Source organism: Hevea brasiliensis, chromosome 1 (genome assembly GCF_030052815.1).
Source record: "Hevea brasiliensis isolate MT/VB/25A 57/8 chromosome 1, ASM3005281v1, whole genome shotgun sequence".
Classification (NCBI taxonomy): domain Eukaryota; kingdom Viridiplantae; phylum Streptophyta; class Magnoliopsida; order Malpighiales; family Euphorbiaceae; genus Hevea; species Hevea brasiliensis.
Window position 1 is genome coordinate 3650720 of NC_079493.1, and position 72089 is coordinate 3722808.

Consider the following 72089-nt stretch of genomic DNA (forward strand, 5'->3'; position numbering starts at 1 on the left):
GGAAAGGAGATAAACAAGAACGGAGTGGGTATAATCATAGACAGGACATTGAAAGACGCAGAGTAGTGTGAAAAGAGTAGGAGATAGAATTATACTAGTAAAGCTAGTACTAGACGGAGAAACAATAAATATAGTTAGTGCTTATGCCCCACAAATAGGACTAGACAGTGAGAGTAAACAAAGGTTTTGGGAAGATATGGATGATTTAATGCAAAGCATACCGAATGAAGAGAATGTTTTCATTAGTGGAGATTTGAATGGACATGTAGGAAGTGATAGGCAAGGTTATGAGAATGTTCATGGAGGTTTTGGTTTTGGCAGTCGAAATGAGGAGGAAAAAGCATCCTGGATTTTGCTATGGCATACGACCTAATACTAGCAAATACCTACTTTATAAAAAGAGAGTCACATTTAGTGACTTTCAAAAGTGGGCAACATAGAAGCCAAATTGACTTCCTCTTAACCAGGAAGACAAATAAAGTTCTATGCAAGGATTGCAAGGTCATTCCAGGAGAGGCTTTAACAAGTCAACATAGGTTGGTGGTCTTGGATGTCAAGTTTAGGAACAATTCAAGTAAGGTCAGAAGAAATAGTGTAGCTCGAACAAAGTGGTGGGAGTTCAAAGGAGTAAAGCAAGTGAAGTTCAAAAATGAGCTTCTTGAGTCTGAAGTATGGAAGCTAGATATGGAGGCCAATGATATGTGGATACAGATGGCATCAAAGATTAGAGAAGTAGCTAGAAAAGTACTTGGGGAGTCTAAAGGACATGGACCACCCTCAAAAGAGAGATGGTGGTGGAATGAGGAAGTACAAAAGGCGTTGAAGAGAAAAAGGGAATGGTATAAGAAATTACCTAAATGTGATAATAATGAGGCATATGAACAAGACAAGATAGCAAAGAAAGAGGCAAAAGGCGATTAGCCAAGCAAGAGCAGTGCCTTTGAAAAGTTATATGAGAAACTTGGAACTAAAGAAGGGAGAAAGATATTTATAGATTAGCAAGGAGTAGAGAAAGGAAATGTCAAGATCTCAATCAAGTTAGGTGCATTAAGGATAAAGAAGGAAAAGTGTTGGTGAAAGATGAGGACATTAAAGAAAGATGGAGAAATTATTTTAATGATCTCTTTAATAATAGTCAAAATGGAAATAGCGTGAATATAGATTATAGAACAATAGAAAAGAATGTAAATTATACTAGAAGGATTAGATCTTTAGAAGTAAAGGAAGCACTTAAGAGAATGAAAGTAGGTAAAGCCTGTGGACCCGATGAAATACCAATTGAAGTGTGGAAGTATTTGGGAGATATGGGAGTGGCATGGTTAACTAAATTATTTAATAAGATTCTAAACTCAAAGAAAATGCCTGATGAATGGAGGAAGAGTATTTTAGTACCTAGTTTTAAAAATAAGGGAGACATACAGAGTTGCTCAAACTATAGGGGAATTAAACTCATGAGCCATACTATGAAGTTGTGGGAGAGAGTTGTGGAGCATCGACTACGTCATGATACTTTTATCTCTCTCAATCAATTTGGTTTTATGCCCAGTCGTTCAACTATGGAAGCGATCTTTCTCATTAGAAGCTTGATGGAGAAATATAGAGATGGGAAGAAAGATCTACACATGGTTTTTATTGATTTGGAGAAGGCTTATGATAGTGTTCCAAGAGAGGTCTTATGGAATGCGTTAGAACAAAAGAGGGTATCTATTAGGTACATACAAGTATTGAAAGATATGTATGAAGGAGCAACTACTATTGTGCAGGAGGGGACACAAGAGATTTTCCGATCTCAATTGGATTACACCAAGGATCAGCCATAAGCCCTTACCATTTTACATTAGTTTTAGATGAACTGACGAAACATATACAAGAGAGTATTCCTTGGTGCATGATGTTTGCGGATGATATTGTTCTGATAGATGAGACACGAGAAGGAGTCAATAGGAAGCTAGAACTTTGGAGAAGTACTCTAGAGTCAAAGGGTTTTAAGTTAAGTAGAACGAAGATGAATACATGCATTGCAAGTTCATGAAGGCCAAACTGGTGATAGGGAAGGAGTTAGTTTGAATGGAGTGGCACTGTCCCAAAGTAATCACTTTAAATATCTAGGCTCATCCTTCAAGTAGATGGGGATGTGAGGAGGATGTTAGTCATAGGATTAAAGCCGGATGGTTGAAGTGGAGACGTGCCACGGAGTCTTATGTGATCGTAAGATTCCCAATAAATTAAAAGGAAAATTTTACCGCATGACCATACGACCGGCTATGCTATATGGTAGTGAGTGTTGGGCACTGAAAGAGTCGTATGCATCTAAGATAAGAGTTGCAGAGATGAGAATGTTAAGGTGGATGAGTGGTCATACTAGACTAGATAAAGTCCGTAATGAAAGTATTAGAGAAAAGGTAGAAGTGGTGCCAATTGAAGATAAGTTGAGAGAAGGGAGATTGAGGTGGTTTGGTCATGTGAAGCGTAGACATACGGAGGCTCCAGTTAGACAAGTAGAACACATTAGGCTAGAGGATAGAAAGAAAAAAAGGGGTAGACCTAAATTGACTTGGAGGAGAGTAGTACAGCATGACTTAGAAGCATTACACATTTCTGAGGATTTAACCCAAAATCGTTCAGAGTGGAAAAAGCGAATCCATATAGCCGACCCCAAATTTTTGGGATAAAGGCTTAGTTGAGTTGAGTTGAGTTGAGAGCTTGAATGACAAATAAATTGAGGTTGAGATCATATTAAAATATCAAGAACAGAATTTACCTTTAAGAAAAAGAAATATATCATTAAGCAATTATAAGCATTTGTTTAAAGTGAGAAAATTTAAATTAAAAAACAAAGTTAGAAATGCAGTCTAAACAAAATTACCAATGTCTGAGCAACTGGACCACATTTGTGCACCACATCTTGTTCCCATTTAGAATATAGCCCCCATCTACACGATCAGCTTTGCATTTCATGCAAACAACATCAGAGCCAATTGAAAGAAGATACAAAGATACGAGACAGATAAAATAGAAAAAAAAAAAATGCTCAGTCCTGCATAATTAAAGGTATAAGATGCGTAAAAGATCATAGAGGGTTACCATTGGGTTCACTTGTTACAAGAGCTCCCACATGCTCCCCACTAATAAGCTTTGCAAAAAATAGATAATTGTTTAGTTAAAATGAAGTTTTGGGACAAAATTAACACTATTAATTAGGAGGAGAAATATCATAGATCATATTCCTAGCTTCTTGACTGAGTATAGCAAGACAAAGGAAGAGAGAATTGGAATTTGATATCATTGTATTGATTTCTAGTACAAAATTTCAGGCGATAGATGAGTAATAAAATTAATTTTATTCTGACCATATTGACCTATTAAAGCACAATCATCATGTTATTAGTGCAGAAGGAAATAGCACCAGTCTAGCTAGAATATTTCATCCTGTAGATGGTATGGTGAAAATAGTACAATGGAAAAGAATGATAAAAGAAAAAGGTGAGGAAATAGAACCTTGGGCAAGTACTTCTGTTTCTGAGCAGGACTTCCACTCCTCACCTGAGAAAGACAGTTACTATTACATCAATAACTCATAAAAAACAGCACAAATAGTATCAGAATTGTATGATTGTTCACTTATTTACCAACTGATTAATGCAGAGGTTACAATGGGCACCATAGGAAAGCCCAACAGATCCTGAAGCACAGCTAATTTCTTCCATAGCTATGCAGTGATACAAGTAACCAAGACTTGATCAAATTACATCAAGATAACATTTCCAAACCAACAAAGAAGAAATTGCTCAAACCTGGTTCAGTAATTCCAAGGAGATTAAAATCCCTCACGAGTTTCCACAAGTTAACTTCCTATAGCAATAAAACATAAACAAATTTGACATAATTAATATTAAAAAGAATGATAAAAATAATTAACCAGCAAGCCATTCAATTACCTTGGGGAAATGATTGGAATGATCTATTTTCGATGAATGAGGAGCAACATTTTCTTGTGCGAATTGGGAAACACTTAAACTGTAATCATTGCAACTAAAAACCATCAGATTAAAAACAAATCATACTAGAATTTTTCTCAACAATATCTAATCAGAGAGTGAGAGAAGGAGAGACCTGAAGCTGAGTATCGTCGAAGAGAAGGGATGTAGAGAAAGAAGCATGCTGTGTCTGCTTCTTTAAAATCGAAGAACAGAGAGACCTCGCAGCAAATAGCCTTTTACATGCAAATGATTGTTATATTTATTTTATTTTACTTCACGAAAGATATAAGTTTTATAAAATCTATATATATATTTACTTATTTTTTATAAAATAATTATTTTATAACAATATTTTAAAATAAAAAAATAACAATAACTCTTTTATTTTAATAAAATTAATTATTTAATTTATATATTTTAAAAAATACACTATTTAATTTTTATATTTTTACTTTAATAAACTATTTAATCTTTTCATAAAATTTTATATTAACGGTCCAATTATTATTTAATATTTATTTCAATAAATTAAATTAATTAATTTTTATTTTTTAAAAATATTATTATTTAATCTCTTTATTTTATTAAAATTAATTAATTAGTTTATATATTTTAAAAATATAGTATTTGAAAAAATATATTTCTAGAAGAAAATAAAAATTTTACTATGCGGAGACTAAATATAAATTTATGTTTTTTTAAAAAAATTATTAAAGTATCTTTATTCAATACTTTAGATATAATTTTTATATTTTATCTATTGAAAATAATTTTCTTAAATTACCATTTTAATTACTTGGAGATCAGAAAATTAACATTTTTTATGCATATAGCTTGTATTAATTTTTATTAACATATAAAAATTAAAGATAAAATGAGACATAGAAATGTGTGGCTATAGAAAGGAAGAGTCATAAGAGAGAAAAATAAAAGAGAAAGAGTTAGCGTTAGCGTAATTTGGATATAAAAAATTAATGGATGAAACTAAAAAGTTAATAGAATTAAATTAAGTATATTTCAAAATACATAAATTAATTAATTAATTTTATCAAAATAAATAAACTAAATAATAATTTAACTAACAAAAAAATGTGATAACATGAGTAAAATACAGGACCAACCCTTTAAAATATTGGAAAAACAATACTTTATAATATATATACAAAATTAATATAATAAATATTATTTTAAATTAATAATAATAATAAATAATATTTATATTTCACATTATTTAATATTAATTTAAAAATATTTTTTTATAAAATATATTATAGTTATATATTTTATTTTGTGAAAAGTTATATTTTTATTAATTTAATATACTTATAAAATATTATTAAAAAAAAAAAAGTAAATCATCCAAAAGAATTGTTGGTGAGCAGCAACATTCGTCCCTGCCAGATAGCAACTCTTCTTTTTTTTTTTTCATAATATATAACTGCAAAAAAAATATTTTTTTCAAATTTTTATAATCCTACTTAAACTATAAAAATTATTATAACAACCCAAATTTAAAAAAAATAAATTAAATTATAAATAAAATAAAAAAAATATTATGTTATTAATATTATAGGATTTATTTGAATTGATTTTAAAATAAAGGAAGATAATTAGAATAAATAAATTTAAAATTTAAAATTTAAAATTTTTCAGCAATAAATATAGACAACATGTCTATCCAGGTTCAATCCCAGAAATTAAAAAAAAAAAAAAAACCCAGTAGCCCCCCTCATAAAACTTTCTCTCCCATCACTCTCCCTCTCCCTCCCTTTTTCTTCCGACTGACGAGCCTCCAACCACCATGGTTGGCCGCCGAGGTGTCCCCCCACCCTCGACAACGCCGGCGAGCTACCAGCTGGCCGAAGCAGCACCGACAGTGGCGCAAATGGAGGAGTTTTCCCCATCAACGCACACACAATGGGTAGCAACTTTTCGACGCGATTCCGGCTTCATCTGATGTCCGATCGAGGCAATTCAAGTAGCGTTGAAAAGCTTGTTTCGAGAGTTTTCTTTTGATACCCATTTTGCAATATTTGGTGGTCGGATGAGTGAGATATAGAGGAGAGCAGTTTCAAGTTTTTCAAGCTTTTTGGTCAAATCTAGGACAATTCGACCGTTGGATCGACAATCTGAGACCACCTATGGACTGAGTAAGAGGAGAAGAACATTATGGTATGATCAGATCTGACAGACGTTTCCGGCGATCGGCAGCCGGCCAACGTGCGTGGTGGCTCCGGCAATGGCTCCTGCGAGCTTTGAGGATGATTCAACTTTCAAAGGTGGAATAAATTTTTGAAATTTTTGAGACACAGATAAGCTTTGGGTAAGATTATTTTCATTATTTCTCAGTCTGCTTAAATGTAGTTTTTCTTAAACAGAAAAAATTGAAGAAAAATTATGAGAAAAATATATGATGAAAGTAAAATTATTTGGAGATGTTTTATGCTATTTGTTGAATTTTTATGTGATTGTAGAATATTTTTAAAAATATATATGTGGATTTTAGTTAGGTTTTTAGCATCTGAGCATATAAGATCATCTGAATTTAGGATATTTAAATTTTATATGATTGGTTGAAGCTTAAGGATAGAGAGTTAAATATGTGAATGTTGATTTTGGTTGAATTAGGAACATATTAGCGGTTGAAAACTTATAGAATTAAGTAATATTCTTAAATACAAATTTATAAAATATTCATTAGAAAATTACAATTCCTTTTGCAATAACTTTATAACCTTATTAAGGATTGCGGGGCAAAATTTTAGAATTTTTAGAGCTTATTTGAGTAGATTTTTATAAAATATCAATTATAGGGATTAAAACGTAATTTTTCAAGTTTATGACTATTGCCTGATTTGGAGGGCCCAGGAGGCACAATATAATATTGATGAGATTTAATTGTGGAAATTGAGAATTTAGTAATATTATTTGAATCTCTTTTACAGGTTTAGTAGGTCCTAGGTATAGGGGAAACTCTACCGAATTTTCAACATAAATTAGGATTGTCTCTTTAAATTTATTTTTATTTGAATTACCACTAATAAATTAATAATAAAATTATGTAGGTGATCAGGGTCAACTATCTTCCTTCACCCAACCTCTACAGTCGTCTCTAGTGTACTGTGAGTAAAATATTAATTTTAATTATAATTTCAATATTATTATATATTCAGGTATGTCCATGTATCACTTATAAATATGTATCTATGTAGTTAAATACTAGGCATGTTTTATATTGCATTCTTAATTGATGAAATGTCATTTATGTTATTTATGGTAACTTAGAACAGTGTGCGTGCGTTAGCGTGCCTATGGTGTGTGGTATTGGATATGGATAGGACAGGTAGATATGGCTTGAGAGACACTCACTAAGACTCGGTCCTCTATGGATAAGTCATGGTAGGCATGGCTCGAGATGATATCGCTGGCCCCCGCATTTAGTTTATCAAGCGAAAGTTCGACTTGAGAGATACTCGCTGGCAGATGTTGGATTAAGAGAGCTGTATAAGGAATCAGCCCCCGCATATGTACTGTTTGAATATTATTGGGTATGTGAGTACTCCAAATTACCTTTTTGTTGTTATGATGTAATTTGTATGAAAATTTTGATGGTGTTGCATTCCACTCTTTAGGATGCATTAGCTTTAGATAGTTATAGAAATTGTAGTTAAAATAAGTATTTTACTATCTGAGTCGAACGCTCACTCCTGTTTACCTATTTTTCCAGGCTACAGGAGGAATTTTTTTATAGAGCAATCTGCTTTATTCCTTGCAGATTTAATATCAGTTATTTAATTATTTTATTATTTTTTCTAAATTTGAAATCTAAAACTCCGCATGTGTTAATAGTAGTATGTACATTGTTAGAAATCGTGTTAATTTAAATTATTGAGATTAATAAATAAAAATTTGTATGATATTTAAACAATTTATAAGTGATAGTATCAGGGTTGAGCGGGGCTCCCTTGACTTAAGTTTTTTATAGTTATTAGATTTGATTGACCTGAATAAAAATATTTTATTTTATTTACATGTTGGGCCTAAGTTTTCAGGCATTGGTTATGGATTTGAGAACAATAACGCTTACTACGAGTCTCAAGGGCTTTACGCCGTCTTAAGTCCTAGTGCCGATCCGGCCCATAAATTGAGTCGTGACAATTATCAATTAAAAAATAAATTATATGATAAATTTTGTTAAAAAATTATGATTTATTAAATTTTTAAATTTTTTTTTTATTTTTTATGTAAAACTTTTTTTTATCAAGTTAATAAAATATTCATAATTAATTACTTTTATAAATTAGAAAATTATTTTACAAAAATTTCATTAGATAAATTATAAATTTATATTAAATTATCTTATTTTTTATAATAAAGTAATTATATTTTATATGAAACTAAATAATCATATAAAGTAATTATTATGATGATAATACATGTTTAATATCTTAGCAAAATGTTATTAAGAAAAAAAAATCCTTAAGAATAGTCTTATAGGACCTCCAAATTGCATAAATGGTTATTTTAAGATAATGAGTGGATCTCTCTCTATTTTTCTCTCAAAACAATCTCTTTTCTTCTTAATTTAAAAGGCTATCGCTAGTCTTCTTTGCCCAGCAACAGCCGTTTCTCTTTCTTTTTTTATTTTTTATTTTTTATTTATTTATTTTTTAATTTTAATTAAATTGAAAATACACAATATTAAAAATAAACAACCTCATGTCAATGAGACTCTAACTTAGTTAAGCGATTGGAAAGATATTTTCCTTATAGAAAAAAATTTGATTTACAACTAAGTTTTTGGGTATATTAAAATCCAAATTTGTTTTTAGTAAGCATTTAATCCTTAAATTTAAATTTCTTTAACAAATTAGGCCATAATGTACCGTTAATTACTTTTTAATTTAAAATAATTTAATTTTTAAAATTTTATTTTATTAATAAAATAGTTTCTAAATCTAAATTTAGTATTTAATTAATTATTTACGTTATATCCAAATAATTATATAAATTATTTTAAATAATTGAAAATAAATGATTAATAATATTTAAATTTAAAGACTATTTTAGTAATAAAATTTTAAATATTATTTTATTAATAAAATAAAATTTTAAAGATTAAATTATTTTAAATTATAAAATAATTAATAAATTTAGATGGTGGTAATTAATTTATTAACAAAATTAAATTTTAAAAATTAATTGATATATTCTATGATTACTTTATTTAATAAAATAAGATGATTTAATAAAATTTTATCATTTATTTTATATAATTTATTTAAATTGTTATATTTTTTTATAAAGTAATTAATTACAACCATTTATCTTATATAATTTATTTAAATTGTTATATTTTTTTTATAAAGTAATTAATTATTAAAAATATATTAATTTAATAAAAAAATTATTATGAAGACTATATGTAATACAAATAATTATTTAACTTAACCCAATTTATTATAATGAATGAATAATTTTTTTCTACAAATTTTTAATGCAATTTACTCTATATAATTTATCTATTAGATTTTAAAAAATATATTATGTGTATATTTTTTTGTTTATATAAAGAAACTTCACTATTTAATTAAGTTAATAAAATTTTTATAATTAATTACTTTAAGAATATATATTCATTTATAAAAATTATATAAAATAAATCATAAAATTTTATTAAATTATTTTATTTTTTTTATAAATTTATTTTATAATTAAATAAAATAATCATAGAATACACCAAATCGAATTGATTGTTACTTAAAAACAAGAGAGATTGACTTTAAAAAAAAAGGGCATCATTGTAAATTATCTTAGATAAACATAAGGAACTCTTGAGCGCTTGGAAATTGAATGCAGCTTTGAGCTCCAAAAATACAAAAGAACGCAGGTAGAGAGAGGCCTCTCTCTTATCGCAACACTGAAATCTTCCTTTCTCCTCTTCGCCAATGGCATAAAGAAGCCATTTGTGTTTCCCTTACCTTCCAGTCCCAGTCGCTGCGTCTAATTATTACTCACAATGGATATTGGCGGTGGTGGAGGCAGCGGTAGAGACAAGGGTTTGCCGCCGGTGACCAAACAGTCAAAATTTGCAGTGTATCAAAACGCGACCTTATCCGCTGCTTTAACTGCCAACAGCCTCCAGCCCTCTAAATCCGCCCTCCTCTTTATCTTCTTTCTCTCCTCTGCCTCCGCTTTCGCTCTATTCTCTGTTATCTCCAGGTATAGACTTCACATGAGCACAAATATATATGGATTGGTATGTGTATGTGCCTCTAGCTTGACAATGTAGGGTCTTCTTTTGGAGTTGTAAGTTGTTAGTGCTTGTGAATGTTAATTAGGGTTTTAAGAGGGTTTAACATGGATTTTTTTCTTTTTTTTTCTTTAATATTTTTTTTATTTGTTTTGTTTGTTTGCTAAGAAAATATAGGAGATTTACTGGTTAGTTGTTTCATCGTCCATGTCTCTTATTGGTTTGTTTAAGGTGTTATGTCCCTGTGGAGGTTGATATGATAAACTAGAGTTAGTACTTCAGTTAGAGCTCTAGATTTTTAGTGATTTCATCGTCTATTTCTCTTATTGGTCTGTTTAAGGTGTTTTCTCCCTGTGTAGGTTGATATGATAAACTAGGGTAGTACTTCAGTTAGAGCTATAGAATTTTAGTGATTTCACCATGTATTTTGGGTGGTTTCGAGCATATATCAGGTTTCACAGTTCAATCTAAGAATTTGATTGCAAGTTGGAAACAAAATTAGGGGAATAGCTTGTAGGTAGCTTCATATTGTGATTATTGATAAGTGTGCACAAATGACTTAGATGGTCAGAGCTACATGCTATTTGATGTTTCCGTACTTCGTTTCCCTGGCCATCCCTGAGAATTTGTTCTCTACTTGCTTTCTGAATAACTGGAAAAGCTTCTTTTGAAGGGTAAAAGGAAAAGAAATGATTTGGTCTGTTAGTTCCCATGGAAAGAAACAACTTGGGTCAATAATTTGACATAGTCATTTATCTTGAAAGAGTTCTCAAAGAATAAATAAGTTATGCTTAATGGGTAAGGTTGGTTTATTTAGAATCTAATTTGACTGACACTATCATTTGGTTCACGATGATGAAGGGAAAATGGACTGATTGAAACAATGAAATGCACAAATTTTCCCCTAGAAGCAGCTTGTAAGTTGTCTAGTTCAATGGAATTTCCTTAATCATCTGAATTAAATATTATGTCACTGTTGCTATAATTGATATTAGTTAACTTGTATTTTGTTGTGTCAGATATATTCTCGAAAGTCTTACAAGCTTTGGTGGGTTTAGTTTTTATTGGATCTTTATTTGCCTTCTTCAAAGCCATCTCTTGGCATAGAGGAAAATATGCTGCTGGTGTTCCAATAAAATCTCCCTCTAAAGAAACTAAGGATCAATCACTTCTAACGACCCGTCAGCTGGGGCTTTTGGGATTAAAGCCAAAAGTTGAATCAGTTATAACTGAATCTTCAAAGAAACCTCCCAAGTCCAAACCTATATTGTCTGCTTCAGATGTCCTTGTCCCAATTCACCAACAAATTACCAGTTCCCATCGTAATTCCCGAGTTGGCTCTGATAAATCAAATGCTGGCAGTGCAAATAAGATTACTTCTTTTAGCACCCCATCCAAATCACAGAGTTCTCCATCCTCTTTATACCTTGTTGCTGGGGCTAGTTCACCTCTGCCTTCTACTCAATATTCTCCAGGGATGGATTCAGCAGTCTCAACTCCTTGGTCAGGCAAGCGAACCTCCTCTACTAAAGAGATAGCCACAGAAGAACAGCTTGAGCAGTTCTTGGCAGAAGTAGATGAGAAAATTGCAATGTCAGCTGGGAAGCAAGCAACTCCACCCCCCACAATTAGGGGCTTTGGTGTGGCTAGTCCTAATACGGTAGCTAGTCCAGCTAATACATCTGGAACTAAGAGGAGCACACCCTTGCGACCTGTGAGGATGTCTCCTGGTTCACAGAAGTTTACCACCCCACCTAAGAAAGGAGAGGGTGAACTTCCTCTACCAATATCCATGGAAGAGTCTATTGAAGCTTTCAAGCATTTGGGCATCTATCCTCAGATTGAGCAGTGGCGTGACCGCCTCAGGCAATGGTTTTCATCAGTTGTGTTAAATCCTCTACTAAGCAAAATTCAAACCAGCCACTTTCAGGTCTGCCATTATCATCATTAACTTATTTTTTAGTTATTATTGCTACTCTATGATTCAGTAAAAAACCATATCTTTTGTGTTATCATGTTTAGTTAGTATATATCTGGCTGTGTTCTGTATGTAAGTGGAATTTGGGATCATAGCATTCTTCAATGATAGTTTTATTTTTGCATTCACGGCTTCCTGGAAATATCTTTTGCACATCGGGAGCATTCAGTTATATGCTTTTTCTTACAGGATTTACTTGAGGTAGAAGCTTAAATGGTCAATGTATATCATTTCAGAAATCTTGTAGTATATTGAGCAGATGTTTTGCATAATTTGTTAAAGCTTAAGCTTTGCTTAGTCATCATGTGTTACGTTCTGAATATAAGTTCTGAAATCTAAGAGAATTATATTGAAAACTTGAAATGAATACTTGTTCTATGGCCCTTTCTTTTGCGGGTATTTTCCCTGTAAAATGACAAAAGCTAAATCTGCTATATAGTTGTTATTTTCTACTCACTTTAATTTTCATTAATTATTGTCATGTGTAGGTAATGCAAGCAGCCGCCAAACTTGGTATTTCAATCACAATTAGTCAAGTGGGATGTGATTCACCAACTAGTGGAACTCCTGCTACTATGTCTTCAGTTGATAGGAAGGAATGGCAGCCAGCATTCACACTTGATGAAGATGGACTTCTCTATCAATTACGTGCTACGCTTATGCAGGCCCTTGATGCTTACATGCGTAAGTTGCTCCATCATTGCATGGGTTTATTATTTCGATTGTTGATAAGGATTTATGGTGTCTGATCTTATCACATGTAGCTAAGTTGCCTCTGGCCAACCTGCAACAGTCGCCACAGCAAAATCCTATGATCCCTATCATGCAGGAGTGTGTGGATGCCATTACTGAACACCAAAGGCTTCGTACATTGATGAAAGGAGAATGGGCCAAAGGTTTGCTACCGCATATCAATGTTCCTGAGGATTTTATGGTACAGAGGATTCGAGGTATTCAGAATCCTAAACTGTTGACTTTATTCTTATTATCCATTCTTCATCTCAATTTATCTTTTAGAATATTTCTATATCTGGTGTCAACGGTTCCATTTCCATGCAAATGCAACTTATACTTGCCTGCTTGTGGAATTTTTACAGAGCTTGCTGAAGGAACCTGCTTGAAGAATTATGAGTATCTGGGAAGTGGAGATGTGTATGACAAAAAGAAGTGGACTCTTGAGCTTCCTACAGACTCGCACTTACTCTTATATTTGTTTTGTGCTTTCCTGGAGCACCCAAAGTGGATGCTTCATGTGGATCCTGCATCTTATGCTGGAGTGCAGTCTAGCAAGAACCCCTTATTCTTGGGGGTTCTTCCTCCAAAAGAAAGGTTTCCTGAGAAGTACATCTCCGTCATATCTGGTGTTCCTTCCACTCTTCACCCAGGGGCATGTATTCTGGTTGTTGGAAAGCAAAGCCCTCCAATCTTTGCCTTGTACTGGGATAAGAAACTACAATTCTCTCTTCAGGTAGGTAATGCAGTATCTTAACTTTGGAGTGACGGATGGAAAGGCTGGGGAGGACTACAATAGCATTAATCAAATTACTCACTTGCCAGTAGAGGATCTTAGAAATGCTATCTCATTTACTAAGGTGATTTAACTTTAATAATGAGAATAAGCAATTTATGACAGCATCAGTGGACCATTATGGATAATGGCATTGATATGGGCATGAAACTTGACTGAAGCACAAAAATAGAACACGGGGAAAGCAGACGAGAGAAAGGATAGATGGAAGTAGTGAGATGTGAGGCTTGGATAACAATGGTTATTAGAATCAACTCTACACCACACTGTGATCATGTTAAATGTGCTTTCTTATCATTCATCTATAATTTTGGCATAAATACATTCTCAAGTTGACTGGATCGTCGCATTATTATATCCACCCTAATGTACATTTTGCATGTGATATGTGTAAGCTTACTTCCAAATTGACAATGTAAGTGGAGGACAGTGATGATACTTGAATGTGTCAGTGATATGTAGTCCCAGGCTGCATGATATATGGTTTTGCATAGGTGAAATAAGAAGAGTTTTGTTCTTTGTTTTCAGGGAAGAACAGCATTGTGGGATACCATCTTGCTTTTGTGCCACAAGATCAAGGTAGGATATGGAGGCATAGTTCGGGGTATGCATCTTGGTTCGTCAGCCTTAAGCATACTTCCAGTTCTGGAGTCAGAAACTGATGACTGACTATTGCATTCCAGCTCGATATGGCAATGAATGATATGATACAAGTCTCATCTCAATGGTTAAATGCGCAAGTTCGCTGGACCGCCTAAAATCTTTCTTGCTACAAAAGGGTTGTCCAAAATTTTGGCAATGTACTTATGCAGTCCACTGATGATTGGCCAAAGAAATTAGGCAAAAATTTGCCGGCATTGTACTTCTTCGAAGCTTTTTTCCCCTACACCTGCCTTTTTTTGGCGTTAATGTTTCCAAAGCCGAAAAGGAGATTAAAAAATATTAGTCATGTAGATTTTCAGGCTAATGTTCTGTTTTGATTAATCCATGGTGATTTAGGGTACTCTTAAAATGTTCCAAAAACAATTGCTAGACGATGATTTTAAAAATTAAAATCCTTTGTATCGTATGAAATTTTGATAATAAGTATAGTTGCTCGTATGCTGAAACATAGCTGCATGATTACCTTGTACAGAAGTTGTGTTTCAATTCAGACAGCTTTAATTAGATGAATCAAATCATTCGAAAAGAATGATTACATCTTTTAAAAGGAGTGCTTGTAGCATAGACGATTAAAATGGTTTGGCTATAGTAAAGAAATCAGGGAGGAGAGATTTAAAATAATATATTAGAAAGTAATCCTAAAAAAATTATAATTTTAAATATTGATTTGGAATTGATTTGTTAAATTTTAAATAATTTTAAATTAAAAATTTATTGAAAAAAAAAATTATGTTTGAATTGTTATTACAATATTAGATTTTATTTGTTTTATGAAAAATAATTTGTTTATGAAAAATATTTTTTAAAATAAAATTTTTGTGAAAATATTTTTTATTATGTAATTACAATATTAATGCTATATATTTATTTGATATATGTGTAAATATTTTCATATTTTTATAAAATTATTAAAATCTAGAAAATAAAAATAATTTTATGTTTTGAAAAGAAGAAAGTCATTTTTTCTTAAAAATGATTTATTTTTTACTTTAATTAGAAAAATATTTTCTGTTAATTAATTTTCCTGAATGTCTAAACACTAAAAAAGAAAATATTTTTCAAAAAATAAATGAAATCTAAGTGATAAAAAGTGATATTATTTAAAATTAATTTTAAATTTATGTTCAAGCAAGTGATAGTTTAATTATTTGTAACATTTGATTAAAGTAAAAATTACTATTTAGTTTTTGTACATTAATGAAACTAATCATTTAATCTTTATATTTTGAAAATTATGCTATTTAATCATCATATTTCACTACTGTTAAACTATGTAGTTCCTCCATTAAATTTTCAGTTTATTTATACTATTCAAACTATTATTAATCCTCTCTATTTCAAGGAAATTAATTAGTTGATCTCTGAATTTTGAAAAACATTATTATTAAATCTCTCTATTTTAGTGAAACAAATCAATTAGTCTATGTATTTTGAAAGATACATTATTTTGAAAAATATAATCTTCAATAAAAATAGAAAATTTTTCATGTGAGATTAAATCTGAATTTATATATTTTTTTTAATTTTCAAATTTTATGTACATCATTTTTGTGTTTTCTCTATTGGAAAATATTTTTCCTTGATTACTTAGATGTTAAAGCAAATTAATTAATTTTTTATATAGACAGTTTCTATTAGTTTTATCAATAGAATGAAAATAAAGAGAGAATGAGGAGAAGAAGAGTTCACGTGTAGAGGAAAAGAAATATTGAAAAAAAAAGGGAAAATAAGAGAGAAATAAAGAGAGAATTATGGTAGTTTGGTATAAAAAATAATTATAAGATTAAATAATTAACAAACTCAAATAACATAGACTAATTAATGTGTTTTTTCAAAATATAGGAACTAACTAATTTGTTTTATTAAAACAGAAATATTAAATAATAATTTTGTATTGACTAATGGAAAAATTGATGAAGGGACTAAATAGTTTAATAAAAGTAAAATATAAGGATTAAAATAGTATTTTTTTCAAAATATAGGGATAAAGTAGTTATTTTTGTTAAAATAGAGAGGCTAAATAATAATTTATCCTTGATTAAATTCAGTCGATAAATATCTATTTTAAAATCTTAACACATCTTTAAAACAAGCCCGTCTAGCTCAGTTGGTAGAGCGCAAGGCTCTTAACCTTGTGGTCGTGGGTTCGAGCCCCACGGTGGGCGTATTGTTTTTTAGTTATGACACCGCAATAAAAAGCACAGTTTTCAAGCAACCCCGCAAGGATCAAAGAACCCAATAGAAGAAGAACCAGTGCAGAAAAACCGCAGCTACAGCACAAGCAGAAAATTTTATTTACAATCTTTCAATTCGAAAACCTTAGGTATGATTTTACTTCTCCTTCTTCGTATGCTTTCTTATTTGTTTGGAGATATTCTAGTTCAAGGCCATATGTATTTCAATTTTTCTTCCTGCAATTTGAAGCACTGCTTCATGGAAATTGTTTTCTCTGTGTTTGTTACGTAAGAAGAGTACTAAATATTGATTCTTTTGTGTGAAAATAGTAATGATGTGGAGGGTTTGAATTGTTTAGAACAGATTAGGTCAATTTTATTCACTCCATGTTGTGTATATAAAAGTATTTTCTATGCGAAGAGTTATGCTGATCCTAGAAATTGCATCTTTCGGTTTGCTTTTGTCATTTCATTCTTATGTTTGGTATGATATTAAAAGCTGCAAATTGTTAAGAGTAGAGCTGGGAAGTTGTTTATACACACACACATGCACACACACTATGGTTTCATTTCTCATTCTACAAAGAGAAGAGAGAGAGTTAGTTTTACAGGTAGGAAACATGTAGTAAAAGAGGTCTTTGTAGAGTTGGTATGAGCTGCTTGCACACACAAAATTCTCATTACTTTTGTCGCGCAAAGCTCCCACCTTTGCTTCATAGGGTTTATTTGTTAGCATTTACTTCTGTAGCAGCCATCACCCTTTGTTATAGTTGGGAAATTGGTCATACCATGATTAAACACCTTTTATTCCTTTTGGTAATTGTTTCTATGTATTTGGAGATTGTGCTTCCCTCTTAATCGTTTCTCTTTTTTCTTCTTCTTTTTTTTTTTTTCCTTTTTTTGATTACCTTGGATTGGGTTAGTTTAGACCAAGATTTAATCAAGATTCACACTTTGTTCATGATATCAAAAGCATTTGATCACATGAGAGGCATGCTGGAGGTAGATTCTCAGAAATAGATGTAATTGGATACCATGTTACTTTTATTTTAGTGGCACAATGAAATCAACTTAAATAATTTCATGACAGAAGTTATGTATATCTGTATATTATTAATTATGGTTTTAATATATAATTTTTTTTTAATCCAATCTTGTTTGTTACCCTTGTAGCAATTATTGACATATATAGGCCCATTGAATTGTATTGAATAATATACAACAATAACAACTAAGCTTTAATCATGAACAATAATTTTGTTAATAAAATCATGAACAAAAAAAAAAATTATGATTTTCTTTGTCATTTTACAGTATGAGCACAGGTGAAAAGAAGCGATTGAATGGAGAAGCTGAAGAAGATGATGATGTTGATGTAGATGGTGATGGACTTGATGCGTGGGAGAGGACTTACACTGATGAGAGGTCATGGGAGGCTCTGCAAGAGGATGAGTCAGGACTGCTTCGCCCTATAGACAATAAGGCCATCTACCATGCTCAGTATCGCCGACGCCTTCGTTCCCTGTCTACCACTGCTGTTCGCATCCAGAAGGGCCTCATTCGCTTTCTTTACATCGTTGTTGATCTCTCCAGGGTATTTTTTTTTTTTTATCTCTCTTATTTTTGAATTTAAGAATTTAATTCACTATCTTTGTATTTAATAATTTAGCTCCCCATGCTTAGTTCTATCTTGTGTGATTGAAAGAGAGAGATTTAGGATTGGTAGTAATAGGATTAGATCAACAAAAATGGTGGTATAGTGTGGTATTATTCAACAGGATTAGATCAACAAAAATTGTTCTCAATAAGTTGTGACTTGAGAACCCAAACTCATGTCCAACATGCAAGATAAGTGTGGAAGCACCCGAAAGCTTGGCTGTGAGAAGGGAACCATCTTCAATTGGTAATTTGGTAATGAAAGTAATAAAATCAGAGATGTAGGCTCAAGAGTTGTAGCAAGTTCTGTAATTGTGCACTGTTTCTTATTTTTTTCCTCGTTTCCATCGATGTATGTAGGCAGCATCAGAGATGGATTTTCGACCAAGTCGAATGGTTGTGATTGCAAAACATGTTGAGGCTTTTATTAGGGAGTTTTTTGATCAGAATCCACTTAGCCAGATTGGTTTGGTGACTATAAAAGACGGGGTTGCCCATCCCTTAACAGAGCTTGGTGGTAGTCCAGAGTCCCATATCAAGGCTTTGATGGGGAAGATGGAATGCTCAGGTGATTCCTCACTACAGAATGCCCTAGACCTTGTCCGTGGATATCTTGATCAGATTCCATCATATGGTCATCGTGAGGTTCTGATCTTATATTCAGCCCTCAGTACCTGTGATCCAGGAGATATAACGGAGACCATCCAGAAATGCAAGGAATCTAAAATAAGGTGCTCAGTTATTGGTCTTTCTGCAGAAATGTTTATATGCAAACACCTCTGTCAAGAAACTGGTGGATTATACTCTGTTGCAATGGACGAGGTGAGTTCTAGTGGATCTTCAGATCACTTGGAATTGAATGAAATGTTACATTTTCTTAGGAATTTCTGGTGAAAGCAATCATCTGCTAGTTCCCAGCACTAGAAACATTTTATTAATGCCTTGTACCATGCATATAAGTACCTGCTTCTACTACATCTATAATTCTGGGTATTAAAATTTTTTTTCCTCGTTTTCATCTATACTTTATTAATGTTGCTTCTTCATCAATACAACTTCTTACCTATCTGAGCTCAAAGGCTACATCATATTTTTATGTGTTCATGTCATTCAGGCCCACTTTAAAGAGTTAATGCTGGAGCATGCACCACCACCTCCAGCAATAGCAGAATTTGCAATTGCTAACTTGATCAAGATGGGTTTCCCACAAAGGGCAGCAGAGGGCTCTATCTCTATATGTTCTTGTCATAAAGAAGCTAAAGTTGGCGATGGTTACATTTGTCCGAGATGCAAGGCACGTGTATGTGAGCTTCCTACTGAATGCCGTATTTGTGGATTGACACTCGTTTCTTCACCTCATTTGGCAAGGTCATATCATCATCTCTTCCCTATTGCGCCATTTGATGAGGTGTCTCCACGACAAAATGAACTACTTCACAGACCAGTGAAAACTTGTTTTGGCTGCCAACAGAGCCTCCTCAATCCTGGTATGTTAGATGCTTGTGTTCATACATTTGCATGCCTATTTATACTCTCTCATCCAGATGCAGATGAATTGTATCGCTTGTTGCTATTACTGTTAAAGCAGAAAAATGAAAAGGATAGTTATAAAATTTTCAACTGCTACACGCCTTAATATTTGAAATCTATTCTTAAATTGACAAGATAAATTTAAGTAAGCTAGATAATTTAAATGCCTTATCGAAGGCACCCTATCATTTTGTAAAGTTTTTAATGAAGGAAATTACTGCACATCAACTCAGTTCAATCATGTTACTAATGAAACTTTCATTAATGGAAGCCTTGGGTTAGGATGAGATTATGTCTCTGTTCCTCCCTCGGCAAGTGTTTATCTCTCTCTCTCTCTCTCTCTCTCTCTCTCTCTCTCTACTGACTTATTGCTGTTTTTGTCATAGGCAACAAGCCTGGCCTTTCTGTTGTTTGCCCAAAATGCAAACAGTACTTCTGTGTTGATTGTGATATTTACATTCATGAGAGCTTGCATAACTGCCCAGGCTGCGAGAGTTTCAGACATTCATAGCCGCCAGTTACCACTGATAAAAATGAGGAATTATTGCTGCCAATTGTCATGTTTTTCAGCTGCCATACAGCTATGATATTGTCCTAGTACTGGACCTTCAAGCGAAGTCTGAGCAAGATCAGGCATACATATAGGTTCATCAACTGATTTGGCGTCAGAGAAGTAGATGATTGTTCTGCTATATCAGTTTTGCCTAAAAGGAAGAAATTGAGTTATTAGTCTTCTTTTCTGCAACTGCTTCTATATGGACATGTAAACAGGAAGGATTCTTATGTAACTTGCTTATTTGCAGCTGTTGCTTCTCCCTAGTCGGATTTTTGTAGTACTTTGTAGCAAGGATAGACAATGAAAAGAGTCACCTTATTCAACATTCCCAAGGTTCCTTCTCTTAAATATAATGGTAGACGCGGTCAATATTGTGCTATTTGACACGAGTGTTAAAAACCTAATTTTCAAGAAAAAAAAGTTATTATTAGAAAAAGCAATTTGATTATTTTAAAATTCTTACTACTAAAACTTGTTAAATATACTAATAGCAATATTAAACATGCCTTCAAACCGATGAATTTGGTACGATCAAATTTGATTTTGAGTTGAATCTACCTGATTTTGGACCGATTTCAGTTATACCTAGATGCATTCCCTAATTTGACACAGCCCAGGATCGAATTCTTTGTCACTGCAAGCTGCGAATGGAGAATGATTGGGTCTAAAATCAGTACCGACTAAGATTATTCTGTATATTCATCTTGCTGAAAATACATACATTCGAGATGGAAGGCTTATTAGTAATTACAACAAAGCTCATATGGCAAATTTTAAAATGGAACGAGGTCAAAGCTTCTAAATTCTACAGTGCTCCCGGACTGCAGGAGCATTACACTGATCCCAAAATTATGATTAGGATAACCCCAGCATCGATTCGATCTCCAACAGCATGAATGACCTGCAACTGAGGTGAAATAATAGAGTGAAAAAAAAAAAACTTTATAAAGGCACTCCTCAAGTTCCATTAAACCTCAAAATAAATCACTTCCAAGCAGTCGGTGATCTGCATGTTAAATAACCCACAGCAATTGCATAGTAACTAGTGTTGGTCCTCTTCTGCACACGGAAAAAAGGGACAATAAAATCTTGATCCAGGAACTTCGTAAACAAAGCCAGCCGTACAGCACAGTAGCAAAATTTACCACATATAGAAGTGTCCAAGTACGCAGTAATAATCCAGTAACCAACACCACAGCTTAATTTTCTTAAAAACCTCTGAAAAAATTGAAGAGAGAGAGAAGCTATCAACACTGGATTGCCGCTTTCTTACGCTCTAATAATGCCAGCCAAACCTTAAAAAGAGATGAGAGAAAAAAGGGGATTGCAGAGGGGCATCCACCTACAATAAAGTAACAAAAGCACATTCAGAGCCCTTAAATATCAGGCCTTGTACCATCTTTGCCCAAATTGGATTTCATGGGGACACAGGGACGACTAATAGCAAGTGCCCTAGCACTGCAACCTCTGTGCCAATGATTTATAGAAAAAATAATAGATATTCAACATTTGAGACCCAGTTATTAAAAGACAACAACAACAAGGGCAAAACCGCAAAGTTGCACATTTAGTAAATATCTTATTCTTTCTATAAATAACTGTATCTGAGAGGCATGTACAATCTGTTTGCTCGTCATTAAACAGAGACCCAAAAAAAAGATGGATACTTTTGTTATGAACTGGGGGATTCCCACTACATCCAAAGGTTTGTAATAATCAATGATTTAATCCAATTTTCAGATTCAAATGACTATCTACTGTACAATTTACCAGAACCGCACATACATCTTTGTCGAGATGAGAGAGAGAATGTGCTTGTAATAACCCTCAGAACAAAGAACGTCAAAAACCAGGTCATACAGCACAAAACTGAGGGTGGTTTATGAGACCTACAGCTCACCAATTGCACAAAATAATCTTCGGCTGCCAACACAACTTTATGAGGACAGTTTTCCCAATGTCCTCATTTCAGCCTTCCATGTCATAGGAACCAAATGTCAATTTTTTTAAATCACCGAACCATACCAGAAAATGTTTGTCCCCCAAACAATATCAAAGTAAAGGCAACAGTTTTCTCAGCCAAAAAAGGGCTCCACTTCACTACTCCGAGTCTGAGTCTGAGTCTATAGAGAGATACAATCGCTGCCTTACAGAACGTTTTGGGCGAGGAAATGTGAAAGGGCTATCAGATCTTTGCCGACTTGCCTTCTCAGATCTACCATTATTCATACCAAGAAGCAAAGAAGCTGCAGAAGCAGGAATAATCAGAACTAAGAACTCTAATAGCTACACAAAAAGTTAGTAGAAGAAGACTCCCTGATGCAATGAAAGATGTACCATCCTATAAAACTACTTATCATATCAGAAATTCCAGAACTGAAAGCATTAACATGGTATCTAAAACCACTTAAAAGGAATCCAGAAAAAGGGGACAAACCAGTGTCAGCCAAAGACTCCATTGCACCTTCTCTCGATGGCACCTGCTTTCTCGAATTCAGTCCATTTTCAGGAATTGAATCACTGTGATTGCCAGTGGCACCACCACCACCAAGACTAAGAGAGATCCAATCCTCTGTATGGACACCATTTGACATATCAGCTTGATCCCTCAAATCAGACTGCCCTGATGCATCTGAAGGCCTAGTTGGAAGAAAGATTTGAAGAGAAGGATCTTCACCACCAAATTGCAAGGGGTTATCAACCAAGCCATCATTCATGTCAGTGTCAGATCTACCAATGGAAGAATCTGGAACTAAACCAGCTGGTCCCATGACAGTATTTGGAGCCAATGCATAACCATTCATTGACATGGGACAGTTGATAGGACCATTATCCAAATCAATGAAGGCACCTGGGACATCTGAATTAAGAAATTGAAACCCTGGGCCACCTTGGCTTCCAGGTGGCAGCCAGTGGGGAATCCCAAATTCATCATCATTAGGATTTAGAACATCATTAGGATTTAGAAAGCCCAAACCATTCCCATCTGTAGGATATTCAGTATAGGGATTTGCAATTTCAGGAGGGGCCATTGGAAAAGCAGCCCCATCATTGCCAGTTTGATTATTCTTATAAAGAGCTCCAGGTGGCATCAATAGATCATTATCATCATCTGAATCACTAAGAACAATAACCTCTGCATCCATTATTGGTGCAGAAATGTTTCGGTCAGTAAATTCATATGCTGAATCTACATTTAGAGACAATGAATCAAGTTCTATCCCATTGTTCGTAAAATCAAAATTCCCACCACCATCCTGATTTACACTTGGATCTTCACCATCCCGACCACTGCCTGTGGCACTACTGCTCATAGGAATAACTTTCTGTTCATGGCTTTCAAGCTTCTCTTGCAATTTATTACCAGAAGAGGATGTATTCACATCCTCTGGTTTGCTGACTTCCCAAAAGCCATTGCGGTTCTTCCTGATTCCAAGTTTCAAACCAGTACCATTATGACAGTCTGAAGGTCCTTCCTGCCTGATCAACTTTTCCATTTCCACTTTTGCTTTGACCTCTCCCCCATTAGGTGCACATGGAGAACCATCAGGATAGTGCCACTGTGCAAGTTCACCAACATCTCTACGCTCAGCTTCAGTTTTGGTTTTTACGCGCCAAGAACCATCCGGCTTCACCTCAATCTCTGTTGTATCTTCACCACAATGCCACATCTGCACCACCACCAAAGTAAACAATATTATGGTATGCAAGAATTCATCCAATTAAGGATGAGGTGATATATCAGGAAGCACTACCTTAGAAGTGACACGATTGAAATATGGATCAATGATTACATTCTCCAACGAGTAATTCTTGAGACAAATGGGGCACTGCCACTGCATATAATCCAATTCTCCCTCAGAGGCAAAAAACAGTTATAACAGAACCCCCAAAAAATAAGATAATGATTAGAAACTTGCCTTCCTAGAACGCTGGTTCATTTCCACAAAAACTTCAAGGTCGAAACAGCCCATATGAGCACAAGGTTTAAATCTTCCAGCAACCTTCATTCTCGAACCACTCATCTGTGCACGGGTTAACAATGGAAATCAATATCTAAAGCAATCACTTGACTTTTAAAATTACTTACAGAAAATCAATGTTGAAAAAATTCCTCATCTACTTCCAACTACTTAAAGCTCACTCCAGAAAAGAAATGAAGACTGCAAATCAATTATTTGAAAAAGAAATACGATTAATTACAAGGAAAAAATTTTCCTATTTAACAGAGGTCACACAATCAAATTTCAAACAGTCAACACACAAGAAAATGAATGTTGTCTTGTAAAAGACATGTAATATTCAATCACTGTCACCACATGAACATTAGTGAAAGTAACACCCATGACCAACCCACATATAAAGTAATATCTTTTGATGAAACATTATATTCCCAACTCTATGGCAGCACTGTGATCTGAAGGCCACAAATACACATCATGACAACGGCCACTTTACAATGCACAGGGAAGACTTGAGCGTTCCCCCCACAGCCCCACCTGCAATTAGGGAAGCCCATGCACTGGAGAAATTATTAGAGACATCGGCTGCACTAAAAAAAAGCTATCCCACACGTGAGAGATGATAGTGCACGTTGTGTATTATATAATTCAACCATATGCTAGGACACTTCTTTCTTTGAAAAATTATATTCAAGTCACAGAGTGATAGAAAGTTTCATACTCATTTCAGGATTTATCTAAACACACCCAATGTCCAAGACAATTAGGTGCTATTGTCAGTTGTGTTGAATATTATAAATTGCATTATTATCATTCAATACATAAAGAAACACATTGCAATGATACGTAGAGCTGGAGTTTACCGATTTTCATAGCACTTGTATGAAATCTCCTCTACATAAACATATTCCAGAACTAGGAACTTACAGGAAGACTGTAATCACAACACAAGATAGAGATGGTAACTTACAGGACAGCGGAGACTAACAGTAAAAGAATCTGCAACTACTTCTAGGTCACTGTCACTATCAGCATTATCTGCTGCTCCACCACCAACACAACGACAAACTCGAGCAAGTGCATCTTCAAAATGTTCACCATCAGACTCCTTTGGAATCAGGTTGAGTATCTACACAATAAACAGAATTGAAATCAAATTCTAAGAGTACACAACACTGGATCTCCGCAAAAGCAAATAGATTATTTTCCCCTGTAGTCCTTCTATTCAACAAAGTATATTTGAATCAAATAAAACTACATAAAGAGGATGGAGGGGTAGGAAGGAAGAGATACAACAACCTGTTGAACAGTACGTCGCTTTACAATTCTGACTCCTAAACAGAAGATTCGAGCATCACATCCGGTTAATGATATTTTATTGATCCCGTCTTTTGTACATGGTGTGACCTAATAACAAAAAGGAAGCAAACTAAAATGATCAAAAAAAGAGAGAAAAAAAAAACTCATAACCCAAAGCAAGTCCCATAAACTTAAAAACTACATATATAATTTTCAACTATGAGTGAGAGAATAATGAAAGAAAGTGGACGCAATCACAACCAACAGATAAAATACAGACATAATGAAGGTATTAACAACAATAGGTCAAAGCCATGCACATAGAGAGATTAAGACTCACAATTGGACCATCATCACGGCCATTAGCCCCCAATAATTGTGAACCAGGTCTATTAATAGCTCGAACTGGCACACCTGCAGGTCACACATAATTTTATAATTGACAAGCAAACAGCAGTGTAAAAATTATACATATATATATATATATATATATATATAGAAGTTCAAGTAAAAATAAAAAATAAAAATAGATATAAAGTTGAAGCAAAAAGCTGACCACCATACCATTGACCTGCAGATCTGCATATTGTGGCCATTGCATCCTAAAAGGAACCTTGTCATTCAAAAGCATACACCAAGCCTAAAAGGTAACAGCATCACAAACAACCATCAGTACATTTGTAATTGAATAGAATGTAAAAAACTCTTACACTACCCAACCTGAACATCATATTCTTGTTTTGTCAGTAAGTCCTTATCTGCCCTTGTAAGATTAAATGTTTTCTCCACACTCTGCACTGGGCTTGAACTGGAAAATCCAGAGTAGAAGTATTAACATTAAACACAAGTGATAAAAATAACAAGCTCTGAGCAAAAATAAATGACAACTCATTTAAATTCTTAATTAAAAGTCAAAAGAGAAACTGAATGCTAACTCTAAATTCAGTGCTTCTATCAAGGCACATATAGATGTTAAACTTGTTTCTATTCATGCAAGTATGCACGTGCCATCCAAAAAAAGGGTTCCAAGCATTTATATTAGCAAGTATACGTGGTAAGAAACTCTACTTCAATCTACAAATTAACCAATTTTATAAACGCTTGTAAGAAAAACTGGGAGAAAAAAAAAATAGGCATGTTTCACAACTTCTGAGAAGTCAAAAGAGAAACACAAATATGATGCACTCACCCATCACTCGGGATATTTGTAGTAGCCAACTTCACAGGATACAGAGGATGAGCAACAGTAACCCAAAAACTGTATATGAAGGAACAAATATTCCATAAGATGCAAATGCTACAGCATCAATAATAAAGTAAATGACAGCCAAATGACAAACCAATCACCACAACATCAAACCATTAAATTGTATGGATTAGTAAAAAGAATTATCCCACACAATATGCCAGTAAAGAATACAAGCTGGGAATGAACCTCTCAGAGATTTGATATTAAAAATTTAGCTTCCACCCCACAACTAGAAGATAGCGAGAGAGAAAGAAGATCATATCCATCTTCTCAGTTAACAATGCCCAAATCCAATTGCTCATCCATCAGAAGGTTTTTAAGCAAAAATCACCCATATTTCCTTTCCCAAGGGTCCCCACAATCAAGCTTCTTAACATTCCTCTTACCAACATCATCACCTAAACTATGGTATGGTCAATTTTACCCAATTCCCTCACCTGCTCATAGTCATAACCACAATTGATTCATCCTAACTCCTATACTTAGCATGTCCATAACAACACTGTCTAGAAGAATGCATTGTAACTGAGTAGCTTGAGAACCATGATAGGCACATAAAAGTATACAGTCAGATTGTAAAATAAATTATCTCAAGAAATATTAATGTCTAAAGATGTATTACAGCAGCACATATGATACAACGTACAAATAATGTTAAATCCAGTCCCCCCACCCAAGGTTATTGAGACAGAGAAGCAAGAGCGAGAGACCTTATGTTCCAGCCCATCCGTAAATACAACAAGTACAACAGAAGAAAGCACGGATGATACATACGGGTCAGCACGGCAGAGCCGACATATCTCGCAGTAAAACAAGTCAGGAACTTGAGGAATGCCCTCCATGGGTTTTTCAGGAATTATAACACAACGAATATGTTGCCACACTTGACATCTGAGATCCTCACACTGCCAGTAGAATAAGGCCAAGAAGTATGAGCAATTAGTTCATGGATAAAACTAAGCGCATGTGTGGTAGAGGAAAAAGGATAACAACTTCCACTCAAATCAATCAAATTCCTGTACAATCTTACACTTAAATATGATGAAAATTATTACAGAAGAATTATGATATGTAGCATATACCTTAATCATCGACTCCGTCAACAATGAACTTCCGCATGGACAACGAACTTTTGTATCCAATTGAAAGGACTCATCCATTTCTCCTTTAATTACTGCCTTGCTGCTATCCAAAACACCCTGTCCCTTTGATGCTAAATCAGTGGCCCCAGAAACCTGCATTTTTCTTAAGAAAATAACAGAAGGTCCTTGTCAATGGAGAGCAACACTAAAATAAAACAAGTTTGTAACCAAACAAGAAAATTGCAAACATTGTACTGTGTTATACACAAAAGACAAAATAAGAAGTTCATCCAGAAATGGAGTTGCAAGTCCAGCACATAATGTGGAACCTGTAAATGTCATCCACCAGTTTTGCCACCTCTTCCTTTCCAACAGCACTTTTTTTCACTGAAGTCTTTGGAACTGCAAATGAAATTGCCAATCACATAAAATCATCCTTAAGTTGATCAAGATGGCATAAAGGATTTTACTTGGATGTATGATAACATAAAATGAATGATCAAAACCCAGAATGAGAAATTTCAGATAGAACAACTGCAGAAACACTCATAGCACAGACACCCCCTCCCCAAAAAAAAAAAAAAAAAAAACTCTCAAAGGAAAGATAACTACCACACAATTAAAAATTGTCACAATCCATTAGAACAGAGAGCATTGAGGTAAAAAGGGGGGATTTGGAGCTTCCTACGAAGGCTCAACAAAACAATTGAAAAGTCATGGTCAAAACTCAAAAAGCAAGTAATAAGCCTACACCACCAATAGCAGTAAATAGTTAAACTGGGAGAAGAAAAAATAAGATTAAATTTGAAAAAATCAGATTAAATTTGTTTCTCAACTCCACAATTCAAATTAAAACCTAACATAGCATAATTCTATCAAACTTTATTTGTTATTTCACTGGCTTCCACAAATTTCTAGAGACCGTAAACCATCTTATTGATATTTATCTAAGTTTACAATATTAAAAAGCCATGGCAACAAAATCACAACATTCCAGTTGTTTTCTTCAACTGTGATATTATCTTTATCAAGGATTGAACCCTAGAATCCATTGTGCAATAAGCAGCTACAGCCCTGATAATGCAATGAATTGCAACTGCTATAATTTCTAAATTGACAGCCTGAAACAACTAATAAGTATATGTGCATATGAAAATAGCATGAATTTTATGCATAAAAAAAATTAGCTTCACAAGCGTCAGGACTTGATGCACATAACAAATTTTCATAGGTAACTTCCTTACTATCACAGACATAGAGAATGGACACTTACCAGTAAAATTATGATCAACACTTAAAAAATAATTAATGAAACAGAATAAAACAAAAATGAGGCCCCACATGAAGGGGTATACAGATTCCTTGTTAACTTATATCGGATTATCTATAACTATAAATGACCAGTGATTTAATATTTAGTAATAAATAAATGATTTTCCTCACAATAAATACATCTGTCTACTTCATAAACAGAAAATAAGTCAGAGGGGAACATTTACCTTGCTCATCGGAGAGAACAGCTAATATGCGGTCAACAAGGTCCTACATTTTAAATTACAGCAAAATTATACAGAAAGTCACACTGCAGTAAATGGGCCATATAAAGAATAAGCATATGCAGTTCATAATTTTTTTTTTTTTTTGGGTTAATGAATAATAATACAATAAAAAGAATCTTCAATCACAAAACCATTACATAAGAGGCAAACTGGTAAATGAATTGTCCTGCGAAACATGAGATAATACATGACACAAACAATGCAATAGTAAAAAGGTTAGGATCGTGAATTACAAAACAGTAAAAGGGTATGAATCAATTCATTCCACCAAGGTAAGTCTGGCAGCATTACTAGTTCATGGTACTTCTCAAACATCTAGTACATTTATTTAAAAGAAAAAAAAAAAAAGAAGAAAAAAAGGGAGCAACATAAGGAATGTTGCAAGCAACTTACCTGCTTCTTCCCCTGCTTCGAAAGACCTAACTGTGTCAGGACATCCTTGAGCTCTTTTATCCGAAAATATGCCAATTTATCCTACAAGTTAAAAAGAAACATAAAATTTCACGATCTCTTCACAAACAGAACATAAAGTGAGGAAAAAAACAAGACTATCATTGAGCAAAATTGTGACAACTAGAACTAAACATAAGAAGAAAGACATCAGCACCACATGGTACCTACTAATTCCAAAACAACTGATTTTGGAGCCAGGAATATTCACAGATGCAATCATTTTCCCAAAGCTCCATATAGACATACTTCCAATTAATATACATATTTCATCTCAAATTCAAAATGAGAAATGGAAATAAGGCATCTTCCAACCTTACTGTTCTTTTCAATTTCAAATAATGTTTTGAAATAGATGTATTGAATAAAGAATGGAATAGCATATTGCCAATGTTGTGAAGGCGTAGCTGCTTATGAAGGGTGAACGACAATGAGATATCCCACTTTTAATGACTACCTAAGGTTAGGGGTGAGCATTATTCAGTTTAGACTGAATTATCGAACCAAACCATTAAAATTTGGAAATTCATTCCGTTTTAATTTTTGAGAATTTTGGGTTATTCAGTTTGGTTCAGTTTTCAAAGACCAAAAACTAATATAACTGAACCAAATTATCAATATAATATTAAAAACATTTTTATTAAAAGGATAAACACAGTGTTTTAGCTTTTAATATAAAATGTTCTGTTTTCTATTGCATAACTAAATCTAACCCTAAAACCATCCCATTTTGTGCCACCTCTGTGGCTCTCTTAATCCCACCATCTCTGCCATTGTTTCTTCAATCAATCCTGCCTCTTTCGGTCTCTTTCGATTACTGCAATCAGTCCACAACTGATTCCTGCAAATCTTTTCGCTCTTCACTCACCAATCAACACTTAGACACTCGAAGGTCTACAATCTATACCCATCAATGTTGGATGCACAGCCATGCCACAATTGTGTGTTCAATGGTGGTGAGGAAAGGATTAGAGTTATGGGTAGAGGGTCATTAGAGGAGAGCAATGGAAGCTATTAAGAGTGGATACGACTGCTGCAGAGAGGCAGAACACAGAGCAACGAGAGGGAGACGATGAAGTATTGGCAGTTGATACAGGGGGCTGGATGATTGGGGGCCATTGATATTTTTGAGATTGTGTGGGCGTTTGATGGGGTTCAAAGAGGAGGAGAAGAAGAAAAGAAGCGAATGCGAGGGGGGAGAAGGAGATGTTAGCGTCATCATTAGGGATCTAAAATAGCGAAGAAGTATATCTCCTGAAAAAAAAAAAAGGGAATTAGGTTTGCGCTTTCATGGTCATCAACTCCTATTTTGATTCTCCTCATCTATATTTCTAGTCTCCTCAAAGCAGTGTTATTAAGGCAAGAGGCAACATTAACCTATGACCTTAGGCAAGAGGCGAGTCGAGGGCCTTTTTGAACTGAGGCGTCATAGCCCACACACCATACTTTTAACTACACACACACACGCCATACTACACGCCATACTTTTAACTAGTTTAATAAGTAAAATACCATATTGAAAGGAAAAAAAAAAAACATTATTTGAAGTGCACTATATGTAATATAAGAGAAACAGAAAGCGAAAAATAATAAAGTTATAGAAAGGAAATGAAATTCAAATAAAGATTAACTAACTCAACTTTATTAGGGTTTAGAACAACTGTTCGACGAAAAAAACACTTAAAACTCTTTAGTAGATAGGATTTATATAGTACAAGAAAATTTACATATATGGAAAGTAATATTCTAGCTTAATCAGATCCTATATTACAACCAAAAATGGAGAATGTCAAATATGTATTATTACAATATCTAAAATCTTTCCTATTTATTTTTACTCCTTATTTGAGGAAAAGTTGACTTAGGAATTCACTAGCCATATAATCAATTGGCTGTACAATCCTTGATTTAGATCCCTAATTTATTAGCTGTATAATCCCTGATTTAATTCCTAATTTGTTGAAATCCCTGATTTAGTTTTTTTTTTTTTTCCCTGTTTAGTTAGGTCTTCTTGGTGTATAAATTCTTTTTGCACGTGTAACTTAAAAAAAAAGGAAAAAAAAAAGGAAAAAAGAAAACATTACAGTTTTGCTTATGTACAGCTAGCACAAATTAGTGTAATTACCCAAGTCTTAGATAAGCTACCAGTGCAAATTTAGTTCCTAATTTACCGTAATCCCTGATGATAAAGAGCATTACATGAAGAAATTACCTTTTAATCTTATGCTGCGTAAAAAACAAATTAAAAAAAAAAAAAAAGAGAAGTAAATATTACACAAAAAAGGCATCACCTCTGTTACCTCTTGCTCGGTGCCTTTCTCTCTTGGGCACTCGGCGAGGCGTATCCAGGCTAGGCACTAGAGGGTGACCTCGCCTAGCGCCTCAAAGCGCCTTTAACAACGCTGCCTCAAAGTACAAATAACTCTCTCCCTCTCTTGTAATGGAGTCAATTTCAAGTTGATTGTTGATTCATGAAATTGAGTGTTGATCATGGTTTTAAATAACGGCCCTCATAGTTATTAAAGGCGCGGCTCCATGCTTACTAAGCTCCAACCCTAGCACCTCTATAGAAGAAAGGCAAGTGAAATTCGCTAGACACTCGCCTTATGCGCCTAGACATGCACCATAATCCAGGCGCAAGGCTTTAAAAAGGCACGCCTTCTTTGCTTCCACCTTCAATGAGCACTTCCATCGATAAAAATCACTATCACTCAACTCAAAATTTGTCGATCTACCAGAATCTAATATCAGCGCACTAGGAAGTTTTAGAAATGAGTATTATTAGTGATAACTAGTCACCAAAATCTCATCAAATCACTAAACCTAGGATTGCAAACCTTCCATATTTACATTTTCAACAACACCACTCTCTTATTATCTTTTTCTGAAAAAAAGAATGTTGCATCTATACCTATTTAAAGATCTATGCCAAAAGAAAAAGGAAAGACATTATCCATTGACTTGAGATCTAAATAATACTCCTTTAGTTTTTAAAGATGAGGAAGGTGATGAAGATATTGACTTCGAATATGAGTATCGAGAGGATGAAAGTTTATAAGAAGATAAAGAAGATTACAATGCTACTCTTGATGAAGATTGAAGAGTAACTATTTTATGATTACTTAACTTTAGTTTTGAGACATTCAGAAACTATTCACATTTTAAAATATTAATACTAGAATGCTTATTATTTATTTTTTTTTTTTGAAAATTTACTAGAATGCTTATTATTATTTTTAGTTTTATTTTATTTGAAGTTCAATGAAATATTTACATTTATTTAACTTTTACGACTTTTTTCCGCCTCACCTTGATCAGGCATGCGCTTGCACCCAGGCTCCAGGAGCAAATTATAGGGTACACCTGGTGCACTAAAAAATAGTGCACCATATACTCACATAAAAACAAACAGTTACACAATAAAAATGAAAAAATAGGACCCACTGTTTTATTAGTGAAGATTCATACACCGGGTGCACCTAATAATTTGCCAGCTCCAGGACCACTTAGCGCCTTGAGCCTTTAATAACTATGATGGCCATTATGTTTCTTAACGGCCATTATTTACGAGTTTTCCAAGGGACCATTACCCTTTACCCCGTTGTTTAAAGGCAAATGTTGAGTTACATTGATAACGGCCATTACTACCATTGTATAACGGTAACAACCATTATTTACTGTTAAGTAATGATAACAGCTGTTACCTTAATAATTCAATCAACAAAAAAATATGCATGTAGTGTTTTCTTTAGTTTTTATCATTCTCTGTGTGTTCCGGCCTTTTAACTACTATTTTTATAACATTTTCCCTCAAGATTTCACCTAAACCTCCCCTCCTTTCGACAAATCTCTCCCTTATTTTTTTTTAAGGTAAGATCATCAAATATTTTCTATTCTCCACTACTTCTTGCAAAATGCGAGTATTACTTCTTTTTTCTTTTGCACATTTACAACTCAACTCAACTAAGCCTTTATCCCAAAAATTTAGGGTCGGCTATATGGATTCGCTTTCTCCACTCTAAACGATTTTGGGTTAAATCCTCAGAAATGTGTAATGCTTCTAGGTCACGTTGTACTACTCTCCTCCAAGTCAATTTAGGTCTACCCATTTTTTTCTTTCTATCCTCTAACCTAATGTGCTCTACTTGTCTAACTGGAACCTCCATATGTAAATGTATGCGCTTTACATGATCAAACCACCTCAATCTCCCTTCCCTCAACTTATCTTCAATTGGCACCACTCCTACCTTTTCTTCAATACTCTCGTTACGGACTTTATCTAGTCTAGTATGGCCACTCATCCACCTTTTCTTTTGCATATTTATTGTAGAAAATTTTGTTTGATATTATGTTTGTTTTTAAATTTATAGCATGGAGCATTAATTTGCCTGATCTATAGGTTTATGTGATTTTTTTTTTCTAATTTGAATTATTTTTAGAAGTAATTTTACTAAAATACATTATTAATATCTAATTTGATGTATTTATGCTTATTATAGAATTGTACATATTAGTTTTATGTGTAACCATTAATATCTACTCATTTTGTGAACTTTGTAAATTTTTCCCCAAAAAAAAAAAAGGATAGCACCAATGGCTGTTATAGGCCTGTTCCCAATACCCTAAATCGTGGCCTCTAACGCAGCCACAATCGCGATTTAAAACTATGGTGTTGATTGTTGATGAATGAAATTACATGAAATTAAGTGTTGATTTACCCATCTAAGCGTTGATTTTTTCTACCTGTAGACGTGGGTGGTTTCTTTGTAATGTCAGAACAGATAAAACAAACAGAATCAAATTGAACCGAACTAGCTCAGTTCAATTCAGTTAAGTTCAGTTTCTTTTCCTATTACGTTCAGTTTTTTCCTTTTTTTTTAAAAACAAACCAAATTGAACCTATCAATGCTCACCAGTACCTAAGTCAGCTAAAGGCATGCAAAAAGACCTGCAATACAATTATCATGGCAGACTCCGGCTACGCCCATAAATTTAAAATTAAAAAAAAAATGAAAATGAAAAATAGAAGAGCATTTAAGTTTATCGATTGCTAAGCTCAATCACAAGTCACAACCAACAGACAATTATGTAATCATACGCCTCCAAAAGAATTGACAGCATCAACTGCAACTTTAAACCAGTAAGCAGCCAATGATGCCACTTAAGACTCACGAAACTAAATGAAAAAACACAAACCCACCAAAACTAATTACATACCAGACTCTCACTACCCTATGCCAAACTATTTTGCTTGCTTGAGCAAATTAAACTGCTTCTTACGCTACCACAGCTAATAAAAATGAAAAGCACAGCAACTATTAGATAGAACAGAACAGAAATTTATCCAAACAAGTAAAAATACCTTGCAACTAGTTACCAAATCCATCTTTTGACCTCCAAAAACTCGAAGCTCAAATTCGGTACCCAAATCAAATACTCTAAATTAAACCATCGATTACTCAATTAGCCACTCAAACCAGCACAACCAGCCCATGCACAGTCTCGAAACAGCGATCGATCTATTAGGAAATTATCCGAACAAAAATAATCAAACTAATTCCAAAACAAAAGAGAAACATAATCATGACCGGTAAATCACCATTTGGCCAAGCACTGTAGAAACCAGAACCAATTCGAACACTTACGCGTCCAATAGAAAGAATAGAAGAGAGGAATCGGTTAGGGTTTGCAGAGTTCTAAACGCCGACTTCTCTTCCCTTCCCTCCTCTTCTCTACTTCCTTTGTTTTGTTGGGCGTGGTGGTTTCGTTGCCAGTAAGCGTTTTTTTTATTTCTTTTTCCTCTATTTTGACCGAACCAAAAACATGCTCCAATTACAAAAAGTCCCGGACCTATTAGTGAATATGAAATCCGGTTTATGAAAAGAGAACACGTCCGGGTTTAGTTTCGGTACATACGCAAGCTTGTGTGCATTGTGATGCACTGCCTTACGTTATTCTTCTTGGCACACCTCGGGGATTTCTCTCTCTTTCTCTCTCTAGACTCTAGGGTGATTACTTTTGTCTCTTTGCTGTAACTTTTAACGGCTCTGTTTCTTCCACGTCTGCAACCTCACGGATTTGAATCCAGATTGGATTGTGGACCCGTTGATAGGTAGAGGATCATAGTGATCCATTGATCACAGCCATCCGATATTCCATGTTTGGCTTTGCTGTGTTTTCTCAAAATGGATGGAAACAATGAATGTGAATTTATGCTAATAAATCTGCATTATCTAAATGATTGTTCGGTCCTATCAAACGTTGGGGCAATAAAATAATAGTCAATGTTAGTAAAGCTAGACCGGGCCAAAGCAAGTGCAGAATCAAAATAAAAATTAAGATGAATTTGATTTAAATTAAAAATTAATAAAAACTAAATTGATTGATGAATTGAATTTTAAATTAAAATTGAATTTTTTTTCAAAGAAAAATAGTTGAATTTTATCAGATCAAAATTAAATTGAATTAAATCCAAAATTATGAAGTAGAACTCCTAATTTTGGATCATTTCTGATGCAATTTAAGTTATTGATTGGACCTAACTAAAGCTGTGTTAAGTTGATTGATTTTATGCGTTATATATAGGGTTGTGCACTTTTCGATTTAAATTAATAAATGAAACCGAACTAATTTTAGTTTAATCAATTTAATTTTTAGTCTAATTAGTGTGATTTGTTTTTTCAGCACTTACAATGACAATAGGCAAATCAATGCCAATTTCATAAGTAAATTAATAGATATATTAAATTTTTTTTGTTTGGACTAATTTTTGAGCAAGACCACCAATATTAAGAAGATTTTTATTTTCAATTGGCTTAAAATTTTGTACAAATATATACATAAATTTTTTTTAATTTATCATTATTTTATTTTATGATACTTTAATTTTTATATAATTATTTTTTTGAAACTATATAATTAGTCAACTTTATCTTTCGAAATTTTACCAAGCCAATAGAGTTAATTTACCCCTTTTCTTATAATGTAGATCCACCCATGACAATGAGGTTCGTCGTTTTATTTAACTTATCCTCTTCAAAGGCTCAACTACTCCTCATCTCATAGTTTATCTAAAAAACTCTCACCCCTAAGCTCTCTTTGGGTCTCAAATCGATTTGCCCTCTCACCTCAACCCTCCACCCGACCTCACTTCTTATTTTTCTTCTTCTTCTTCTTCTTATTTAACTTATCTTCCTCAAAAGCTCAACTACTCCTCACTATTGCTCTTCATCTCACAGTTTATCTGAGAAACTCTCACCTCTAGGCTCCCTTTGGATCTTAAATCCATCTATGCCCTCTCACCTCGACTTTACCTCACTTATTATTATTATTATTATTATTATTTCATCACTACTGCGCACCTTTCGTTATGCATCTTATCACCTCCCCCTCTTAATCTAGTAATAGACCACAACCATAGACCTAGCTTCCTCTTAAATCTCGATCCACAAACAGACCTAGCTTTCTCTTGAACAGTGACGAGAAGTGACTCATCCTTTCTCTTAAGCAGTAAAAAAAACAACGAGTCATTCAAATTTTAAGAAACTGATGCCTCATTCTCAGCTTAGATCTTGAGCTTCAATGTATCCCATCATTCAGCCATTGTCATCTTAAGCTTCGATGTCACCATACTCGATGCAATGATCTCTAATCGTTCGAAGGATGAAAGTGTTTTAAGTCAAAATGGGTTTTATGGCCGTGGCCTATCTTTATTAATTCTTTTCTTAATTTTTTATTCTACTTTTTTTCTATTATGATTCTTGAGATTGTTTGTGTTGAGAATTTGAGAAATAGGTTTTGTATGTGTTTGATTCAACTCTTTTATTTTTTTTTTTTTAAATATTGATTTGAATTTGGAATCGTGAATTGTTGAAATGGCTTCTTGTGTGTTGAGAACCGATGAATTGAATCAAACCAAACTAAAAATGTTTGGTTCGATTTTTGTTTTATGTAATTTCGATTTTTCAATTTCGATTCGGTATTAAACCAAACCAACTAAATGCTCTCCCCTAATTGCACATGACAAACCATCTTAAACGATCCTCTCTCCTTTTGAAAAGATCTAATCAACTAAATAGTATTATCTACTTAGGCTCACCTGGCCTTATGAATTTGTCCCTTTGAACCCTTTTTTGAGGCCCAAAAGCATGATATGTAGTAAATTTGTTTCCCCTTTTATAAGCATTTTAACTTTATTCTCCCTTTTTGATATGAGAATTTAGTTCATTCCTGGTTTTCTGTCATCTTCTTTCTGTACTAGAGTGAAGAATCATTATTCTCACAAACTTATGGGACGTTTTCTCCTGATTTATCAATGAACTACACCGTACCGGAGGAGGTTTGACTCTAATACCAGTTGAAAAGACCTGGTTCAACTAAATATTATTATTAGTTTTGGCCTACTAACCTCACAAATTTGTCTTGAGCCCATTATTTGATGCCCAAAAGTGCAGTATCCAATGAGTTGGTCCCCCTCTTATAAATACCTTTACTTTCTTATCCCTTTCAATGTGGAAATTCAGTTTATTCTTGTTGCCCTCTTTTAGTCTTGGAGTGAAAAATCACTCTTCTAGCAAACTTACAAGATGTTATACATTTTATCTCTAATATATGTTACATGTATTCTTTGGCGAATGAGGTAATTTCTAATCTTATCAATATCGTGTTACTAGACATCCATCTTAACATTTGCATTTCTGCCATATTCATCTTATGGATTTGTTGTACCATAGATGCCTAACATTTACTGCCATAAAAGTAGCTTATATGACCACAATCTTATAAAACATACTTTTCACTTTATTAGGGACCCTCTGATCATATAATACACGGGTAAATTTTAATAACTATTCCTGAACTTATATGGTTGTAACACTACAGTGCTTAAACTTTAAAATGTAACATAAAAACCCCCCTAAACTTTCAAATTTTGCACAGAAAAATCTCTCTAACTTTCAATTACGGATTTTTCAGTTGAAAACTAATGTGAACAGCTCCCGCATCGCTCTTATTCAACATTTTTCTCTCCTCTATTATTTAAATTATAAAATTATTCTCTTTACACCTGAAAAATCATTCTATTTACAGTAAGAAAAATGACTCAATTTTGTATCAACCCTTTAAAAAAAAAAAAAAAATTGAAAAATGGGATTGGCGTGTGACAGTGGGTTTCCCACTGTCACAGCAGCCTTTTATATAAAAAAAAAAAAAAAATTTAAAAACGGGAGGAGGAAACCCCCCCCCCCCCATTTCTCTTCTTTCCCTCTCCTTCCCTTTCTTCTTCTTCTTCCTTTCTCCGGTGACCGGCCGGCGACGTCCCAAGCAGCTCCCCACCGGCCGGCGACGTCCAGACCACCGAAACGGCGGCAAGAGAGGAAGAGGAGAGAGAAAACGCGCACATGGGCGATGGCTTTCCGCGCGATTCCGCCGTCCGACGTCCGATCGAGGCGATTCCGGTGGCGTTGGAAAGCTTGTTCCGAGAGCTTTCTTTTGATACCAATTTTGAAGCAAATGGAGGTCGGATGAATGAGATATGGAGGAGAGAAGTTTTGGGTTTTTCAAGCTTTTTCGTCAGATCTACGACGATCCGACCGTTGGATCGACGATCCGAGACCACATATGGACTGAGGAAGAGGAGAGGAACATGGTGGTATGATCAGATTCGGCAAATGTCGCATGACCGACGCCACCGCGTCGCGGTGGTGCGTGATGGCCCCGTGAGCTATGGAGATGGTTCAACTTCCAGAGCTTCCTCATAAGTTTTTGGAATTTTTGAGACACGATAAACTTGGGTAAGACAATTTTTATTATTTCTCTGTCTGTGGAGCATAAATACAGTGTTTCTTAAACAGGAAAAATTGGAGAAAAATTCTAAGAAAAATATATGATGAAAGTAAAATTATTTAGAGATATTCTATGGTGTTAGTTGAATTTTTGGGTGATCGTAGAATATTTTTGAGAAATATGGATGGATTTTAGTTATATTTTTAGCATGTGGGCATATAAGATTAATTGAAATTAAGATAATTAAATTTTATATAATTGGTTGAAGCTTGAGGATGGAGGTTTAAATATGTGAATATTTAATTGGGTTGAATTAGGAATATGTTAGCTGTTGGAAACTTATGGAATCGAGTAAAATTCTTGAATAAAATATTCATGGGTGATTAGAAAATTACAATTCATTTTGCAATAGCCTTATAATATTATTAAGGACTACGGGGCAAAATTTTAGAATTTTTAGAGCTTATTTGAGTGGATTTTTGAAAAATGTCAATTATATGGACTAAAACGTAATTTTTAAAATTTTGAGTATAGTCTGATTTGGAGGGCCCAGGAGGGGCCATGTGATATTAATGAGATGTGATTGTGGAAATTGAGAATTTAGAAGTGTTATTTGAGCCTCTTTGCAGGTTGGGTAGGTCCCAGGTATAGGGGAAACTCTGCCGGATTTCTGCATGAATTAGTATCTATTGCCTCTTTAGAGTTTTATTTTGAGTTAGTACTAATATATTTATGATTTAATTATTAGGTGATCGAGATCAACTATTTTCCCGCATCCAGCCACAATAGTCGACGATTATCTTGTGAGTAAAATATTAATTTTAATTGTAATTTCGATATTATTATATGTTCAGCATGCCCATGCATCACTTATATGCATATATTTATGTAGTTAAACTCTAGGCACGATCTATGTTGCATTCATAACTGTTGAGGTGCCATGGATGTTGTTGTGGTAATTTGGAGCGCAGCGTGCGTTGGCGTGCGTGTGATGTGGTGTGGACTATGGATAGGACGGGTAGTCACGCTTGAGTTCTTCGGGACCCGATCCTTCGAGGGGTAGTCACGGCTTGAGTTCTTCATTTGGGACCCTCGATTTGGTTATTAAGTGGAAGTCCGAAATGAGTTCTTGGCACCAGTTGGAATTAAGAGAGTCGTATAGGATCGGCTCCATATATTATGAATGATGTTACAGGTGTGTGAGTGCTCCAAATTACCTTTTGATGCTATAATGTGAATTTATTGCGATGTTGCATTTCACTCTACAGGTGCATTAGTTTTAGATAGTTATAGAGATTACGGTTAAAATTGATATTTTACTCTGAGTCGAACGCTCACTCCTGTTCACCATATTTTTCCAGACTAGAGGAGACATTTTTCGAATAACTGTCCCTTTCCTCTCAAAGTTATGAAAAGATTACTTAATTATATTATTATTCTCTAAATTTGTAATTTAGGACTCTGCATGTGCTAGCAGTAGCATTAAGCCTGTCAGGGACTGTATGAATCCAAGTTTTCGTATTAATAAATGAAAAGAAAAAATTTTATGAGTTTTAAATGGTTATAAATGAGGTAACAGGGTTGAGCTGGCTCTCGATTTTAGTTTTCTAAAAGTTCAGGCTAAGTTGGCCCAAAATGAAATTATAACAGATTTAATTTAAATTATCTTATATGCATATTGGGTCTAAATTGTGGGCACAGTTATGGATTTGAGGAATAGTTAGGCTTACTACGGGCCTCGGGCTTTAAGTCGCCTGTGTCCTAGTCTTGGTCCGCCCATAGGTTGGGTCGTGACAAAGTTGGTATCGAGCTTAGGCTCTAGATTCATGGGAAATAATATACTTGGGAGTGTAAAAGGAGTCTTGTTAGGATGTTACATGGAGTATAGGATTCTGCTTTCGTCTTTTACTGTAATTCTTTGTTTCTAGATTCTGCGTTATACCTCGAAATATAAAAGTGCCTCGATTAGTGTCTTGATTTTCGTGGAGTACAGAAATGTGAAATAGAGTTAGTAGACATGTGAGATCTATCATGAGGATACGTACTCCAAGAAATGTTATATTTTGTCAAGATGGGTTTAAATGGTGTGCCCATTTCGTGCAAGGCACGAGTACATAAAGGTGAGTCTTGAAAGTACAGTTGCCTAGATAAGGATGAGGATACCATCACTGGCGTCATCGATGGATGACCCGGTTAGAATAAGTTTGTGATAATAGAATATTCAAGAGAGATAAGAGATTAGGAGACCTAGTCCGCAGACGTATCGTAGTAACTATACAATGTTCTCAATGTCCGCTCTGTAGTCGCAGACATGATCGACATGAGATTATTGTGTAGAGCCGTGTGCATCCCCGTGGTGCTCCATAATGAGGGTGTTTCTTGATGGCCTCTGTTTTGGTACAAAGAATACCGAATGAGTTCTATATCTGCAGAGGAGTTGGGAACTCCTGGTTAAGAGTCTAGAGCTAGAATATCGAAGGTTACGATTAGGTGGTAACTAGAGTCAATGACTCGGTTACCTAGCATGAGCTAGAGTTGCATTAAGAGTTGCCATCGGACTGCAGGTTTGGACTAGTTGCAAAGTAAAAGTGACACCTATAGAGTGAGACCATCTAGTCTTCGGTATGGAATTTTGGATGATTTTTGCAGAATGACAGACGTTTTGCTTAGAACTTAGTGAGAATAGGATACCTTGTGTGTATTAGCAAGGTGTAAAGTGCAACCCTACTACCTAGGGACGGTCAAAACTATGAATTGATGATTCACAGAGATATGATATGATAGGAGAGTCATTAATTTGACATGGTTTGGGCAAGGTGGTAAATGTAGTACCTTTGTTGCAACAAGTTAGGGTGTAGTCCTATCTTTTCAGAAGGGATCGAAAGTTATTACTAATGATGGTGACCAACCAAATAGTGCCCCGATGGACCGTAGAGTGTGGTAGAGAGTAGTTGGCTCGGGTATCCCGCAGAGGATACAAGTTTCATTATAGGAATCATATATAATCGATCACGATGGATGTTATTCCTTTGAATTGGATGACGGGTTTATGTGACCTTAATCTTTTGGTTTGGCTTATTGAGTAATCATGGTAAATAATATTAATTTTAATAATAATAATATTAATAATAATAATAATAATAATAACAAATAAATAAAATTACTGCAGAATCAGTTCTCGAGGTAGTAAAGGTATTATGTAAGCTAAAGGATAAGAATAGAAATCATACGATAAAGGTATGACCGCAATTTCCTGAGTTCTTTTCTAACTTCATATTGATCAAAATAATAGTATAATCTAATTATAATAGTGTTAAGAGAAATAAATTAGCAAAGATAAATTATAGAAGTCCAATGGATAGAAAAAGTAACGAAAGTTTGGACAATTCATTGCAGATGCAATATAATCTAAATGCCGTGGGAATACCGGCTAGAGTGGTCAAAGGACCAAACTGAGTAGCAGATATGTGATAATGCGGTAGAGACTCGAAAGATATAGTCGCAAAGTACAATTTGTCATGTTAGGAAGAAGAATGAAACCAGGATAGAATAGTCAAGTTCTATTTTGGGTAAGACAAAGGAAATGAATGAAAGGACAATCAAGGGCGCGTAATAAACTAATCAAGTTAAGATATAGGGTAGACTAAGTGTTATTCTTGGCAAGGAGAATGACAAGGATGGAAAACCCAAAATGGGACCACATTAGTGAGAATAGTGATGGAGGTATGGAATAACATAATAATGAGTAAATGCTAGAAGGTGTGCGATGGTATTGCGGACTACCTAATTAGGTAGAGACAAAGAAGTTAGTAAATAGTAAGTTGAATAAAAGTCACGGGATCAAATAGGTATGATGAGTGGAAAGAATTATAGATAATGACACATAAGTTTTAGGTTAGACTTTTGAGATAGTGAGAAGGTAGTTAGAGGTTCGTTATGAATGTCAGGCAAACATTTTTAGTGTGATCAACAGAATCACTTTGCAGTGAAGTAATAACGACAGAACAACAGTAGGGGTAGAATGAAAAGTGACAAGTATGGATGGTAATAAATTACTAGAAAGTTCAAGGATCAAATTAATGACCATAGATAAGGGTGGAATTAGTGTTGGAAGAATTTATTAGTGAGAGAAATCTTTCAGGAATCAACAAAAGTTAAGGGCACAATATAAACGATGATAGATATGAATCATTGGTCGAGTATAAGTAAAGTTAATAAATTATAAAATATTATGTCAGGAAGGACAATGGTACGGTAAAGTGTTCATGCAGATGATATCTTATAGGTAGAGCACAATTGTGCTAAGAGATGATAAAATTTGAAGAGAAAGACCAAGAAACATAGATTAAACGTTATTATATGGACAATCGGGCGTAGTTGAATATAAGAGGATATTTTTCTTTCTTTTCAAGTTTAGTTTGTGCTATTGGTTCTAGAGGGTTATATAAGGAACGGAGACAGAGTCAAGGAGACCTAGTTATTTGAGAGTTTGGTAGGCACCAATTCATATACAATTTTGTGATATGAGAATGACTGTAAGTGCATACCTAGTGTTAAGTATGAAAGGACGATCAGAGTAATAACAGGAGTCAAATTGAGTTAGCTACTAAGGCTTGTGACTATTTTAAATTATGAGCTGGAGAGAATACTAATTGTGAATGAGTTACAGCGAATGAGATTGTTGCTAATAGGAAAAGATGAAGCTAAAGTTTGGAAAGCTATGGGCAGTATATGTGATTTTATTAAGGAGAATGAACATGTGAAGTATTTTGTTTAGGATTAAGGCATGGCACACATTTCTCACAGCCGTGTTAGTTCAGATTGAACTTATAGTTTCAAGGGCTCATATCCATCTAGGATGTGTAATTTCCTACTAAGAGAGGTAGGGAATGATAATGTTCTGATAGTTAAGTTGGTAAAAGGGGATGCAAAAAAGAATTTTCTATGGTTAATTATAAGTGTTACAAAAGATGAAGAATGTGCTGGTAAGAGAAAATCGTAAGGTTAGAATTCCCGAAGTAATAGAACTAGTAACCAAGAAATAAAATGAAAGTTAAAGTTGATGATGGGATGGACATCCTTGAAGGAAAAAGGTGTAAGGGTGAAATAGGACTAAAATTAAGGAATAAGTACAGCAGGTTGAAAAGATATCAACAATACCAAAAAAATAGAAAAAGGAAAGTGGATAAGATGCAAAGGACAGAAAAAGAGCTCGATAGAGCCAGTTATAATGATGAGGATAAGGAGGAATAGGTATGCTAGGAACACACTAAGAGACGTTTAAAACAAGTTATTATGAGATGATAGATTAAAGGAGTAGTAGAGCCTCGATCTGAGTGCTAATGTGTCAGAAGTAGGCCACATACTAAGAAGCTATAGGAAGAAGTCTAGATATTTATATTCCAGAGAAGGAGTGAGAATTGATAAGTCGCATGGGTTGAGTTGTCAGAGAATATAAACACTTTTGTTACCTAGAAGGAGAGACCCAGTTTACTTTCCAATATTGATAAATGATACACTTGGCCCTTGGAGGAGACTCTACCTGACTAGTTGCATAAGATCGATAGAGGTTGGTCTAAGTACCTTAGTAATGACACAAGAGAGATTAAAAATTTAAAGTATAATGGGAGTGAGAAGATTTATAGGTATTAACCACTGAAGTCATAAGAAGAGTGAAGATCTCGAACAAGATGCCTAGATTAGGTGCTACAGGAAAGCTACTCATAGGATATCATGGAATAAGGAACATAAGTTATGTCATTGGGGAAAACAGAGATTATTAAAACAAAGGAATAATGACTGAAGTCACCAAAAGACATGTTGGGGCGTAATAAAAGTGAGGTAAGCACTAAAGTTGATTGAAGTTATGAGACATCAAGTCAAGAACAGTGAGATATAGCGAATACTTGAAATGTCAGAAGAATGGTCAATGAATAGCCAAGAGATAAGAGCATTTCTAGATAGAGATGAAGACAAATAGGACACCATAGTAGAATAAGAGAGTAATAGAATGTCATATATAATGTACAAAGAGTTTGAAGAATAAATGTTTTACCAATCTCTGCATAGCTGGAGGAGTAATGATTGCACTTGTTCTGATAATCTTCTTTTCCATATCTCTGATTTATTCGAAAATTCGAGGACGAATTTTTCTTAAGGGGGGAAGAATGTAACAACCCTTTAAAAAAAAATAAAAAAAAAAAAATTTGAAAAATGGGATTGGCGTGTGACAGTGGGTTTCCCACTGTCACAGCAGCCTTTTATATAAAAAAAAAAAAAATTTAAAAACGGGAGGAGGAAAACCCCCCCCCCCCATTTCTCTTCTTTCCCTCTCCTTCCCTTTCTTCTTCTTCTTCCTTTCTCCGGTGACCGGCTGACGACGTCCCAAGCAGCTCCCCACCGGCGGCGACCCTCCGGCGACGTCCAGGACCACCAGAAACGGCGGCAAGAGAGGAAGAGGAGAGAGAAAACGCGCGCACAGTGGGCAGTGGCTTTCCGGCGCGATTCCGGCTTCGTCCGACGTCCGATCGAGGCGATTCCGGTGGCGTTGGAAAGCTTGTTCCGAGAGCTTTCTTTTGATACCAATTTTGAAGCAAATGGAGGTCGGATGAGTGAGATATGGAGGAGAGAAGTTTCGGGTTTTTCAAGCTTTTTCGTCAGATCTACGACGATCCGACCGTTGGATCAACGATCCGAGACCACATATGGACTGAGGAAGAGGAGAGGAACATGGTGGTATGATCAGATTCGGCAAATGTCGCCGGTGACGGCGCCGCCACCGTCGCGGTGGTGCGTGATGGCCCTGAGCTATGGAGATGGTTTAACTTCCAGAGGCTTCCTCATAAATTTTTGGAATTTTTGAGACACGATAAACTGGGTAAGAAAATTTTTATTATTTCTCTGTCTGTGGAGCATAAATACAGTGTTTCTTAAACAGGAAAAATTGGAGAAAAATTCTAAGAAAAATATATGATGAAAGTAAAATTATTTGGAGATATTCTATGGTGTTAGTTGAATTTTTGGGTGATCGTAGAATATTTTTGAGAAATATGGATGGATTTTAGTTATATTTTTAGCATGTGGGCATATAAGATTAATTGAAATTAAGATAATTAAATTTTATATAATTGGTTGAAGCTTAAGGATGGAGGTTTAAATATGTGAATATTTAATTGGGTTGAATTAGGAATATGTTACGTGTTGGAAACTTATGGAATCGAGTAAAATTCTTGAATAAAATATTCATGGGTGATTAGAAAATTACAATTCATTTTGCAATAGCCTTATAATATTATTATGGAAGTTGGTGCAAAATTTTAGAATTTTTAGAGCTTGTTTGAGTGGATTTTTGAAAAATGTCAATTATATAGACTAAAACGTAATTTTTAAAATTTTGAGTATAGTCGATTTGGAGGGCGGGAGGGGCCATGTGATATTAATGAGATGTGATTGTGGAAATTGAGAATTTAGAAGTGTTATTTGAGCCTCTTTGCGAGTTGGGTAGGTCCTGTATAGGAAACTCACGATTTCCTGCATGAATTAGCTGTCTATTGCCTCTTTAGAGTTTTATTTTGAGTTAGTACTAATAAATTAATAATTTAATTATTAGGTGATCGAGATCAACTATTTTCCGCATCCAAAGACCACAATAGTCGACGGTGTAATCGTGAGTAAAATATTAATTTTAATTGTAATTTCGATATTATTATATGTTCGATGCCCATGCATCACTTATATGCATATATTTATGTAGTTAAACTCTAGGCACGATCTATGTTGCATTCATAATCGTTGAGGTGCCATGGATGTTGTTGTGGTAATTTGGAGCAGCAGCGTGCGTGGCGTGTGATGTGGTGTGGACTATGGATAGGACGGGTAGTCACGGCTTGAGTTCTTCGCTGGGACCCGATCCTTCGAGGGGTAGTCACGGCTTGAGTTCTTCGCTGGGACCCTCGATTTGGTTATTAAGTGGAAGTCCGAGCTGAGTTCTTCACTGGCACCAGGTTGGAATTAAGAGAGCTGTATAGGGGATCAGCTCCCATATATTATGAATGATGTTACAGGGTGTGTGAGTGCTCCAAATTACCTTTTTGATGCTATAATGTGAATTTATTGCTGATGTTGCATTTCACTCTACAGGGTGCATTAGTTTTAGATAGTTATAGAGATTACGGTTAAAATTGATATTTTACTCTGAAGTCGAACGCTCACTCTGTTCACCATATTTTTCCAAAGCTAGGAGGAGACATTTTTCTAATAACCTGTCCCTTTCCTCTCAAAGTTATGAAAAGATTACTTAATTGTATTATTATTCTCTAAATTTGTAATTTAGGACTCGCATGTGCTAGTAGTAGCATTAAGCCTATCGAGATCAGATGAATTCAAGTTTTCATATTAATAAATGAAAAGAAAAATTTTTTATGAGTTTTAAATGGTTATAAATGAGGTAATAGGGTTGAGCTGGGCTCCCCTGATTTTAGTTTTCTGAAAAGTTCTGGGCTAAGTTGGCCCAAAATGAAATTATAACAGTTTAATTTAAATTATCTTATATGCATATTGGGTCTAAATTGTGGGCCTGGTTATGGATTTGAGGAATAGTTAGGCTTACTACGGGCCTCGGGGGCTTTAAGCTGGCCCAGGTCCTAGTGCCGGTCCGGCCCATAGGTTGGGTCGTGACAAATTTACGCATAACTTGAGAGAGAAAAGAGAAATATTGACTAAGTTCCACGCTAGAACTGTTCAGGTCAGTGTCTAACTGAAAAATCGATAATTAGATATTAGAGGAATTTTACTGTGCAAAATTTAAAAGTTGAAGGGGTATTATATTACATTTTTAAGTTGAGGGACTATAATGTTATACTAGATAAGTTCAGGGACGGTTGTAAAAATTTATCCTATAATACACCCATCACACCCATCTATTTCATTCGTCCTGTACTAATCCTATGAGTTACATCGTCATCTAAAACTCCATTCTTCTATATAATAGAATCTAGATATTTGAATTGATTGCATTTGACACCAAAACTCCATCCAGATGAACCTCACCTTAATTCATTATACGAGAGATAAGCTCGTACTCTGTATATTTCGACTTGCTTCTACTTAGTTTAAAACCCTACTCTCAATAGTATTCTCTATAACTCCAACTTTTGATTAAGTCCTTTACTAATTTTATTTGCTAATACAATATCATCTGCAAATAATATGCACCAACAATTATCATGTTGGACATAACTAGTTAGCTCATTCATAACTAGGGTAAACAAATATGAACTCAAAGTCGATCCCTGATGTAAACCCGCAATTATGGGAAACTCATCTTTGTCCTTCCCACTATCCTTAAAGTTTTAACTGCCCTCATGCATGTTACTAATAACATTTACACGCTTAAGATTAACTCTCTTTTTTTTTCTTTAACAACCACCAAAAAATTTTTCTCAGCACCCTATCATATGCCTTTTTTAGGTTAGTAAATACACGTGGAGAACTTTTTTCCTCTTCCTTATGAATTTTCATTAATCTTTTTATTAAAAAGATAAATTATGTTGTAAATCTACTAGGCATAAAGTCAAACCGGTTCTCCGATATTTTAGTAGTGTTCCTTAGTCTACGCTCATATTGTTAATAATATAAAAAATAATTATTAATAACACCCTAAAAAACAATTATTAATAATTAATTTGCGCTCATTTTTTTTCCTTTTTTTTCATGTTAAAATAAATTTTAAAAATATTTAAACGTTAATTATATGCAAAAAATATATTTAAGTTGACATTGTAAATTACTTCAATAACATCACATGTGTTTTATGTGATCATTGCTTTTCGAAATTTTGAAAGAATGACATTTGAATGTGACGTACAAATGATTGAAAAACATAAGAAATTGGCATTACATGCATCCTTCTAACGCTAGAAAAAAAAATATATATTTGTTCAATTTTATAAAATAGTAATATTAGTATAGGCCAAATAACCACAATAATTGAAATTTTAATTAAAATTTCAAACATACTTATACATTTAGTTTAGTTAATTTTTTAATTGTGTTAATTTAATTTTTAAATTTTAATATTAATTTCAATTTTAACAATTAAACCATCTATAGTTAAAGTTACTTAACTTGAAATATATTTTTAAAATCTTGAAAATATTTTTAATGACAAATATTGAATCAATTAATAAAATATAAAATTTTATCTTAAGCAATCCCTCATGTTAATGATTTCATGTATTTTTCAACTATCAAGTGCTACAAGTTAAAGATTAAATTGATACAATTAAAAATGCATGTAATCAATAAGCCTATATTTAAACCATTATTTAATATTTAAAGAAGTAATATTTGATGAGATTTGAATCTATATAGAATGCCACATGAAATTCTCTATTATATGTAAGTTATAAATTATTTAATAATTACTCTATTAATACAACAATAAGTAGCCATTATTATAAAGTAACTTATAATATATTAAAATATATTAATTACATATATTTATATCTATATTATATATAGATAAATTTTAATTATTTATATTATGAAATCTTTATTAAAAAGTTTGAGAGATAAAAGTAATAAAACTAAAATTTAAAATAATTAATAAAATTTTACTACATTATATTATTTTTTGTATATTAAAATTAAATTAGAATTACAAATTAAAATTATTAATAACCATGTGTAGTAATACCAGTAATTCCCTGGTTATTATAAGATTAGTAAGTTATTGCCAAAAATAAGTTAAACAACTATGAATATATCATTTTTAAAAATATATTACGCTTCATCTTAATAATTTTCAATTAATTATTATATTTAAAATTTTAATTATAATTTATTTCTATCTTATTCAAGGTACTAAATTAGTATTTTCATAATAATGATATTTTACTTTACGAATGTTATTTTTACATGTGTTATTATTACAATTATTTTAAATTGTTATTTGTAATATTGTCTTTATTAAAAATAAATTAAAGTCAATTTATTAAATTAAAATAATAATAATAAAATTTCTTTAAAGTATATTTATTTTTATTATTACTAAAGTTTTATTAAATTTAAATATAACAAAAGAATTTTAGACCTTATTGTAAATATTTAGGGACTAATAGTATAATTAAAAGTTCAAAAAAAAAAAAAACACTTTTGAAAACCCATCGTATAGGAGCCCCTCCCCCACCCCAATCTTCTCTCCTCTCCCATCTCTCTCCCTTTCTTTTCCCCTCCGGCAAGATAGGAGTTGGGCCGAAGGTACTCTAGCCGACTTCCAAGCAGTAGGGCTGTGTACAGTTCTTGGGGGAATCGAACCGAAGAACCGTACTGAACCGATAAGAACCATGCCAAACTGAATTTATTTTAATACTTTGGTTCGATTCTAGTTCTTCACTAAGAACCGAACCGAGAACCGAATTTATACATATATTTTTCTATATTTTTTTAAATGTATTATATACTTTCAATATAATTATATATATTTATATATGTATATATAATTATAAACTAAATACAACCTAATATTATATTTCATTTTTTCATATTTTCTCAATAATTTTAGTTATAAATACATTAAATTATCTTATAATTCTTAATTATAAATATACCATTATCTTTTACATATATATATGTGTGTGTGTGTGTGTGTGTGTGTGTATTAATTCTTAATTAGATTTATATCTTATAGTTAAATATTATATGATTAATAAATAATTAAAATGTATATTATATGATATACTATTATATTATATAATATATTTCACCTAAATTATATATACACTTTATAATTAAAGATTATATAATTTAGGTATAGCTAAAAGATATATTATATGATATATTATGTATTAATAATCTAATTTAAAACTTAAATACTAATTCAAGAATGACTTTTTAAAGAAATATTATATAAAATTATTTTAAGAACCGAAAACCAAACCGAACCGTACCGTACCGAACCGAAACTAAAGAATCAAAAACCATACCGAACCGAAACCAAAATAATGAAAAACTGAACTGGAATCTTACCAAAATTTTGGTTCAATTTCGGTTCTGTCCAAACCTTGAACCAAACCGGAACTGAACACCCCTACCAAGCAGTCAAGCGATAATGAAGGGGCAGTTGACAGTTCAGTTGGCGACTAGTTTGGGCAGCAGCACGCAAGGCTTGTGCGTTGGAAGCCGCATCTTCCCCGCCATTTTCGGTGACAGGAAGTCCTGTAATCAATGGCAGCAAGTCATTGGTGGCTCAAATGTCCCTTTGGGACCTCTCTCACCGGCATTAATGGAGCTTTTCTGGCGAGTTGAAGAAAGAGAAAGAGAAGAGAGAAAGAAGAGGCAGTGAGCTTCCCGATGAGTTTTCTGGCGATCCGATCGTTAGATCGGAATCTGAGACAACCGACATGCTCTACTCGATGAGAGCTTCGCTAACACCCCTCACCCATCTACAGTGTAGCCAAGCAAGGCGTGTCACACTTGGTGCCAGAGCACCATATCTTATCTTACTTTATTCCTTTAAAAACTTTGAACTCGTTATAATTTAAAATAAAAACATAGTCTGAGGAGAAACTGATGGAGTTTTCCCTATTTTATTAATATTTAGCGTATTTTACTATTTACCTATTTGAAAATTTTAACAATAATTTCATCCACATACATCATAATCAGCTCAGTATTTCAAATATCATTTATGTATTTCAATTTCATACTCATTTCCATACAAATCTATTCAAGCTAAATTCATATTTGAAAATTTTTAAAATTCATTAAAATACATGATTCACACACTAATTACATAAATTCATAATTTACTTGATATACAAATTAATTACATATGAACTAGCCAATTTATTAATTTACATCACATAAATATTAATTATAAATTTCTAGTTTACATTACAACATGCGAAATATTTATAACATACAAAATACATAATATGACCTATATGAGCCCTATTTATATGCAATATTGAGGAGATGACAACCTTAGACACTTTGCAGATCTAGACTCCAAAATCTCAGTCTAATATCCACTGGGCTTTATCTTCAGTACCTACGCGATGGAACAATCCATCGCGCTAAGCATTTCTGCTTAGTAGTGCAATAATATAATAAATAAATAATATACAAATAATGATATAAATAAAATAAAATTTGGATAATCAATAATTAATTTAATCTCGTACAAAATTTCTAATATTAACTATCTTTTATCCTAATTTGTTTATTTCTCATTGGAGGTGCTTAGTTCATAAATTTACAATAATAATATACAATATAAAAATAATCTAAAAATGTTAAATTTATGCTTATATTATTATATAAAACACATTTATAATGTTTATTTAATTTATAATTCTTTTGCTAATCTTTTTAACACTTCTTCAATATTTTTTAGGTTGTCTTAGATTATTTCATAATAATTAAAATTCTTAGAGCTATTTCATAATAGATAAATTTTAATATTAATCTAGTTCATTTCAGGTCTTTCTAATAAATAATTTCTTAGAGCTAATCTAATTTATTTCAAGTATTTCTAACTCGTTTATTTAATTTTTAATATTTTAATTTCTAATATTCTTAATTTATTTTACTGCCCAAGTAACCTATGACAGGCTGATTAAACTGGATAAACGGGTCCTTGGGCACTGGACACCGTAGTATCTCGGGTCGTCATACCATGGGACGTAAAATAGGGAACGTCAACCACGTATGCAATCAATATGGCTAAAAAGCCATGGTAACAAATAATCGGGCATATAAGCCATGAATGCGGGTATAAAGCAATAAATACAAGTATAAAGCCTTATGCAGTACTGCTCAAACAATCCCCTATTGGCATGCTAATCTATCCAATCTGACACACGTGTCTAGGTAATACATGGGCACAATAGTACCATTAAGTATTCTTATATTTCATTATTTCATTGCAAGTTCTATTTATATTTTATAGTATTTTAGTTCTAGTTATGATGGAAGCAAAATTTTTCAAATCACATTTCTACATAATTTATACATTCATTTTATCATCCATATTGATCACAATTTACATCAATTGTTTTCATGTACCATTGTACTTAAACATTCTTCTTTTCTCTCATGATGAAACAAGTGTTTATAATTCACATTATTCCCTCTCATGTGTCATTTATTATGCAAGGTATTATTATTCTATTTACAATTGAGACATAAGTCCTAATGACTACTTTACCTCATTTAATACAATTAGCAATCCATTTATGTAAATAACATTTCATATTTCAAGTTATATTACTAAGGTATTATGTGTTCTATTTGTGATGGGAATACAAGTCCCATCACCTATCCACATGATTTAGGTGTAAATCATTTAGGTTTTGGTTCTTTGGGTTTGATGTCATTGTGGTTACTATTCACATTACTATTCATGCAAATGTTAACTATTTCATGAATAATATGTAACACCCTAGGCAAATCCCACATCGACAAAACACGAGAGAGATGCTGGGTTTATAAGTTGGTGGTTCGTAACCCCTAGTGACGCGTTTTAAAACCGTGAGGGCTTTGGTCCAGAGCGGACAATATCACTAGTGGGCCGAGCCATTACATTTGTGGTATCAGAGCGGCTCTGCGTGCAACCTTGAATGATGGTGGGGCAAACCTCAGCGAGGACGCTGAGTCCCATAAGGGGGTTGGATTGTAACACCCTAGGCAAATCCCACATCGACAAAACACGGGAGAGATGCTGGGTTTATAAGATGGAGGTTCCTAACCCCTATTGATGCGTTTTAAAACCGTGAGGGCTTCAGCCCAGAGCGAACAATATCACTAGTGGGCCAGGCCATTACATTTATGGTATCAGAGCCGCTCCGCGTGCAAACTTGAACGATGGTGGGGCAAACCTCAGCGAGGACGCTGAGTCCCATAAGGGGGGTGGATTCAAATGTAATGGCCCAGCCCACTAGTGATATTGTCCGCTCTGGACCAAAGCCCTCACGGTTTTAAAACGCGTCACTAGGGGTTACGAACCACCAACTTATAAACCCAGCATCTCTCCCGTGTTTTGTCGATGTGGGATTTGCCTAGGGTGTTACATAATAGGAATAAAAATTCTAAACACATGATCCTATCACATTTTGGGTTCTAAACTTGTTGGCATTAGTTGCCAATTAAAATTCAAAGCTTCTTAGAAGTGTTTTCAAAATTTCAGATTTTATCTCCTAAGTTTACTGTTCTATTAGACTAATTTACAGTGAAATTTTGGCTAGCTTTTCTTCATCAAAGTTGTTCCTTAATGTCTCTACTTTATTTCTCTTTTTGAATCACTCCATTTAAAGTTTTGTAACTCAAGTTATGGTCAAATTACCATAATTGATCGGATTGATTAATGTCTAGAATTTCTGGGCAATTTTGGTTCTGGCAGTTTTGGTGACCTAATTTTGGTTAGCAATTTGAATAGGTTATGGTCAGAACTGGGCCCTAAGTTCTTCATAGGAAATGTTCTTCTATGCCTAAGCTTTCCAATGGTTTAAAAATTAGGTCATTCTGACCTCCTTATGGTGAGTTATGGCCATTTAAACATTTACTGTTCATATAGTCATTTTTCCAGATCTAGATTTTGGTTACCCAGATTTAAGTAATTTTTAGGTCACTCTAAGTTGGTTTTCTGAGCAGGGTCTCTTCATAAAAAATATGACATTATATCCCTAGTTTCATCTTCAATTAGCCTTACACCAATTGAAGCTATACAAGTCAAGTTATGGCTGCCCAAACTCACTAGACTCAAGTCCAAAATTTCTGGCACATAAGGCAACCTAACCATTTCACAACTCAATGCCACAATTCACTCCCAATCTAAGTCAAACCACACTAAATGGTCACTAATTGACTATTAGAACTCCAATTAAACATCCAAGCACTAAATCCCCAATTTAGTCACAAACCCTAACCCTCACCATCCATCATTACATCCCACACACACAAATCAACATCTAACTCAAATCTACTCATCAAAAACCACTTCTAAACAATTCAACTCAAACAAATCAACAAATTTCAACCTCCTCCCATGGCTGCCAAAAATACATGGTGTTCATCCGTATATATTTTATTTCTTTTTCTTGTAATTTCTTACTCAATTTAAGCTATTAACATAGAATAAAGAGAGAGAGAGAGAGAGAGAGAGACAGAGAGAGAGAGAGAGAGAGAGAGGAGTAATAACTAGCACTAGCCTTAGTAGGGCAAAATTTTCTCTTAGCCAACTTCAATTTTTCTTCACTTTCTTGGCAGTCAATCACCTTAGCAAGGTTCTAGGATAATTTTTAGTGTTGGGACTTATAAGGAATATGGTGGGAAAAGCATGAGAAATGAGCTAGTTGAGATGAAAATGGAAGAACACTTTCATGGAGGTGGTTCGGCCAACTATAGAAAATGGAAGAAGATGAGTGAATTTTGGGTTTTATTTATCTTCTTTTAGCCTTTTTATGAGTGCTTGTTGAATAGTGATTGGCTAATAAATTTTTATTACATCATGCTTACATATGCATGATGTTATAATTCTAATTAAATTTCATTTTCTTTTCTTTTCTTTTCTTCTTTCTTTTACTTATTTTTAATTAAATTTTTAGTAATATTTATTCATATTTTAGGACATGGATCTCACTTACTTAAATGGACAAGATGGTCAAAAATCATTTCTGAAGGTGAAATGACCAAAATGTCATTCGTTTTGCTTATCGAGCTTAAATTATCTGTACCAATTGATAAATTTTTTTTAGCATTTTCTTGGCATTCTTTTGTCATCGAAGACTCAATAACTCTTCACTAAAGTTTTAAAAATTATTTCACAAGGTTTCCTCATAGGTTTAGGGTCAGCAATTGTCTTTACAGTCGCTTCCCGTTAGGTCACCCATCGCCGTAAGTCCGACTCGTTTAACTTCCTAGTATTTTATTTTTAAAATTTTTTTTTTAATTTTTCTTGTCATTATTTAGTATATTTATGACTCTTCACTCTAGTTTACATATAGTTCTAGACATTCTGACTATCCGGACAGATATTAGTCACCAGAACAGTAAAACGTATGGACTATCTAAATTGAGGATGTCACATTCGCGGCAATATAATTTTCAAAATTTTTCGACACAAAAAATTCGGTAGGTCCCACGAACTTCGCAATGATTTTTTAAGCCTTTAATGAGCTTATTTAATTAAATAAAAATTATGTTCTAACTCCTAGTGTTATGGCCTTTGCGTAGATATCTTTATTTCTCGAAAATTTGATCGGCTATCTGTAATTTCAGGCCAAGCAGACAAACTGCTGGAGCCGCTTCAGAATCCAGTCGCAATTTGAAACCTCGCCCCCATTCTTAAATGCTTCAGATGCGTTTAAAGCGTCAAAATTAGCATAGGTAAACTCAAATCCTAAATTTCCTTATTTATCCAGTGCCGAGTTTCGAATAAAAAATCATAAAATATTAATGGGTAGTTAAAAAATTATAATTCCTTTTGCAATAGCTTTATAACATTTTTAAGGATTGCAAAGTAAAATTTTAGAATTTTTAGAGCTCGTTTGAGTGATTTTTGCATAATGTTAGTTTTAGGGATCAAAACGTAATTTTTTGATTTTGTGGGTTTTACCTGGTTTATAGGGCTCAGGAGAGGCCATGTGATGTTGATAAGATATGGATATAGATTTGTGATTTAGAAGTGTTATTTGAATCATCTTGCAAGTTGGGTAGGTCTAGATATAAGGGGAACTTTGCCGGATTTTCAGCAAAACTATGTTGTCCTTTGACTCTTTAAAGTTTTGCTTTAAGTAAATAGTGATAAATTTGTGATATAATTTTTAGGTAAGACAGGTCAGCCTTCCTCCTCCACTCAGCCGCTGCAGTGACTTTTGGAGTACTGTGAGTAGATATTGATTTTATTTATAATTTCAATATTATTATATATTCAAGGTATGCTCATGCATCACATATAAATATATGTATGTAGCTAAATACTATGCACGCTTTATGTTGTATTTTCTTATTTGCAAAAATGGATGTGGATATCGCCTTAGGGTAATTTAGAGCTGTGTGCGTGTGTCGGCCTGCGTGTGTGTGGTATAATGGATATGGGTAGGACGGGCAAATCGGCTTGAGCTAGTCTTGCTTCGGGCCCGATCCTTTTTGTAAAAGTCAGAGTGAGTACGATTTTAAGTTGATCTCGCTGACCTTTGCATTTGGATTATTAAGCAAAAATCTGGCCTGAGTTAATCTCACTAGCAAGCATTGGATTAAGAGAGCTATATAGGGGATCAACTCCCATATGTAACTATCTAATGTGATATATGGGTTTATGAGTGCTTCAAATTATTCTTTGTACGAATATTATTTGAATTTGATTGAATACATTGATATGTGTTGCATTTTCATCATTAGGGACGCATTAGTGCTAGGTAGTTATAGAAATTATATTTGAAATCAATATCTTACTCTATGAGTTGAATGCTAACGAATGCTAACTCCTGTTTACTTTATTTTTTTAGGCTATAGGAGATGTTCTTTTTCAGAATAACCTGTGTAACGCTCTCACCATAGGTAGTCCATACATTCCACTGTTCTGATGATAAATATCTGTTCGGACAGTCAGAATGTCTAGAACTACACTTAAATTATAGTGAGGAGGCATAAATTGATGGAATAAATGTTAAGGAAATATAAGAAAAATTTAGAAAAAATAAAATAAAATTTAGAAAATTTATTAATTAGTACAAAAATAATAATAAAAATAACCCAATATGCACTATGAAGGATATTTTGGTCATTTCACCCCAGAGTTGAATTTTGACCTAAATGTCAAAATAAAATTTGAGAGAATTAAAATAATTAAAATAAACTAAAATTATAAATTTTATTAGTGGAAAATGAGAAAAGAAAGAAGAAGAAAAGAAGAAGAAAAGAAAAGAAAAATACTTATGAAATTATAAAAATTTAAGTACAAATATATATATATATATATATATATATAGACATATGAGACAAAAATTCACCAACCCAAGTCATCTTCTCCACTTCACTTCTTCTCTCTCCCTTGGTTGGCTGCTTAGTTCCTTTTTCTACCATTTTTGTTCAAGCTTTGAGCTTGAATTTCTCCTTATTTACTCACCAAAACCCATAGTCCCCTTCATTAAAAATCATCTCCACTCCATAAGGAAGCTATTGATAGTAATAAGAAGAGGTAGAAGGGAAGTTTAACAAGTCACCAAAGAGGTTAGTGCTCTAACAACTATTTTTTCTTCTATAAGTATAAGAAGCATGCTAAACTAAGTATAAATCTCATGAAAATCAAAAGAAAATCTTGAGAAAAGGGAGACTTGATTTTCGACAGCCCTAAAAAGAAGACGAATTTGATGGTTTTGATGATTTTAAATTGGTTAGGGAAGTGGATTGATAAAGTTTAATGTGTTAGAATTTGATTTGCATGGGTGTAAATTGAGTTTGAAATTTGAAACTAGGGTTTGTGTACATGATTTGAGGATTTTGTGTAATTTTTGAAATTGACCTAATTGAGATGAAATTGTTACTTATAGAAGTGCTATGTATGCAAATTGAAGTAAGGAAGTTGGAGGAGATTGAAATTTTGGGAGTGTATTTTTCTGCAGGTTTGGGACTCATTGAGTCCAGCTTGAGTTTTGAGCCAAAATTGATTGTGTGGTTCTCCAATTGGTATGAGGCCAATTGGAGGTAAAACTATACCCAAAACATTCCATTTTTTATGAAGAAACCATACTTAAATTCTGCCCAAAACTTGACCTAAACACTATCCCAATCCGGATGACCCTGCACAAAATCAAAAAAATGACCAAATGAACATTACATATTCATTTGGTCAAAACTCCCTCTATTCTAGTCCAAATGACCTGAATTTTATACCATTGGAAAGATTAGACATAGGGCTATAATTTTCATGGGGACCACAGAACTCAGAAATGCCTAAAACTAAACCAAATTACTAGCCCAAGTTGGGTCACAAAACTACTCAGAATTAGGTTTGCCAGTGTCTACTAGTCACCTCGACAGTTGTAATTTTGTTGGCAGGGCCCATGTATGTCTAGATTTTATTCTTTTGTTTATTGTACATAAATACATGATGCATTTCATTTTGGATTGTAATTAAACCTTGAGATTGTAAGTAAACTTGTAAATTATTATCTATAAATTTCTATATGAATGCAATAGACAATACCTTTTGAGATCTCATAAATAGTTGTGAATGATATGATACAATAGAATATGATATGGAAATGTATGAAATAAATATGAACATGTTAACAGGTAATTAGTGAAACTCGCCAGATGCTAACAAAATAGAGGAGGCACTGTCCGAGTCTCCATAGAAATAAGTTGTATAAAGAAAAAAAAATTGTACGCATGGATTACCTGTTTTTAAATAATATTAAAAATTCACAATGGACATGATAAGACAAGATAGGGTACTTCGGCACCAAATGTGGCACTTCTTGCTCGGCTATACAGTAGACGGGTAAGGGGCATCACATTTAGTGGTATCAGAGTAGAGGTTTAGGCGGTCCTAGACCTAGATAGTTAGAAATAGATAGAGTGTATTATATGCATGGGCATTTAAATAGAGTCGAGGTGATACTAATGCAGATCTGTTTTTTGTCTATTTTATAGGATCGATGGCATCTGATTCTTTAGAGCACGAACCTCCAGAACCAATAGAGGAGGAGGTAGAGAGTCACGAACCCACACCTGCTCCTAGTAGGGAGTGAAGTAGTAGAGCCGAGTCATCCCGTGGTACTGCAGGGAGAGCACAGCAGGCCTTCCTGGAATAGATGACTCAACTGCTCTGTCAGGTCATCGGAGCTATACCTCAACCACAGCCACCTCTACCTCCACAGCCACAGCCATAGCCACCACCACCACCTGTACAGCCACCACCACCCCCACAGTGGCAACCTGTACACAGATCCCCACTAGAGAGACTGTGGAAGTATGAGGCAGTTGACTTCAGGGGTAAGAAGGAGGATGATCTAGCCGCAGCAGAGTATTGGCTAGAAAGGATAGAGAGGGTATTACAGCAGTTGCATTGCACCCCAAAGCAGTAGTTGGAGTGTGCTCTGTCACTGCTACAGGAGGATGCATATAGATGGTGGGTGACAGTATCAAGAGTGGTACAGGCTGCACAGATTACCTGGGAGTTCTTTCTGGCTGAATTTAGAAAAAAATACATCAGCCATGTGTACTTGGAGGTCAGAAGGAGAGAATTCCTGGCACTGAGACAGAGGCAGCTTACAGTCTCCGAATATGAGCGAGAATTCATGAGATTTTGCAGATATACATTGGAGTTGATGCCCACAAAAACTGATAAATGCAGAGGGTTTGAGGATGAATGACAACATCAGGTTAATAGTCACATCTCATCACTTCACAGACTTCTCCAAGTTAGTAGCATCAGCTCTTGATGTGGAGAGAGTAAAAAATGAAGAGCAGTCCAGAAAGGATAGGCAATGTAAGAGGGATTCTGGATCTAGTTAGTCTAGTTCAACAGACACGGATAGTAAGAGGCCCAAGGAGTCTCAGGGTTAGACTCAGGGTCAAGGTAAGAAACAGAGATCTCGATTTGCTCCAAGGAGAGGAGGAGAACAGTCAGGTGCATCAGTGGGTAGTTTTCCGAGTGCAGCTACACGGGGATCAGCCCCACCACCCGCTTGTATACATTGTGGCAGACCACACAGAGGAGAGTGCAGATTGTTGACTGGTGGATGTTTCAGATGTGGGTCTACGAATCACTTCCTGAAGGATTGTCCATAGAGGAATGCTAGTGTTCCCACTGCTCCACCCCAGATGGAGAGGTCTGCCCCAGTAACACAGAGGGGTAGAAGACCTGCGAGGCCAAATATAGCTGGTACATCATAGAGGCCTACTGTAGAGACAGTTCAGAGGCAGGAGACTAGAGTAGCACCCCGTGCTTATGCTATGAGAGCTCGAGATGAGCCAGAGCCAGCTGATGTCATAAGGGTAACTTTCTCACTTTATGATCTATCTGTATGTGCATTAATTGATCCTGACTCCACACATTCTTATGTGTGCATTGCCCCACTTGTTGGTAGAGGGGTATAGGTAGAGGAGTTAGAGGAGGACATACAAGTTACAAACCCTTTAGGCCATAGTGTCATGGTGAAAAAGGTCTACAAGAGTTGTCCTCTGAGGATACAAGATTATGAGTTTTCAGCTGACTTGATTGAGCTACCATTCCATGAGTTTGATGTGATATTGAGAATGGATTGGTTATCACGTCATTAGACAATGGTAGATTGTTGGCTAAAGAGGATGTCACTACAAACAGCAGAAGGGGATGAGATTTCAGTTGTGGGTGAAGGAACGGGTTGTCTTTCTACTATTATATCAGCCATAGCAGCCAGAAGAATGATAAGAAAGGACTGTGAGGCTTTCTTAACACATGTGGTTGACACCAGGAAGACTAGCCCAAGCATATAGGAGATCCCCACAGTATATGAATTTTCGAATGTATTTCCGGAAGAGTTGTCGGGTTTTCCACCTGATAGAGAAGTGGAGTTTGCTATAGAGGTTATGCCGGGTACTGCACGATTTCCATTGCTCCATATAGGAAGGCACTCACTGAACTGAGAGAGTTGAAGGTTCAGTTACAGGAGCTACTAGATAAGGGTTTCATACGCCCTAGTGTGTCACCTTGGGGAGCACCGATGCTATTTGTGAAGAAGAAGGATGGTACACTTCGGCTATGTATAAACTACCGGTAGCTGAATAAGGTAACTATGAAAAACAAATATCCATTACCTCGGGTAGATGATCTATTTGATCGGCTGAGGGGAGTTGGAGTATTCTCCAAGATAGATCTCATATCAGGCTATCACTAGTTGAGAGTGAAGGAGACAGATATTCCTAAAACTACTTTTAGGACTCGGTATGGGCACTATGAGTTTCTAGTGATACCATTTGGACTGACGAATGCACCAGCAGCTTTCATGGACCTAATGAACTGTATCTTTCATCCCTACTTAGATTAGTTTATTGTGGTCTTTATAGATGATATTTTGGTGTGTTCTAGGAAACGGGAAGAGCATGATGAACACCTGAGAGTAGTACTACAGAAACTGCGGGAAAAGCAGTTGTATGCCAAGTTGTCCAAGTGTGACTTTTGATTGGATGAGATATCCTTTCTTGGACACATTGTGTCAGCAGATGGGATTAGGGTAGATCCAAAGAAGATTGAAACAATAGTTGAATGGAAGCCTCCTAGAAATGTAACAGAGGTCAGAAACCTATATCCATACCAGAGTGGAAATGGGATCGCATCACCATGGATTTTGTTATTGGGCTACCATTGACCCAGAGGAAGCATGATACTATATGGGTGATTGTGGATAGATTGACCAAGTCAACTCACTTCCTACCAATTAGAGCCGACTACTCACTGGAGAGGTTAGCAGAGATTTACATATATGAGATAGTCCGGTTACATAGAGTGCCAACATCCATCATATCTGACCGAGACTCGAGATTTACTTTGAGGTTTTGGAAGAGGCTACAAGAGTCTTTAGGCACTCAACTGCACTTTAGTATGGCCTTTCATCCACAGATGGATGGACAGTCAGAAAGGGTGATTCAGGTAACCCTTAGAACTTAATGAATTGCTGTAATTGTTAAAGGAATGATAATAATGACCTAACACTGATGATATAGATGATATAATATGATAGGTATTGGAGGATATGTTAAGAAGCTGCATCATTGATTTTTAAGGAAGTTAGGAAAAGTATCTTCCTTTGGTAGAGTTTGCTTATAATAATAGCTACCAAGCCAGCATAAAAATGGCTCCACATGAAGCATTGTATGGGAGGAGATGCAGGACTCCCTTATGTTGGACAGAAATGGGGGAAGAGAAAGTAGTGGGCCCAGACTTAGTGAGACAGACTGAGGAAAAAGTGAACTCATTAGAGACAATTTGAAAGCCGCCTTAGACAAACAGAAGTCATATGCCGACCTGAGGAGAAAGGATATAGAGTATGAGGTGAGCGATAAGGTGTTTCTCAAGTTATCACCTTAGAAGAAAGTGCTAAGATTTGGTAAGAATGGTAAGTTAAGCTCTAGGTTTATTAGTCCATACGATGTCATTGAACGTGTGGGTCCAGTAGCCTACAGGCTAGCTTTACCACCTGAGCTGAACAAGATTCACAATGCATTCCATGTGTCGATGCTCAGGAGATATAGATCAGATCTTTCACATATCATTTCAGCAGAGGAAATAATTGTACAACCTAATTTAACATATGAAAAAGAACCAATCAGAATCTTGGCACAGGAAGTGAAAGAACTCAGAAATAAGAGGATCCCACTAGTGAAAGTCTTGTGGAGACACCACAACACAGAAGAAGCGACATGGGAGAGCGAGGAGACGATGAGGCAGCAGTTCCCTCAGCTCTTCACATTAGGTAAATTTTGAGGATGAAATTTTTATTTAGAGGGGAAGAATTGTAACGCCCTCACCGTAGGTAGTCCATACATTTTACTGTTCCAACGACAAATATTTGTTCGGACAGCCAAAATGTCTGAAACTATATTTAAACTATAGCGAGGAGGCATAAATTGATGGAATAAATGTTAAGGAAATATAAGAAAAATTTAGAGAAAATAAAATAAAATTTAGAGAATTTATTAATTTGTATAAAAATAATAATAAAAATAACTCGATATGCACTATGAAGGGCATTTTGGTCATTTCACCCCAGAGGTGAATTTTGACCTAAATGTAAAAATAAAATTTGAGAGAATTAAAATAAATTAAAATTATAAATTTTATTAGTAGAAAATGAGAAAAGAAAGAAGAAGCAAAGACGAAAAGAAGAAGAAAAGAAAAAGACTTATGAAATTATAAAAATTTAAAGTACAATATATATATATATATATATATATATATATATATATATATATATATATATATATAAACAAAAGAGACAAAAATTCACCAACCCAAGTCATCTTCTCCCCTTCACTTCTTCTCTCTCCCTTGGCCGGCTGCTTGGTTCCTTTTTCCACCATTTTTGTTTAAGCTTTGAGCTTGAATTTCTCCTCATTTATTTACCAAAACCCATAGTCCCCTTCATTAAAAATCATCCCCATGAAGGAGCGGAAGCATGAAAATTGTTAGTTTAGAACATTGAATTCAAAAATTTTCTTCTAGGGTCTTATGCATTATGCAATATTCATTATTTACCTAATTGATTTCAATATTTAACAGCATATTAAAACACTTTTAATATGTTTTTTAGATCTACATTTGTCATTTAAGATTTTAGAATTAATAGATTAATTTATTAGAACTCTAGATTAATACAAGTACATGTGCATTAATCTTTTGATGCACTGTTGATGTGTTTGGTACCTTTTGGGAAGCACCCAAGGCACCAGATGTTGTCCCTCTAGCTTGTCCACACCAATATCACCAATGGCAACCCCTTAAACAGCTTCTCAAGCCTTTCCAATTAATTAGAAATTGAGGTTTTGCCTTTTAGAAAGATTACAGATGTATATAGGACACTAGAAACGATTTCTAGCAATTTTAATTCAAGAGAATATTGGCAATTCTCTTTGAATTGATGAGAGATGAAGAAGAAGAGAGGAAGAGGACAAAGAGGTGGCGGCAGCTTTGTGATAAAAATCAAAATGCTTTTTGTTCTTTCATCCTTTTCCTTTTATAGCTAGGTCACTACTTAAAACCCTTGCCACATGTCATCTTCTGATTGCCTCTTAGTTTAATTGACCCAATCACATTGTGCCAAGTGTCAAACCTAGATTTAATTTTGACTTTGATCATCTTACATGATTAAAAGACAAATGACAAGTTTATATGTAGTTCCATGTGTCACCATCTCATGGTATCACATATCACCCTGTGAAATGACCAAATTACCCTTGTGTTTCAATTTTGAGTTCTTAACCCAAAATAATTATTTCTCATCTTCTAATCAATTTATATCAAATATAAATTAATTAATTAATCTTATTAATTAATTTTTCATGATTAAATTTATATTTAAATACTTTAAATATAAATTTAACTTATACTATACATCCAATAACTTAGATTTGGTTTCAAGCTATGCTAGGGACTTTGTAATCTTATTGCAAATCAAACCTATTTAATAAATCAATTAAACTCTTTAATTAATTAATTAAATCACATTTAACTTGGTAATTACTTGTGTATATGTGTGGCTCACTAGGCTCATCACTAATTGGCAATGAGATATGATATCAACTCTTAATATCATCAGAACTCTTTCTTACCATAAATGATTTCTCTAAATTATTTTATGCACCTCATAGACCATGGTTAACACCTAGCATAGCATGCAATGGCCACCCAATCAGTAATAAGGAATACCTTAAATGAACCTTTTATCATATGTTACCATGCACTAAAATCTCTCTGTTACAAAATCCCAATTCGAGTTGGAGTCATGATTTATGTCAAACCCCATTTGCTATGAATATTATGTTCTCTTTTAATTCTAGTTCTTGATTAAAAAGATTTTCTCATCAGAAACTCTTTTCTGATTAAATCTATCTGTCCTGGCCAGGAACTTAAAACATCAAGAACAATTAAATGAACATAGGATTTTAACCCTATTTACTTAGGGTAACAGATTCCATCTTGATCAACACTTACCTCCATATATAACTAGTAAGAGTCAACACATGCCCATATACCCATACACAGTACAAGTATGAAAGCAGTATTAAACTCAAACCACCTATATACAAGATAACTGTGCTATATCAGGTGTAAAGATTATGTGCACTGATATTATTTATGACAATGCATTGACAGGAGTAAACTCCATGTGCTTCTCATAAATGTCACTGGTTCAGCCTACTTATCATGCATAAGTGCCTATCATGTTTGTTATATGGCATGATATTCACCATTCCATCTTATTTATATCTCATATAAATACATTGGAAACAAACATGAATACAATCTCTTTGGATAAGTCATGTCTTGTGTGAAGTATCCTTGATTGTGAACCAATTTATGATACTTTATGCTAGAAATACTGTCACTCATATTCTTAACAACTTAAGAATAGAATTTCTAACAAAATATCAATGGACTTTTTTTATTACATATAAATATATTATGTAAATGGAAAAGTGAAAATGCCTTTTATTAATAAAACATGTACAAGATACATACTAAATGATATGCTCTAGGGCATACTACTAATACCCCACTCTATAAGGAAGCTATTGATAGTAATAAGAAGAGGTATAAGGGAAGTTTAACAAGTCACCAAAGAGGTTAGTGCTCTAACTACTATTCTTTCTTCTATAAGTATAAGAAGCATGCTAAACTAAGTATAAATCTCATGAAAATCAAAAGAAAATCTTGAGAAAAGGGAGACTTGATTTTCGGCAGCCCTAAAAAAAAAATGAATTTGATGGTTTTAAATTAGTTAGGGAAGTGGATTAATAAAGTTTAATGTGTTAGAATTTGATTTGCATGGATGTAGTTTGAGTTTGAAATTTGAAACTAGGGTTTATGTACATGATTTGAGGATTTTGTGTAATTGTTGAGATTTACCTAATTGAGATGAAATTGTTGCTTATAGAAGTGCTATACATGCAAATTGAAGCAAGGAATTTGGAGGAGATTGAAATTTTGAGAGTGCATTTTTCTGCAGGTTTGGGACTCATTGAGTCCAGCTTGAGTTTTGGGCCAAAACTGATTGTTTGTTGCTCCAATTGGTATGAGGCCAATTGGAGGTAAAATTATACCCAAAACACTCCATTTTCTATGAAGAAACCATGCCCAAATTCTGCCCAAAACTTGACTTAAACACTATCCTAATCCGGATGACCCTGCACAAAACCCAGAGAATGACTAAATAAACAGTACATATTCATTTGGTCATAACTCCCTCTATACTGGTCCAAATGACCTGAATTTTATACCATTGGAAAGACTAGACATAGGACTACAATTTTCATGAAGACCATAGAACCTAGAAATGCCTAAAACCAAGCCAAATTGCTGGCTCAAGTTTGGTCACAAAACTGCCCAGAGTTAGGTTGTCCAGAAACTGTTGGACATAAACTTACCCGACTAATTTTAGCAAAATAGCCATAACTTGGTCTACAAGGACTCAAATGTAATGAAATTAGTGACAAAATGTCCACAAGGCATAGATCTACAAAATTGATATTTTGACTAAAATCCAAAAATCAAGAGAACTAGGTCAAATTTTTAGAGCAATTCAATACATCAAAACCTGGAATCTGACCAAACTTCATTTGACCCTAGAACAGTCTTTTAGGCATAACTCTCACTAGAAAAATCTAATTGGGATGAGCCATACCTTTCCAGAAACCTAAGAAAAAAGGCTCCAACTTTGTTTTAAAAACCTTCCTCAAATTATGAATTTAAGAACCTCAAAAAGTGACCTGCAATCACTGACCTGAACTGAAATCCTATTGGTATAGGGTACATGAGTCCAGGTTAGTTGATTGACCATAAATAATTCCACAAAACTTGAAAAATTGTGATTCAAATTTCTCAATGATCATAAGACATAGGACAATAATTTCTATGAAGATTACCATGGCTAAAAGGGACTGCAACATGTTCCATTAATTAGGTAAATTTAAGTCCAAAAGCTGCCTAGTTAAGGAACCAGAATCTGGAAATGAATCAGTTATGGTTATCCGACCATAACTTGAGTTCTAAAAATCAAATTGATATGATTCAAAAGGAAAAATAAAGATAAGACACAGAGGAATAACTTCCATGAAGGAAGTGTGGCCAAACAGTGGCTACAAACTGATTATATAGATAGGTAAAAGTAAGACATAAAAAACTGAAATCAAAGAAAGGTCCATGAGATAAATTATCTTATGGTATGAATTTAACTCTAACAAGCCATTAAACACTAAACCACATGAAAAGGGTATGTGGAACCTATTTTCCCACTATAAAGTGACATGAACATTTCAAATAAATAAGTAATAGTATTTAATTGCCTATAGTATACCTAGACTTACTTATTTAATTTGGATCAATTAGTATACCAATTAGGGACTACAGATAGCAGTATTGCTTATAGGAATATTCATTAACAGATAAAATCTATCTGTTATACAGGCTTTGTGCCTGCCCATTGGCCATTGTGCCTAATATTATATATGGCTTAAATGCCTGCTCGTAGGTTTCATGCCTGACATGACCGATGTATACTGGATAGACATATGACTGTCTAACTAGTATACTCCCATGTATCTAGCTTTTATAATCTGTTATAGATTTCTTGGGTACTGATAAAAATTAATTAATACTTAATATACAATAATTAAACAGAAAATATCCTAATAATTTCAATTATTTCCAAAGTGCAGTAAAAATGTAAAATACCTAGAAATTATGAATTGCCATATCGAATTATTTTTTCAATTGTTTAGTTATTGTTATTACAAATTATGTACCATTAAGCGTTATGCTTAGCGCGTTGGTTTTTTATCGCGTAGGTATTGGAGACCAGTCCCCGCAGCCGCAGCAGCAGCAGCAATAGTGCTCATACAGAGGCCGATCAGATTTGCCAGTGTCTACTAGTCACCTCGACAGTTGTAATTTTATTGGTAGGGCCCATGTATGTCTAGATTTTATTTTTTTATTCATTGTATATAAACACATGATGTATTTTATTTTGGATTGTAATTAAACCTTGAGATTATAAGTAAACTTGTAAATTATTATCTATGAATTTCTATATGAATGCAATAGACAATACGTTTTGAGATCTCATAAATAGTTGTGAATGATATGATACAATATAATATGATATGGAAATGTATGAAATGAATATGAACATGTTAATAGGTAATTAGTGGAATCCACCAGATGCTAATAAAACAGAGGAAGCTCTGTCCGGGTCTCCACAGAAACAAGTTGTATAAAAAAAAATTATACACATAGATTACCTGTTTTTAAATTATATTAAAAATTCACAATGGATATGATAAGAAAAGATAGAGTGCTCCGGCACCGAATGTGGCACTTCTTGCTCGGCTATACAGTAGACGGGTAAGGGGCGTCACAACCCACTTCCTTCCTAACAGGTTTATTAGCAGTTATTTATTTATATTATTATTTTCCAAAATTATAATATAGAACTCTGCATATGTTAGCACTAGTAATAATCTTGTCAAGTACTATGTAAATTTAAGTTTTGGTGTTTTAATAAATGAAAAATTTTTATGATATTTAAAATGTTCGCAAATGATGGTATTAGGGTTGAGCTAGGCTCCCTTGACTTTAATTTTTGATGGTTATTACGTTAGGTTGACCCGAATAAAAATGTAATATTCTATTTTATTTTATTCACATATTGGGCCTTAATTTTTGGCATTGGTTATGGATTTGAGAACAATAAGGCTTACTACGGGCCTTGAGGGCTTTATACTGGTCCAGGTTCTAGTGTCTATCTGACCCCATGGGATCGGGTTGTGACAATAATATTATAAAATAAGAGAAACTTTCTTTGTAAAAATAATTGTCATAATTGATTAAGCATTTTTTATAATTTTTTATGATTCTTTTTATATTTACAATATAAAAAAATTGAAAAATTCGAAAAAGAATCGATAAATAACTTAGCTTCTTAATTCAAAAAATAGTCAAAATAAATGGCTAAATGCTTAATTTAACTTCTCAACTTAAAAATGAGCATCAATGAGTTTGGTTCGATTTAAAAATTTTTTAAAAATCAAAATTAATAGAAAAATAAGCTGAATCGAGCAAGGTAAAATGACCTAATCAAACTTATTCAATTTAATTTTTCAAACTTGGGCAAGATTCTTCAATGATCGAATCTCCTCCAAGTGAGATTTCATACCAATTTACTCCATTTTGACCATAAATCACAGGCAAACAAACACCATGATGACAAAAGAAGAGCAAGATAAACCAGCCCATGTAACATTAATACCCTTCAAATTAATACACTTCTAATTACAATTAATAATAATCAAACAAAACATATATATTATGCCAAATAATTCAAAAGAAATTAACTTGGATTTTAATAAAAACAAAGGTAAATTTAGAGATTAAAAAAAACAAATATTCGAAATATTATTTGAAATACCTAACAAAATTTTTTTTGATTGGATACACATTTCTGCTTCAAATCAAATTTGAAATTCTTTTTTTAAGCCAAAAAAAGATATTCTCAAATGTATGAATTTTAAATTATAAATTTCAAATCAAATATTTGAAATCTCAATTTCAAATTCATGAATTTGAACAAAACCTAAATAAAATAAAATTTGAAATCTCACCTAGCCTTATGAATTTGTCCCTTTGACCCCTTTTTTGAGGCCCAAACGCGCACTATTTAGTAAAGTTGTTTCCCTTCTTATAAGTATCTTAACTTTATTCTCTCTTTTTGATATGAGAATTTAGTTCATTCCTAGTTTTTTTAGCCTTTTCTTTCGATAATAGAGTGGAGAATCACTATTCTCATAAACTTACAGGATGTTATAGGTCTGTTAACTTTCACCTAATTTATCCATGAACTACACCATGCTGGAGGAGGTTTGGCTCTAATAACAGTTGAAATGACCTAGTCCAACTAAATATTATTATTAGTTTTGGCCTACTAACCTCACAAATTTGTCTTGAGCCCATTCTTTGAGGCCCAAAAGCGCACTATCCAATGAGGTGGTCCCCCTCTTATAAAAATCTTAAATTTCTTGTCCTTTTCAGTGTAAAAATTCAATTCATTCTTGTTGCCCTCTTTTAGTCTTGGAGTGAAAAATCACTCTCCTCACGAACTTACAAGATGTTATACATTTTATCTCTAATATATGTTACATGCATTTTTTAGCGAATGGGGTAATTTCTAATCTTATCAATAATGTGTTACTTGATATCCATCTTAACATTCGCATTTCTGACATATTCATCTTGTGGGTTTGTTGTACCATAGATGCCCAACATTCACTGCCATAAAAATAGCTCATATGACCACAATCCTATAAAACAGACTTTTCACTTTATTAGGGACCCTCCGATCATATAATACACCAATCACACTCATCTATTTCATTCATCCTGTACTAATCCTATGAGTTACATCATCATATAAAACTCCATTCTTCTAAATAATAGAACCTAGATATGAATTGATTACATTTTAGCACCAAAACTCCATCCAGATGAACCTCTCCTCAATTCAAAGCTCGTACTTTATATATTTCGACTCGCTTTCACTTAGCTTAAAACCCTACTCTCAAGAGTCTTCACTATAACTCTAATTTTTTATTAAGTCCTTTACTAGTTTTATTTGCTAATACAATATCATCTA

General features: G+C 33.9%; 4 protein-coding genes and 1 non-coding gene across 20 annotated transcripts in view; 3 read left to right on the forward strand and 2 right to left on the reverse strand.

The window, feature by feature from the left end:
- LOC110667335 (isovaleryl-CoA dehydrogenase, mitochondrial-like) overlaps positions 1–4251 on the reverse strand; it is a 5893-nt gene extending 1642 nt beyond the window's left edge. For 5 of the 7 annotated variants that reach the window (XR_009147112.1, XR_009147114.1, XR_009147113.1 and 2 more), the window contains exons 1-7: positions 4114–4251; positions 3939–4017; positions 3795–3852; positions 3630–3709; positions 3499–3543; positions 3085–3133; positions 2867–2945 (exon numbers count right to left, since the gene is read on the reverse strand). Coding sequence is in view for 4 of the 7 variants with exons in the window: in XM_058142946.1 (XP_057998929.1) it covers positions 2867–2945; positions 3085–3133; positions 3499–3543; positions 3630–3709; positions 3795–3852; positions 3939–4017; positions 4114–4160 (437 nt within the window). In the remaining 3 variants the exon portion in view is untranslated. The remainder of the gene's footprint in view (positions 1–2866; positions 2946–3084; positions 3134–3498; positions 3544–3629; positions 3710–3794; positions 3853–3938; positions 4018–4113) is intronic. The other 2 variants (XM_058142953.1, XM_058142963.1) reach the window with 1 other exon arrangement.
- A 5547-nt stretch (positions 4252–9798) lies between these two features.
- Positions 9799–14813, forward strand: LOC110667321 (uncharacterized). Its single transcript, XM_021828127.2, has 7 exons — positions 9799–10202; positions 11095–11150; positions 11253–12163; positions 12700–12895; positions 12976–13161; positions 13309–13679; positions 14268–14813. Exons 1-7 carry the CDS (start codon positions 10000–10002, stop codon positions 14406–14408), a joined length of 2064 nt encoding a protein of 687 aa, XP_021683819.2. The 5' UTR covers positions 9799–9999; the 3' UTR covers positions 14409–14813.
- Positions 14814–16494: 1681 nt separating this feature from the next.
- Positions 16495–16567, forward strand: TRNAK-CUU (transfer RNA lysine (anticodon CUU)). Its single transcript has one exon. It is a non-coding gene; the product is annotated as a tRNA-Lys (tRNA).
- Positions 16568–16574: 7 nt separating this feature from the next.
- Positions 16575–20643, forward strand: LOC110667319 (general transcription factor IIH subunit 2). The gene is made up of 5 exons (XM_021828126.2): positions 16575–16725; positions 17891–18170; positions 18593–19054; positions 19347–19719; positions 20149–20643. The coding sequence occupies exons 2-5, from the start codon at positions 17892–17894 to the stop codon at positions 20271–20273; spliced, it is 1239 nt and encodes a 412-aa protein (XP_021683818.2). The 5' UTR covers positions 16575–16725; position 17891; the 3' UTR covers positions 20274–20643.
- A 333-nt stretch (positions 20644–20976) lies between these two features.
- LOC110667318 (E3 SUMO-protein ligase SIZ1) lies at positions 20977–35733 on the reverse strand. Of its 10 annotated transcripts, none has more exons than XR_009147124.1 (19): positions 35565–35733; positions 35282–35438; positions 29863–29943; positions 29410–29452; positions 28240–28312; positions 27911–28073; positions 27603–27733; positions 26769–26837; positions 26300–26387; positions 26144–26219; positions 25920–25993; positions 25580–25687; positions 25251–25409; positions 24239–24343; positions 24074–24154; positions 22756–23989; positions 21464–21660; positions 21292–21377; positions 20977–21225 (listed from the first exon to the last, which is right to left on the reverse strand). XR_009147124.1 is itself a non-coding variant. In XM_021828124.2 (17 exons), exons 2-17 carry the CDS (start codon positions 35303–35305, stop codon positions 21566–21568), a joined length of 2604 nt encoding a protein of 867 aa, XP_021683816.2. In that variant the 5' UTR covers positions 35306–35438; positions 35565–35733; the 3' UTR covers positions 20977–21565. The 10 variants fall into 10 exon arrangements, 5 of the variants coding, with proteins under 5 accessions (XP_021683816.2, XP_021683814.2, XP_021683815.2 ...); XR_002497279.2 differs by adding an exon at positions 22219–22564 and having other exon boundaries at positions 21292–21660; XR_002497280.2 differs by having other exon boundaries at positions 20977–21377.
- Between the last annotated feature and the right edge of the window lie 36356 nt (positions 35734–72089).

Excerpts from the sequence above, each read along its gene's own strand:
- LOC110667321 (XM_021828127.2), top strand. The coding sequence starts at position 10,000 with ATGGATATTGGCGGTGGTGGAGGCAGCGGTAGAGACAAGGGTTTGCCG. Across the intron at positions 12,896-12,975 it reads GGCCCTTGATGCTTACATGC|CTAAGTTGCCTCTGGCCAAC; the intron begins GTAAGTTGCTCC and ends TATCACATGTAG. Across the intron at positions 13,162-13,308 it reads TATGGTACAGAGGATTCGAG|AGCTTGCTGAAGGAACCTGC; the intron begins GTATTCAGAATC and ends GAATTTTTACAG.
- LOC110667319 (XM_021828126.2), top strand. The coding sequence starts at position 17,892 with ATGAGCACAGGTGAAAAGAAGCGATTGAATGGAGAAGCTGAAGAAGAT. Across the intron at positions 18,171-18,592 it reads TCGTTGTTGATCTCTCCAGG|GCAGCATCAGAGATGGATTT; the intron begins GTATTTTTTTTT and ends CGATGTATGTAG. Across the intron at positions 19,720-20,148 it reads ACAGAGCCTCCTCAATCCTG|GCAACAAGCCTGGCCTTTCT; the intron begins GTATGTTAGATG and ends TTTTTGTCATAG.
- LOC110667318 (XM_021828122.2), bottom strand. The coding sequence starts at position 35,305 with ATGGATTTGGTAACTAGTTGCAAG. Across the intron at positions 29,944-35,281 it reads ATTTGGTAACTAGTTGCAAG|GATAAATTGGCATATTTTCG; the intron begins GTATTTTTACTT and ends TTTAACTTGTAG. Across the intron at positions 26,838-27,602 it reads CGGCTCTGCCGTGCTGACCC|TTTTTGGGTTACTGTTGCTC; the intron begins GTATGTATCATC and ends CTTCATATACAG.